This window comes from Malus sylvestris, chromosome 11, assembly GCF_916048215.2.
Source record: "Malus sylvestris chromosome 11, drMalSylv7.2, whole genome shotgun sequence".
Lineage (NCBI taxonomy): Eukaryota > Viridiplantae > Streptophyta > Magnoliopsida > Rosales > Rosaceae > Malus > Malus sylvestris.
In genome coordinates, this window is record NC_062270.1 from 14,880,721 (window position 1) to 14,952,058 (window position 71,338).

General features: G+C 37.8%; 6 protein-coding genes, 1 long non-coding RNA gene and 1 pseudogene across 8 annotated transcripts; 2 read left to right on the plus strand and 6 right to left on the minus strand.

Moving 5' to 3' along the window:
- Positions 1-16,209: 16,209 nt before the first annotated feature.
- Positions 16,210-18,350, minus strand: LOC126591478 (uncharacterized; annotated as a pseudogene).
- A 5,389-nt stretch (positions 18,351-23,739) lies between these two features.
- Positions 23,740-30,040, plus strand: LOC126591019 (histone deacetylase 9). Its single transcript, XM_050256545.1, has 14 exons — positions 23,740-23,907; positions 24,117-24,229; positions 24,335-24,452; positions 25,195-25,269; positions 25,348-25,567; positions 26,303-26,366; positions 26,838-26,930; positions 27,021-27,129; positions 27,311-27,360; positions 27,444-27,534; positions 28,641-28,711; positions 28,931-29,029; positions 29,562-29,628; positions 29,738-30,040. Exons 1-14 carry the CDS (start codon positions 23,871-23,873, stop codon positions 29,821-29,823), a joined length of 1,293 nt encoding a protein of 430 aa, XP_050112502.1. The 5' UTR covers positions 23,740-23,870; the 3' UTR covers positions 29,824-30,040.
- Positions 30,041-30,521: 481 nt separating this feature from the next.
- LOC126591409 (mitogen-activated protein kinase kinase kinase 20-like) lies at positions 30,522-31,787 on the minus strand. Its single transcript, XM_050257085.1, has one exon. It carries the CDS (start codon positions 31,689-31,691, stop codon positions 30,630-30,632), a length of 1,062 nt encoding a protein of 353 aa, XP_050113042.1. The 5' UTR covers positions 31,692-31,787; the 3' UTR covers positions 30,522-30,629.
- A 4,730-nt stretch (positions 31,788-36,517) lies between these two features.
- On the minus strand, positions 36,518-41,339 carry LOC126590257 (uncharacterized). The gene is made up of 6 exons (XM_050255756.1): positions 41,114-41,339; positions 40,959-41,054; positions 38,073-38,272; positions 37,058-37,159; positions 36,905-36,971; positions 36,518-36,749 (listed from the first exon to the last, which is right to left on the minus strand). The coding sequence occupies exons 1-6, from the start codon at positions 41,337-41,339 to the stop codon at positions 36,688-36,690; spliced, it is 753 nt and encodes a 250-aa protein (XP_050111713.1). The 3' UTR covers positions 36,518-36,687.
- Positions 41,340-42,204: 865 nt separating this feature from the next.
- On the plus strand, positions 42,205-46,135 carry LOC126588967 (alkaline/neutral invertase E, chloroplastic-like). The gene is made up of 7 exons (XM_050254136.1): positions 42,205-42,364; positions 42,652-43,490; positions 43,978-44,143; positions 44,302-44,513; positions 44,633-45,126; positions 45,207-45,255; positions 45,577-46,135. Exons 2-7 carry the CDS (start codon positions 42,765-42,767, stop codon positions 45,892-45,894), a joined length of 1,965 nt encoding a protein of 654 aa, XP_050110093.1. The 5' UTR covers positions 42,205-42,364; positions 42,652-42,764; the 3' UTR covers positions 45,895-46,135.
- On the minus strand, positions 45,291-45,577 carry LOC126588969 (uncharacterized). The gene is made up of 2 exons (XR_007611682.1): positions 45,396-45,577; positions 45,291-45,327 (listed from the first exon to the last, which is right to left on the minus strand). It is a non-coding gene; the product is annotated as an uncharacterized LOC126588969 (long non-coding RNA).
- Positions 46,136-46,518: 383 nt separating the features above from the next.
- On the minus strand, positions 46,519-49,844 carry LOC126588968 (uncharacterized). The gene is made up of 6 exons (XM_050254137.1): positions 49,642-49,844; positions 48,460-48,892; positions 48,070-48,205; positions 47,831-47,898; positions 47,640-47,726; positions 46,519-46,708 (listed from the first exon to the last, which is right to left on the minus strand). The coding sequence occupies exons 1-6, from the start codon at positions 49,647-49,649 to the stop codon at positions 46,628-46,630; spliced, it is 813 nt and encodes a 270-aa protein (XP_050110094.1). The 5' UTR covers positions 49,650-49,844; the 3' UTR covers positions 46,519-46,627.
- Positions 49,549-54,301, minus strand: LOC126588966 (serine/threonine-protein kinase D6PK-like). Of its 2 annotated transcripts, XM_050254134.1 has the most exons (4): positions 53,985-54,301; positions 51,274-53,208; positions 49,862-50,739; positions 49,549-49,769 (listed from the first exon to the last, which is right to left on the minus strand). In XM_050254134.1, the coding sequence occupies exons 2-3, from the start codon at positions 52,971-52,973 to the stop codon at positions 49,884-49,886; spliced, it is 2,556 nt and encodes an 851-aa protein (XP_050110091.1). In that variant the 5' UTR covers positions 52,974-53,208; positions 53,985-54,301; the 3' UTR covers positions 49,549-49,769; positions 49,862-49,883. The 2 variants fall into 2 exon arrangements, with proteins under 2 accessions (XP_050110091.1, XP_050110090.1); XM_050254133.1 differs by having other exon boundaries at positions 49,549-50,739; positions 53,985-54,300.
- Between the last annotated feature and the right edge of the window lie 17,037 nt (positions 54,302-71,338).

Below are 71,338 nucleotides of genomic sequence, written 5' to 3' on the forward strand. Positions count from 1 at the left end.
TTACCATAAATTGTGAAATAGAATTAGCAAAAGAATATATGATACAAACAACAGTTATGATAGATACATGGAGTACAAAGAGTGTCATAAGAGAAGAGTTAGTACCAGAAAAATATAGACAAAAATTAGCAAAACCTGTGAGAATAAGACAATTTAATGAGAGACCAGTTTACTTAACACATTGTATAAATAATGAGTTTATTATAGTAGAAAAACAACAATTTAATTTACCATTAACATTTGTTTCACCAGTAGGATCATATTCATTCATTTTAGGTTTAAACTTTTTGAAAAGTTTACAACGTTTTTTATTTATGAACCCTAACATAACATTTTTCAAAAGAGGCATTACAATAACTGACCAAAGTAATGTTGTAGAAGCATACAAAAGCATAAGTATAAAAGAGTCTAGTGGCCAAAATAGTTATCATTTAGAAAACTCAAAAGAAAATGATGAGCATAATAACGTAGAAGAGTTTGATGAAGACATATTTGAACATGAATATCCGATTTTAGAAGAAGGAAACCGTATAAAAATATTACAGTTAAGTAAATCAAAGAGTTTAGAAGAATTATCACAATTAGCAGAACAAACTAGAATTATAAGAGAAGACCCACAGTTACATTGGATTAAAAATAAAATACTAGCAAAATTAGATATAATTAACCCAGATTTAACCATTAAGATAGCTGATATGCCTTGTAGTTTAATAAATAAACAAGAGTTTGAGCAACAAATAAAAGAGTTGTTAAATTTAAAAATAATTAGACCCTCTAAGTCTAGACATCGATCAGCAACATTTATTGTAAGAAAACATTCAGAACTAAAGAAAGGTAAGGCTAGAATAGTTTATAATTACAAGAGATTAAATGATAATACATATGAAGATAGTTATAAGTTACCAAATAAAGATCAGCTTATCAATAAAATTCAAGAGAGTAAATATTTTAGTAAATTTGATTGTAAATCAGGTTTTTGGCAAATACGATTAGCAGAAGAATCAATTGAGTGGACAACTTTTACTTGTCCAAAAGGACATTTTGAGTGGCTTGTTATGCCATTTGGACTTAAAAATGCTGCATCGATCTTTCAAAGAAAGATGGACCAAATTTTCAAGAAATATGATAATTTTTGTAGTGTTTATATAGACGATATCTTAGTACAAATTAAAATAGAAATAAACATAGGAAACACTTAGAGATAGTTGTACAAGAATTTATTAATAATGGAATTGTGATTAGCAAAAATAAAATAGCATTAGAAAAGTAAGATATAGAATTTTTAAGAATATATATCAAGTCAGGTATAATACAATTACAAGATCATATAGCTAAAAAGGTCTTAGAATTTCCAGATAAGTTAGAAGATACAAAAACAGTTACAAGCATTTTTAGGATTGTTAAATTATGCAAGAAATTTTATCCTTGATTTAGGAAGGAAAATAGCAATATTACATAGTAAAACTAGCAAAACATGACAAAAATATTTTAATAGTGAAGATATCAAATTAGTTCAAAATATAAAGGAAGAAATTACTAAACTTAAGCCATTAACCTTACTATTAGATGATAGTTACAAAATAGTTGAAATAGATGCTTCATCATTAGGATGGGCAGGTATACTATACCAAAAAAAAGCATAAGGAGTCACCAAAGTCTAATGAACAAGTTTGTAGATATTCATCAAGAAAATTTAGCGATGTACAAGTTTAGAAATTTTAGGGATAATTAATTCACTTGAAGCATTTTCTTTATTTTTACACAATGAAGTATTTACTATTGGAACAGATTGTCAAAACATAGTTTCTCATTATAATAAGATACATGCTAATAAACAGGCAGCCCGAAAATGGGTTAATCTTGTTGATTCAATTATAGGAAATGGTTTTAAACCAATTTTGAAACATATAAAAGGTAATGACAATACATTAGCTGATATCTTATCAAAATTAATTTGTTGAATAGGTATGGAATATCATGGACCATCATCAGCAAATAGCACAAGGCCACAAGGTAGAAGAACTTCTTTCAATAGCATAATGATGCACCATCAACATCCACCATTCAGTGGATTTCAAAATAGCATAAGCAGACCAACATCACCACCAGTACCCACTGTCAACTTTAATGGCAATATTGTTGAAGGAATCAGAAATCCAACTCTGAGATATAGGCCAAGATTACTAAGGCTTTCTGATAGGCAACAGGTTCTCTTAGATAATTTTTGGAATATCCAAATCAAGTAGCCAAGCATGAGGTTAGGTCATGAAAAATTAATTAGAGCCTTGGAATAAGAGTTTGATAGTTTTAATTTTAATTTCCATCAAAGCCAGCATCATATTCATTCTCTTGAGCACAACTTTCAAGTCATCTCTAGAGAACACGAGTCTTTACTCAGTAACTTTACCAAAATGAACCAAGAACTCCAAGCTCTTAGAATGCAGCAGAAGGCAAGTGACACACTGAAAAGAGAATTAAAGATAGGTTTAGAAATTGATCAGCATAAGAATAAAGGAAAAGAGGTTATTGAACCCATAGAACAAGAGGCTAATGAGCCCATATAAGAGATTAAGATTGAGCTTTTAGAAGAAGACATTGAAATGGAGTAGCATCAAAATAATGAGCAGCATCAACATCTGAGTGACAAAGACAAAAAAGAAAAATATGAAAGTTTTCTTAGGAATATATCTTTAGACTTAATATTAGATGACATTTTATTAGAAGAAATTTCAAAAGAAAACTAAGCATAATGCCAACAGATATGCAAAATGACATCCTGAGCAGAACATCACAGTCCATGAAAGAGTTACAATTACAATTACAATGCGCCTCGTATCAGTCCATCCTTGATCCAAAACCAGGGATTGATATTATTTCAAAGATGTATCCACCATGTCTTTGTGATAGTACAGAAAATTGTCTTTGTAAACCAGAGGTTAGCATAGATATGGCCAAGATTAACATGAGAAATTTTAGACCATAGCATTTTAGTTATGAGCATCAGAAAAAAGCATAATGTGGTAGAAGTTACCCCTACCTTACTATTAGAGTTTTGTTATCTTGATAAAATATTCATTAACCGTATTTCCCAACTAAAATCATTTCCTAATAAACTTATAAAAGTAGCAGAAGATTATCTAGAAATGTGGAAAGAAATTTGCATAAGCTTTATTAGTAGTCCTCCAGATTGGTATGTACATATGCATAGGGAGAAAGCTAGGCATATAGCCATGATTAATGAAGAGTTCTTTAGATTATCCCCTATCTCCTCACATAGGTGGACTCTTTCATACAAAGATATTTTAAAATTTAGAGGGATCCAAACGTTTACCCTAAATGAGTTTGAAGATTTTAGGTATGATATGATATTAGTAGCAGAGGAAGAAGAGATGTATATTTACAGCAAGACAAGGATCAGTCATCAAAGAAGAAACAGCAGAAATGTACTACAAGGTGAAAGAAGATAGAGAAAGAGATGCAAAGCTAGTAGAAAGAGATGAACATTATTGGAATAATTTGACAAAAGAAGAGTTGCATAACATCGACAACATGATGAAAGCATGAAGAGCCGGCTGTAAATTAGCATAAGTTTAATAGCATAATGTAAAATAATGTATTCCCATATAGAAATATCAACATCATTGTGGACCCCGCTGTAATGACATAAGAGTAAATAAATAAAAGAGCCTGATCCATTATGGACTTTTCATACACAAAATGTCCTTTTGATTAAGAATAAATAGTGTCAGGTCCTTTTCATTAAAACTCCCTTGTTTTTAACTAAAAAGTTAAAAAACAATGATAGTCATTCAATATTTTTTTAATGCCACTCCATAGCTTTCGGCATACAAATTAAAATTAACTTGATTTTTTTTTAAAAGCTAGTAATAAAAATTAAAGGTCTTTAATTACTTTTATGCAAGTCAATATTCAGTTATTATGCAAATTTTTTAATTATATGTAGGGAATAGAGTTTACTCTTATATTATTCATTTTATCTGTTCTTTCAACCTCTATTCAGTATTTTCACTCTTTTCTCTTACTATGTTCTGTAATTCTTATGTCAGTTTCTATTTTTTTGTAATCTTATTTTTTATGTCGAAAACAAACCTCATACTGAAAACCGCTACTACAAACAATTAATAGTTTCAAAATAAAACATCAACAACAAAATTCGTCTCTCATTATATCAGCTTACTGGTTTGTAGAAGAAACAAAGTGGAGCATTGTCAAGGTAGGATGAACAGTCCTTATTCACGTTTGAAGGTAATAAAAATTATTAAGAAACAATCATGAACGCACATAATACAAGCATGTCAAACATAATCAAGAGATCACAAACCATAAAGGAAATGTTGCAATTTTACAATTACAAACTCATTAAGAATACAACGTAAGTCCTCGATCACAAATGATCCACATCTAACTAAGAAGAAAGATGACTCATGAGGACTAAACCTAGCAAGTCGTAGAACCACCGTAAATGCATCACGAGAAAAGACGGCACCACCTTTTAGTGATCTTGCAACCTTCAACAAAGAAATATTGTTGTGACTCACCTCTTACAAATGTAGAGTTTTCTTCTTATGATCTTATGATGAACAATCCTTATCTAACTTGTTACAAAATCCTTATCTAACTTGATTTATTTTTTTATTTTTATTTTTTTTGTCAAATGATAGATTTTGTTAGATTAGATGTTACATTAGTCACTGATGGGATTCAAACCCATGCCATTATGTAAGGACTCAACACATTTCCACCATTGTGGTAAATGCCACTTTCACATCAAAGACTTAATTCACTTTGACATTTTGGTTAGTAGAGTCACAGACTCACGGTCATTTAACTACAAACACAAATGCCTTGGCATTCAGTTCATTTGGACAGCCCCCTAATTAAGTACTCAACCCTGCCACCATTGTAGTGCCCACTTGCAGATATATAATCGAGCTTATCCATATATTCGTCATCAAATTATTAAAGATAATACTTGGATTCCCCCATAACTTACTTATCCTTCCACAGACGATTAATACATCTTAATTGTACGAACATCATAATAAGACTCATCTTGAGGATACTACTTGTTAGTCATCATCTAAAGATCATATATACAAAAAATCTTTCAATTTGGAGATCCGTTGGTCATTCATGTGCATCAAACAAATTAACGACTCATCGTGAGGATGCTACTTGTTATCTAAACCTTTGATTGGTTTGACACGTTTATTTTCATTTTTGAAGCAATTGGTCCATGTTTATTTTCATTTCTGTAGCAATTGGCCTTTATTTAATTTAATTTGAACACTGTGAATCAGTGGCGAAGCCACGTGAGGGCGAGGAGTGGCGACAGCCCCTCCCCTTGCCGGAAAAACATACCTGGAGCTCAGTTCAGCCCCTCCCCAAGCCGAAAAACCTGACTGGTTCTGCTACTGCTGTTGTCCGATTCTGATTTTGCTGCTGCACAGTAGAGCTGAGTTATTATTATTTTTTTCAAATGCCAAGCCAAAACGACGTCGTTTTGGTCCTAGTAAAAAAAATTAAAAAAACTAAAACGAAATGGTTGGCCCGTTCCCTTCAGTCTCTCTCTATGACCTTTTGTTTTTCAACTTCCAATCAGAGCAAAGGTGCAACAATGCATCCCTAAGTAAAACAGTAAAAAAAAAAAAAAGCAGCAAAAATAAACAATTTTGTTATGGCCTATACATAATAGAGAGGTGCGGCAAAGGGAAGAGAGAAAGATTGGAGAATAGACTTGAGGAATTGTATGTTAATTCCACAGTCCTTGTGCCTTTATTTATAGTAATAAGGAGGAAAGAAACTTGCTCTCCAAGTAATACAAAGTATATTAGAAAAGATCTTCTAGATCCCAAAGGATTCCTATTCTATCTCTACTTAGGATTTACACAATCACATATTGATAAAAACATATTTCACAACACTCCCCCTTGAGTGTGCAAATACTCAAGTAGATGGCGCATCAGATCTTCAGGCAAATGTAGAAGCAGTTGATGAAGTTGTCTTGTCTAAACGGCACAAGTAGCGAATGAGAGTCTCAAAATGAACGGAAGAATGCATGGGTAGTAAAACTCACAAAACCTCGCTATGGCAAAACCCAAGGTGGGACAAAAGCTCACAGTCAAAGGAGAAAAGTGAGAAGTTGCATTAAGTGGGATTGGACAGCTTGACTTCAATCTTCTGATGCTCATGTTGATGTAGACACAATATACTTGGTGTTGACTTGTTGGATGTATCATGATCTGGTTGATACATACGGTGTTGTCTTCATGGATCGTTGTTGGGACTCAACGATGGATGAAAATCGTAGGGATTTTGACTATGTTCAACAAGAGTTCTCGACCATATCTCTCACGTGATGAGACATAGTGAGTCTTGGAACGATTCAAAGGTTTCGCAACAAAAGGTCTATCTAGTTGACCTCCAAGATATTACGGTGCTCCTTAATGGTAAAGACATAACCATGCGGGAACGTACCTTGTGCGGTCAGATAGATGGTATGATTCAACGAATCCCACAAGATAGGCATCATTCCGAAGATCAAAGGGGTGTGATCTATTCTGAGATGCATAGGGATAGATAAGCCCAAAACCTAGTAACGAAAAAATGTCTTTAACGCCAAATTAGGTGATGGCGTGTTTGGCGCAATGCTGCTTTATGCGAAAAGATTATCAGCACATAAGATGTCTGATCTAGTGCATTTGCACTAAGTACAACAAACGCCAATGGTACTTAGATATGGCTACCTCACGTTCCAATATGGAACTTTATGCTCCATACCCTCCGTAAAGGTCTCATTTGCATCTAGCATACAGACGATCAGGGTATACTCAAACATAACACCTTCTGGGTCTAGTTTGAGTGGTGGACTAGAATACCATTAGAACTAGCTCGAAACTTCAAGTCGAGGTAATGTCGAGTTCTCCTAAGATCATTCATCTTTAAGTCCGACTTTAGGTGCGAGTCAGTTTTCTCAACTCTAGCAATTTCAGATTTTGTACACGCATGGGCATATATCCCTAACTGATCAAATATTCACTTATACAGGTATACCACATCCTTCCGAATAGTTTTGTATCTGCAAAGTGAAGGCCTCTTAAGAACCAAGAGGGTGCTCTTGTGGTCTAGAACTATTTGAATCAGTACATGTAAGTCTTTTGAAAACTCCATGTAGGTTTGTATCATGATCCCAGAGATACTATAACCACGTTTGTAATGCTGCAATCAATCACATGGCGTATGAGAGAAACCTTGAGCCACTAGGCGTCATGTTGCATTATTTCATTTATCTCATTCGTCATCAATTGATTCTTCTGGTTGACCAATCAGTTCTACGTTGACATTAATCAATGGAATGTGGTTCGTTATCGTCGTTTTCATTTATGTCGATAGCTACCATATAAATGAAACATCATCTATGATAATCTCATTCTAATTGCATATCTCATCCAAACTAGTATACTGGACCAAGAACTTCAAGTCTCAGGAGTAATCCATGCCATGTTCCTCCACCTTTGGGGAAGTGAATCCTCGAACTGAGTGATCTATCAAGTTTATGACGTATGACATATTGATTGGCTAGCCGCCAATGTACAAGGGTTGGCCACAGTAGTGGCGTTCTTGCTTTTGGGACAAAGGTCCGTCGTACATTTGGTACATATCTTTGCAGGCACATTTGCAGCTGGTATATGTGATCTCGTCACTTTTACTAGATCAGAGGAAGTGTCTGGTTATATTCTGATGATCTAGATTGGGATCGATATGAGACATAGTGAGGACATCCATGATAATTCGCGTCATTCTTTTAGGAAAGTTGACGTTCTTATCTCCCCCTAACGACGGGAAGACTGTCTCATAAAAGTGACAATCCACAAAATAAGTCGTAAAGAGATCGCCTGGCAAAGGTTCTTAGTAGCAAATATTAAAAGGAGAATCATAACTGACATAGATTTCCATCCTTCCCTGAGGACCCATTTTTTATTTTGTACGTAAGGGCAGCGCAAATGTCATATAGACTGCACAACCAAAGACGCGCATATGCGATATGTCGGGTTTGTATCTGGTAACCAACTAACACACACTTTATAAGGTTAGGTCATGACGGGCCTCAGGCAGACCAACATGATTGCTTGCAATATTGCATGGCCCCAAGCAGAGATCGGGAACTTTGGTACGTATGACCAATTGATTACGCAATCATTTGAAGGCGTTTAATGAATACTTATGCTGGGTCGTTCTGGGTATGAACATGGGACAGGATGTTCAACTTCAAAACCTAACCGACATGCAATATCCATCGAAAGTTTTTCAATGTCAGATAATCAGGGTGGTGAACCCTGAGCTTGCTAATCTGAGCTACCAGTAGGGAGAATGCAGTTTGTGGATAACAGCCACATGTGTGACCAACGTGTAGAAGCATCAACCAATACTATAAAGTATCTAAATGGTCCGTAGGGTGGTTGAATCAGTCCACTAATGTTCTCTTTCTGAATCCTTTGTAGAAAAGATGGAGGGTGCTAAGGTATAATATGTGTCCATGTATGATTTCTTTACTTTTAGTAAAAGGATGCTCAAAATGGCGCATCACGAATCATCCTAGATATCCTAATCATACATCCATAGCAAAAATTCCTTTGGAATCGCGGGCTTTTGGCAGGCTACATAGTGGGCCTGAATGGGTGTAATCCACTCATTAAGCGTTCCATCTTATCTAGAATATGCATTTGGCTATATTCGTAGGAAGTGCAATATGGTAATATGCTAAGGAATTCTACTCCATTTTTCTGCATTGGTTTCAATATGGTAATAATACTCTCGAATATCCTTAAAGCTTAAAATGGGCGTTCTTCTGGAATGAATGAGTATAAGGCTTCCCTTTATGGTAAAATTAGTACCATTTTCACAATATAGGACAGTGCCATGCCCCACAATCAGGTTGGATACGCCTGAAAGGTTGTCAGGGGATGATTAGGTATAAAGTTAACATAGAACCAAACAACTAACTTCCCCACAAAACATACCTAAGCATGAGTTAATTGTAGTCACATGTGGTAATTTCGTTAATTAACTCTTATTCGAGAACAATAATGACATCCAAACACCAATCTTAAATCCAAGAATAAAATAAATTATTCACAAAATAAACCAAAAAGACAAGGGGGTTTGGCCAATAGGCCTTCCATGTCAAATTTTGCTCTTCCAAGTGTGTTAGGTGAAGCAAAATTAGTCTCATAGATTGACTACAGGAATGGCACTCCTCAACAACGTTGGTAGAGGCATATACAAGTGCATAACCAATCATCTATTTCATCAAAACGGAGTTAGATTCTGCAGTGTTGAGGTTCGAGAATACTATCATTTATTCTTGAAGTTTAGGGTTTAGGGATCATGCTTCAGACATGATACCACCTCTTGGTAGGCCGAATTCTACCATATGTGTAAACAAACTCAAAATGAGATTGTGAGAGGGAGAAACAGACTCATACTTAGGTTCGATAGGTTCCAGCCGAAACTGGAGGGGTCTGTTCGGTACTTCCCAGCCGAATTGCTAGGGTATATTTCTCTCACAAGTATGGTAGTAATTAGATCCGAGAATTTGGTAAACTTTCGCTTTCTATACTGCTACTTCAGGAGCAATTTAGATATAAAAAGACGACAAAGAATTTCTTCCAGTCAAAATTCGATCAAATATAAACTTCAGAATTGTACCTATTCATGGACGTAAAGGTTTCAATCATGATTTGCTTCAGGCAATAATTTAGCTTTACATGATTGGAAATGGTCTATAGCGAGTCAAAGAGCCATGGAGTCCTCGACAGTAAGGTACTTCCATTTGATATTCTTTAGGCATAAATCTTCGAATGAAGATTATAGCGGAGGCTTATTCAGCTTTTCCACACTATAACTGGTTACAATGGTTTTGCCACTAGTCGTAGTCAAGCGGGGTGTCACGTCTTGTATCCATAGTAGTTTCTTATTTGAAACTATCAAATCAGTGAAATCGAACTTGTTACAGTTTGACAATACGTTGAATGGCGGAAACAAGAATGTGATTGGTGTTTTAGGAAATAAAATTTCCATAAAAATCAAAGTTAGAACATTCAGGTTCTAAGACATGGTTTGATTTGAACGAATTTAAGCATGGAGAACTTCGGGTCTCAACATGAGTGTTGCGCGTTTAAGAAACTTCAGGCTTCTATGGCACTTTTCCGAAACTTCAGGTTCGGAAGTACGAACTTCAAGTTCATAATACCTGCAAACAAACACAATATATACAAAAATATGCAACAAGAAAATATGCAAATATGTATAGAATTTATAATTTAATTATTTTGACTTCGGGCCAAAATTAAAAGTTGGGCAAAAAAATTTAAAACCCATAAAACCTAAAAAAATAGGCAATATAATTGGTGGCCCAAGGTATTGGACCAAAGCCCTAATGGGCTTTAAAAAAATTGTGAACATGAATGAGATCCAAGCCCAAAAAAAATAGGTTGGAATGGTTATGGGTCGAGATAAGGAAGAAGGCAGCATGCCTTTCTAGCATGGCTGGGCTGTTGATGGTAGGCCGAAAAAACATTGGGGAAACAGAGGGCCCAAAAAGGACAGGAGCAAAAATCCAGTATGGTGCAGCGCAGGATAAATCGTAGGCCCATCAAGGGGCCCAATCCAATGTGCGCGTCACATGGGCACCACTGCCACGCGGGCCGAGCAAAACAATTTCACATGAACCTCTGCCATAATCATGGCCCAGTTAATCATGGCCTAAATAGGAGACTTATTTGAAACTTTTCGAATAAGAAACTATGGACCACCTGCGCCCTATTCGAATAAGAAAACAGTTTCTACAAGCAAGCCTAGGAGAAACTGTTTTTTCGAATAAGAAACCATGGTCCATAGTAGTTTCTTTTTCTCCATAGTTTCTTATAGAAACTGTTTTTTCTCCTAGGCTTGCTTGTATCCATAGTAGTTTCTTATTCAAAACTTTTTTCAATTGCTGCGAGCCGAGTTAATCATGGCCCAAATATGGCGCAGGTGGTTCAAGAAAGCATCCCAACCGCTGCTGGGTGTGCTCGCTGGAGAAGAAAACCGTAGCTATCGATTTAGTCAACGACATCTTGGTCGGTAAAACTCAGGGCGAGTTCGAGGCATAGTGGTTCATCCAAGAACCAATTATAACGACGAAGGAATGTCCTCGACGTCAGGGAAGTGTGGAACCCAAAGGATTCGATTCGGAAATCTTCGATTTTATTAGTGAATTTCAACGGAAATTCAAAGAACATCAATGCAGTCAACAATGAAAACCCAAACTAATGACAACTGCAAGTCGTGATGTCCAGAAGAAAAAAATGGCAATGCCATGGTCTCAGCTTCTGGCGAGGGTATGTTTTCTGGGTTGGGAATGACGCAAACGGTGTCGTTTCTTGGGTTCTCAGCACAGCAAAACTGTGCTCCAATGCATCGCAACCAAGGAAGAAAATATCGGTAATATCGGAAATATCGGTAGTCCGAAAATACGGAAATATCGATGGAAATATCGAGATAATATCGATATCGATAAAACTTACATGGAAACCACGGAAATTGTAAGAAAAACTTGGAAATTTTTATTGAAACTTTGCAGGATGTCTATTTAGTCAATTATCTATTAGTTTATCACAAAAAAATTGGAAGGAAATACATTGCATGATGGATTTAACATTATCAAGTTGATTATATAGCGAGCTGGCAAACATTGTGAGTGTAGAAAATATGTAGTAATTAATGAAAGAAATTTAAACACACCATAATCATTTATATATAATGAATTAGTACAATATTTTACACTTTATACATTGCATTTTTTTTTCTCTCGGATAACACACACGGACTGACACATGGGCTGGATATTTTGAAAGCAGGTTTGGATTTTTTTTTTTCTTCTCTCGGATAACACACACACACACCCCACAATACACACTTCAATAACACACACACACACACATCCCACTTCTACACACACACACACGCACAGACACACACTTCAATAACACACACACGCACAGACACACACTTCAATAACACACACACACACATCCCACTTCTACACACACACGCACAGACACACACTTCAATAACACACACACACACACATCCCACTTCTACACCAGGGACCAAGCCATTTCCTTCTCTCACTCACTTCGACCCTCTCTCTCTCTTCTCTGCACTGTCTCTCTCTCTCTCTCTCTCTCTCTCTCAAAATCCTCTTACCTCTCTCCCTCTCTTGCCGTGACCACACACACACACACAGCAGCAGCACCATCTTGCCGTGACTCGAGCAGCACCATCTTGCCGTGACCTCCACCGTGACTTGAGCAGCACCATCTTGCCGTGACCACACATCATCAGTCTTCTCTCTCCCACCTCTGCGAGAATGGCGGACGACACCGTGACCTCCACCGTGGCGCACACTCCGGCGAGCACCATCACCACCTGTGAGAGGCGCAGATCTTGGCAGAGAGAGGCGCAGATCTTGGCAGCTGCGACGACGGAGCTCGGCTGCCGTTCCGATTCCGACGACGGAGAGAGAAAGAGCGATATTATCGATATTATCACGATAATCAATTGGAATACTCTGAAAATATCGCTGTTGGAAAAAAACGATATTATCGGCGATATTTCGCCGATAATATCGATATTTAATTCCATGATCGCAACTCCATGTCTTGCAAAGCGGCACAGCTCAAAGCTTGCAGTTTGTTGGTTAAGGTCTCGAAACCCTATTTTTTTCAATTCAATTAAATACATATATAGTTTAATTTCATGCGATATCAATTCACATAATTCTATAATTATGAATATAATGCATACACAATTTATGTAGAATCTAAAATTCGAAAAACATAAAGTTGGGTCATGCATTATGGTGAATGTTCATGCTATCAGGGCTGTAAAAATATCGAGATAAAAACCGTTGTTTTGGAAGAACCTGATTGCGTGATGATATTGATGAACTGGTTTGATGCATAAATTATTTCTTCAATTTCAGCTTTCAATCTTCAAAGTTTGTATCACGATCAAACATAAGAAAAGTAAAATTGAATCAATAAAAGTATATGAATTCAATCAAATTAAAATTTAATCAATTAAAAATAATTGAAACGTAATACTCCCCTGAATGAAGACAAATAAATTCTCTTTAGCACAGCGTGAAGAGCGTACTGATAATGTGTTGTGGCCTATATTTAATAGAGAGGTGCAGCAAAGGGAAGAGAGAAAGATTGGAGAATAGACTTGAGGAATTGTATGTTAATTCCCCAATCCTTGTGCCTTTATTTATAATAATAAGGAGGAGAGAAACTTGCTCTCCAAGTAATACAAAGTATATTGGGAAAGATCTTCTAGATCCCAAAGGATTCCTATTCTATCTCTACTTAAGATTTACACAATCACATATTGATAAGAACTTATGTCACAACAAATTTATTATTATTTAGGCATTATTGTGCTAAATTTTTCTTTTCATTCCTCTTTCTTTTTTGTCTCTTTTTATTTGGACTTTTTTTATTAATCAGTTCTTATCATGAAATTCATGAATTTATGATCTTAAGCCATATAAGGTTTAGGAGCACTCTGGTATTTAAAAGAACTATATATAGGACTAATACATATAGAATTTGGTTTGTACAACAAACTATACAAGGAATTCAAATCAGTAAATGACCATGTATAACAAGTGATTCTCCCAGTAAACTGGAACTAAAAAACAATAGGTGTAGCAGCTTTCTCCTGATCATTCTTGAAATGTGCAGTGGAGAGTCAATGGTTATCAAATATGACAACATTTTATCATTTTGCTCTTCCCAAAAATCACTACTCAACCTATATTTATTCAAGACACCATCACCAGGGGCATTTTGGTCATTCGATAGGTACAGAAAATAACAGACATTAATATTGTCCACTTTTTGGTTGTCTAATTTTTTTAGGACCTTTTACCCTTTGAAGTCCCGCCCCTCCCCCGAAAATTCCTTACTTCGTCACTGCTGTGAATGACCCAATTCTCTTTGCTTGATGTTTGAACTCGTATACAACACCCAACGAGCAGCAAGTGAAATTGTTCCTCTTCAATTATACTTATTGTATTTAAATTATTGAATTTTCACATGAACATGCAATAACAATAGCGGTATTTGAAATCATATCATCACTACATGTTTTTATGAAAGTCACTGTCAGATGGTGACCTCGAAAGGACCGGGCTCAACAAATAGGTTGCAAAGTTACTGTTAGACGGTGACCTCGAGAGGACCGGGTTCAACAAATAGGTTGCAAAGTCACTGTTAGACGGTGACATCGAGAGGACCGGGTTCAACAAATAGGTTACAAAGTCACTGTTAGACGGTGACCTCAAGAGGACAGGGTTCAACAAATAGATTGCAGCATTTGGACCGAGTTATCCAATTGTTATAGGTTTGGACATTTTTGTTCATTAGACGTATTATCCTCTATACATAATGCATGGAATTACGACAGAAAATAACTATACGCTAGCCCTCTATTCTCTTGGTTTATTTCAGTTGCTAGGAGGATCGATTTCGTATAGCAACATGTTCATGACGGCCATGCATACAAAAATCAACAAAATCCAGAATTATTTGTAATCGAACAACGATAGAAACACTAAAAGATGTAAAATAAGAAACTAAGAGATGATAATCAAAGAGCTGATACGTAAGAGAGCAAGATATAATCAAACAATTCGCTTCCGTTATTCGAAATCACACAACGCTCTTTGTGCCAATAGTCCCCTGGAGGCTAGAAGTAGAAGCCCTAGTTTCAGTCGCACAAGTGCAACCATCAGCACATTCAACGACAGCCTTTCCAGCATCTGGACCTTCAACCTTGGAGACGACACAACTCCAGCCCTCGCCAAATTTGCGGTATGTTTCGCTTGGATCCATTTTCTCTAGCTCCTTCACCCATCTCGGCCTCTAGAGTCAAAAGAATTCGGCATCAATGTTGGTCTCTTACTCTCTAATCCCGCAGAATATAGGTCATTGGTTGGAGCTCTTCAATGCCTAGTAGAACATGGTCCAGAACCGATCTTTCTTTTGCTGTTAACCAAACGTGCCAGTTTGTGCACTCTTCAAGGCAAAGATCATCTCACTGATGTCTATAGAATTTTACATTTTCTCAAGGGCACCATCAATCATGATTTGTATATGGTTCAGAAAGGGTGACCGGGCAAGTTGTGTGTTTGATAGACGAGCTACTAGTGGATATTGTATCTTTTTGAGGTGAAATTTGATTAGTTGGAGTGCCAAGAAACAGCCTATTGTTGCCCGTACAGGTATCCTGCTCATTCTACTGCAGGTATCACTTGGATTACCTCAGCCATAATCACACGGTTCCACGGTCGTACAAACATGTTGGAATAGATTATCATCTCTTTGAAATAGTTACCATCTCTCTTGCTCATATTCTGAAAGTGCAGTATGTGTTTGTTTAAGTAACGATGCTTCGTGCTTAAGAATTAGGAATTCATGGAGTACAACCACACAAAGGCGCAGTTTTCAGAGTGCAGAGAAGAGTATCGATACATGTGGAGCGACGAGTCTAAACGGCCTAACAATTTGAAGAGTTAGGGACAAGAGATTCTCTCATGTCGCCAGCTCACCGTGTGCCAATCGGATAAATTCTACACCTTTTTTAACACGTAGCAAGATGCTACCGGGACTAAAACTTCATTGGATAAGAAAATCTCTCGCTGGGAGAGGTATCATTGACAAAAAATTTGCTTCTGGTAGTAAAAGGGAAGAATATAATGTCAAAGATGCTGAAGCAGCACTTGGATTCACCAGAAATATTCAAGTACACCTCGGTCAAGCATATTAAAAAGGAGCTGAAAAAATCACAGAACTGCCACCATTAGCTTGATCAAATGGCAGTAATTCTTCTGTATTATTTTCAAGAGCTTGAGCTCTTAATCTCCCTAATCTGAGGGAGCAACGGGTAGGGAGTTCCCGTGGAGAGGTTTTCGTTTTGAATAATAGCTATAACTTACAACAGTTTGGTGACGTGCTAGGAAAAAAAAGACTGCAACTCAATTCAACGAAGCATATGAAGCGAAATCACTGGAGTAGAAAGCAAGTTGATAGTTGATACACATTTGTAAGCATACAACATGCAGACCAAACAATGCAACAGTTGAAAAGACGTCTCAGACAAATGGCTGACGTCTTAAGTATATTAAACGAGTGCAGTATTTATCAAACAGGAAACCCCATTAGCAGAAATTTCAAAAGTAAATACTCCCCCTTTCAATGGTAGTACAGAATCTGCTACTAAGCAATTATTAGAGGACACAAACAGAAAAAAAAATCAACACTACCGGAGACTGGGAGCACATAAATCTTGAGACTTTGTTTGCCAGCCGACTGTCATTTCTATGCTGCGTCATTCCTTCTTTCCAATCCCATGAGACATGTTGTAGATCCCTCGTCCCTGGAGAAAATGCCATCAGATCAGACCTTACAATAATATTGCAACAAAAGCAAGGAAAACTACGTTTTTTTTCACATACAAAAAGGCTTACAAAGTCTTAAAAGAAATTAAGTAATTAGAAACTCACAATAAGGAACAACGAAGTAGCAGCTAAAGCAGCTGGAATGGCAACAGAGGTAATCTTATCAAACGGTCCCTTCAGGTATGTGTGTTTGTGGATGCTTTGGAAAATCTTTTGCTTCTCATAGAGCTGCTCACGTGGTCGGAAGGGTGTTTCTGACATCCTGTATTATAGACATTATTAAAAGGTCATTCTATGAAAGTAACTTCCAAAAGCTACATTTCTCCACAGGCGGAAAAAGCATATTGTTCTATATTGTAGAGGTTCCCACACCAACTCAAAATATCAACACTGTGCATAAGCACCACAAACCCAGATAGGGGAGGCACAGGGCCTTAATTGCCACACACAAGCGCCCACACAAACACACATGCACACACACGCATGCGCACACACACGCATGCGCACACACTGTGCTATAGAGGCTCCAACAAAATCACACCAACTTAAAACATCACCACCGTACAAAATCACACACTATGTTCAGGAAGACCCTTAGCAGTTGGGTATCAATCAATGGTAGTTAAAGCACTTCATCAGAGAACATATATTGTCAATTAAGTTCCGATACAATTCTGGAAAAACATCACGGTGGACTGAATGAATTCTTTTTGAGCCATTAAGAGAATAAAGAGAAACATTTATTCACATTTTCCATATTTTCTAATTTCCATCACAGGCTTGCATTTCCAACTGAATGTTGTGTAATACTCGAAAACAATAACAGAAAATCTCGTTTACATTACCAATGCTATAATCATGACACTAACTGTTAGCCACCCAGTTAATGAAGTACATGATCTGAAAAAGACTGAAACCCAATTTTACGATCTGACAACAACCTTGACGTAAAATACATTAAAAATGTCATAAACCTAATTTGATGAACATTAAAGCTAGAGGCAACCGAAAATTTCAGAATTACAAGAATACCATGCCAAACTCATCATCAGCTACAAGGAAGATAATACAGCCCCCTCCCAATCAGCCCACATACTGGTAAACTAAATGAAACAAATTGGTAATTTACGAAGCTTCAGGTCATATGCCCGACGCATACCATACACAATTGCAATTACACTATCTTATCCGATCTCTTAACCAATGACGCACAGCCAAACCCCAATTGAAACTGAAGACTTTTTCCCCATTTTCTATACATAAAAGCAGCAGCCTTCAGATTGCAATTCTAAAAATTGCGCTTTCCCCTCAATTCCAACCTCAACGTCCAAATCAAGAACCCTAGAGTATCAATCCTTTGCAAATTGAATCGAAAACTGAAAACTCAGAACGCCACATCAAGATCGAATCAATGAAATCATTTCCAAAATTCACCCTCCCCAGAAAAACTTGGAAACCCGTACACAAACATCAAGTCGGTTCAATAAAGATAAACATATCGAACAAATACCAAATATAGTCTATAAATCATAACAAAGTAATTGGAAAAAGAATTCAAAGGCAACAAAACCTAACCCTCGATTTAAGTGTTAACGCAAATCATATTGGTGTGTGTTCGAATATTTGATGCGGAAATTGGAGATTGGGTGGAGGGAATCTTACGTGAAATTGCGAGTGACCGGAGCTGGAGAGCAGTCAGGAAGACGAAGAAGGTGAAAAATGAAATGGAGATTTCCAGTGCAATTGAGGTATACTCTCCGGTTATATTTGTACAGTTTGTTGCGGTCAACAAATGTAATCTTGCCATGTCATCAATGATTTTTTACTTTTTACTTTTCTTTTCTTTCTTTTTTTTTCAAATAAAGGAAGATGGTGAGTGCGTCAGATTGTTGACAGCCGACACTTTATCCTTCACGTTAAACTGCTGTGATATGAATCCTAAACAAAATTGTGCTAAAAGTAGGTTGTCACCCGGAAGTGACGATTGCATGGTCTGGGCACAGTGATAAGTGCATAAGTGTCGTTATATCTCCATAGAAGCTTGAACGCAGTGTTAAATGAGTAAGGACTTTGTAGAAACTTCTTTTTGAAAGATTCCACTCAAAATTGTTTGAAAGCATTTGCTTATATCAACTTTACCCAGGATACCCAAAAGATGTATTTTGATCCTATGGGACGAGTGAGGTCAAATAAGCTAGGACACGAGGGTAGGTTCATAAGAGTATAATGCATTTCAGAACGTGGACTATAGGAGCCTTAATGGGAAATTTTATGGAAGTACTAGAAGTTATGTTGAGAAGAACGATAATTATTATGTGCCTCTAGGAAACTAAGTTGGTCTTAAGGCGAAGGATCTCAAAAAATCAAGCTTTAAGCTTTGGTATTCGAGCACAAACATATCAAGAAATGATGTTGGCATCATCATGGATAAGACTTTGGTAAAAGATATTGTAGATGTTAAGTGGGCTAGGCATAGAATTATAGTAATCAAGATTGTGATAAGACTAGAACTCAACAATGTGATTAGTGTGTATGCACCTTGATAGGATTTTTACCACATACAAAAGTAGGAATAAAAACACTTACAATACTTGCAAGAGTACAAGGTAATTGTATTATAGTTGGCTCTAGCAAGGTCGTTCTCCACAGGGATTGGATGAATAATTTATGTTAAACCAAATCTTACTTAATTATTTAAAACGAAGTTTGAAAAAAATGTTGATTTTGTGATTTAAAATAATAAAAACGAATTTAATAAAAATAATTAAAGAAAACAAAAAAAAATTGAAAATTAAATTGTAAAAGCAATATGGTTCCGCCGTCACCTTAACAATCATACATAGTTTTTCCAATTACTTATAACTTACACATGCATATTTGAAGGTTAGGTTTTCCTAATACATGCTTACTTGGACCCCTAACATAGAGCGTATATCAAACATGCAATCCGTCTGTGGTATTTAGATCAAATCTAAATATGCAAGACTCATTAAGCTTTGTGAAACCTTTTGAAAAATCATACAACCCTTAAGACGTGGTATTCATCCTAAGTGAACTTGCATAAATTAACCACGAGAAACCTTCGTCAATTTCAGGAATCAACCTCTGACCAAAATTGTATCAAATTACTTTTCTAAATATCCTAATGGTGATCAAACATTAAGACAAATAGATAGTTTAAACATGATGATTAATAATTCAAAACCTGCATGCATAAAATTGTAAGCAAATTAAAAAAAACTACATATTCTTGCTAAAGCTTATGAACTTGTCTTAGCAAAAGGAAATTAGTTACAAACAATCATAAAATAAAATATTATTAAAAATAAGGATAGAAAACACCTTGAAATACAAATCGTCAAAGCCTAGCAAAGTTCTCCAAAACTAATGCATTCTTCCCCTCTTCTCTCCAAAAACCCTAATGGCTAAAAAACCTTATTTATACTGCTACAAAATAAAATCCTTACTATAAAAACTAGGAAACATAATAACTTAAGAGAAACTAGGAAACATAATCCTAATCAAATATGGGAAATCTGTCCAGCCACAAATCAGCCACGATTCTGGATCTTCAGGGCTCCAAACAGGCACAAAATGGCTAGAATTAAAGCTTGAGATGTTCTGAATATAATTGCAGAAGGCTTTGAACCCAAAAGACATCATCTTGGACGCCAAAAAGCCCAAATAAGCCTTAAACGTCACTTTGACATACTGCACACTGCTCCTTTATTTTATTGCCATAAATTATCCGCTTTGTAGGAAAATCTGAAACTTTGACACGAACTAGCTGAGAGACTCACGAACATCCTCCAATTAAAATCACTTCAAAATTCATCCGTTTGGCTACTTTTTGCTCACGAGGAAGTCGAATGTCACATTGAAAATATAATTCAAAGTATCAAAATTCTCACAAAATAACCAATAAACTAATACTAAGATTAGGGAAAAATATATAATATAGAATCAACTCATCACACCTTAAGTGTGGTTAGATAGAAGTCTGAAGGACAAATTTTGGGAAGATTTTGGAGAATGATAATACTTGGGTACTGACTAGTCAATACCTATTTTACTCACTAAACAATGTGGCCCAATAAAAACAAGACAAGTGTGTATGATTAATTTTATAATTAAGTAACCAAACACTCCCTTCTCTAATTAATCATGTGGCCAAAAAGACCCATTTGTCTCTCTCCCTATGGTAGCCATGGCTTCCCTTCTTCGGCGATTCCCATGGCACCAATCCTTCTCTTCTCCCGCCACCCACACCTCCATTCCTTCTCTTTTACGCAACTATGAATCGTCATCCTCCGTGGTGGACAACAAAGATTATTGAGGATGACTGAGTAAACCATTACAGACAAAGAAGAAGCTGTATGAGGCCGTGACGTCGTATCGGAATTCGAGATCGTCGTCATCATGGTCATTGATGGTGGACCGAGGCAACAACCTAAGACACCGAGCCTCACAGTACTACGGTAGTGCAAGGCCTGTTTCCTTCTCTTGGTTTAAAGAAAAGCTTTTGGGCAATGTGAGGAGGAAGAAGGGTGTTTGGTTGGTGGAATAGTAGAATTGTTGTGTTTGGTTATAGAGTTATGAGATAGTTTAATAATGATAGATGTCATTATTTTATTTTATTTTTTTAATAAGATGTCATTATTTTATTTGGCCACATAACATGGTGAGTGTATCATTGAGTACTCAAGTATTATCCTTTGGAGAATTAGTTCAAGAAATCTCTCAGATGGATAAACTATTCATATGAGGAGATTTAAATTGGCACGTGGGCAATGACGGGCAACTATAGAGATTTCCATGATGACCATGGTTTTGAGAAGAGAAATGAAGAGGGGGAAGTCATTTTATATTTTTGCCATAGCTATTTGGTCCTTGGATAAGATTACGTTCAAGGGAGGTTCTACTACAAGAAAACCTTGTTGGGGATCTTTTTGATCGAGTTGGATTTGGGTCTCAGTGGAAACTATCAGCTCCCCTGGTTCATTTTCAATACCAAGTCCTAAAATAATTTTAAAAATTAGCGTGTCTTGGGAAGTATTCCAATTGAATTAATGGCTCAAATACTGAATAATTGCGATAAACTATGACTTGATTGAGTGAAGCGTGGCATGGAAGCTAAAAGCTTATTGGTTTAGCATGATAGAAAAATCAGTGCATGCTTGCATGGATACTGTTCTTGGAATATAGTGGCTAAGGAAATCTAAAGAAAGCTTGAAGAAATGCCCTTAAAAGTTTGGAGAATTCCTTCTACAAGAATCAAGGTTTCCTGCACTTAGAGAAAAGCTTGCTCTACTTGGTGCAATCTCACTTTGATTCTTTCTTTATGTTGTCTATGTTGTTTTCCCATGTTATGTCCTCCCTTGTTGTACTAATTATAGAGGCCTTCAGAGGAGTCAACTAATACTTATATTCAAATAAAAAAATAAAAAAATAAAAGAAAGCATAGGGTTCCTTTCCAGCTCCCTAAGGAATCATTTGATTTTCATACTTATTCTTGTTTTTGCTAAATCCCATTTCTCCTTTCCGATGGTGCATCTATTCTTTTTAATGTAACCTTGTAGAACATTGTTAGCCTCGCGAAAACTAGGTTGAACACCTTGCCCAAAGCACCTCTTTCATGGTCAATTGCCACAAATTTCTCTTTTTCCAACGCACACCATGTAAGGAAATGATTGAAGGATATAACAAAGTTGAGTAAGGATAGTTAAATGGTTTAATTGTTTATGGTTAGGATTATACATTTATTTTAGACATTGGGTTAGTTTTGGACCTTAAGGCCCAATGAGCACTGAATAATTAAGCCTATTGACTTAAGTTGTAGGACAACTTAATTGACAAAAGGGCACAAGGGTCTGCTAACTTGGTTAGGCCGGCCATAGGGAGAAAGGCTTGAGCTTTCTCATTTAGTCACTTAAAATGACTATATAAGGAGCTTTATAGCCAAAAGGCTCAGTAAAGTTTCACAAGGCAAAAGAGAGAATACACTTCTCTCTCTTTTCTTCAGAAAGGTCAGTCACCCTAGGAAACTTTTCTAGTATTTGTTCTTCTATAGTCTCTCATCTTCTTCCAAAATTATCCTTGGTGACGGAACTTAGAGGCCCCCTACTTTGTGGGCTTTTGGAGAATTTCAACCATTCAATTTCATGGATCAAAGGAGCCAAGAAGCAAGAGGAGTTCATCCATGTTGATGGATTTAAGAAGCTAAGAGCAAAGGAATGAAAACTCTTTCTCTTGAATGATTAACCTTTACTTATTCAAAGAGGAATCAACAAAGGTATACGAAATCTCAAATCTTTCTCTTTGAATTTGAGTTGAGCTTTGGTTCGCCACAATTACTAGGCATTGAATTTCATTATTTAAGTTTTGTTTTAAAGTGCATACATGCATGCTTCCAGCATTTAATGGTTAAATGCATGTAATATGTTGCTCAATGAACTTAATATAGTTAAAATTTTCCTTCAATAATTTTAGGAGTTAGAAGTTTGGGAGAAAATACATTCTTAGTAGCTAAAGCTCTAGCTTTAAGAAATGCTCTCTGGACTACGAAAGGAAAAGGATAAAAAAAGTGTGCGTTGAAGGAGACTCAAAGTTAGTAATAGACGTAACTACTGGCTCATGCTCAATTTTTTTGGAGGGTGAAGAACATTATTGAAGATATTAAATGGTTTTTAGACTTCTTTGACTCAATTTCTTGGGATTATGTACTAGTTTGGTAATGAAGTGCTTTTATAAAAAATGGGTATAAAAAAAAATGAGTTAAAAAATGTGTTTGGTAAACACTTAAAAACAACTTATTTTCACAGTTTTGGGTTAAAAAAAGCTGAAAACGTGAAGCAACAAAAATGATGTTATTCTCACAGTACAATAGAAACAGTCTTTTTTGTCAAAGCACAGCAATACCAAACTAGCCCTATATCTTTTGAAAAGCCAACTTTGTGGCAGATGTAGTAACTAGCACATGATTTAAGGCCGCTAATTTTTATATTTGGACAAAATCTTGCAACCTAGGGCGAGAAAAACTCTCTTAATTAATTGTATTGGTACTGATTTGACAAAATAAGAATAAAAATTGTATTGGTACTGGTTGTGCTTGGATCCCTCTGCTTAATCTTATTTTCGATATTAATCCAATAAAATTTTACCTAAATCCAAAGTACCAAAAAAAAAAAAAAAAAAAAATCCTGAATCGGGTAGTTATATCAATATACAACTAAAAAAGAGCATATCCACCTTCTCCCCCCTTTCTTCCTTCGAGCTCTGACCATGGCCCAACCTCGCTAGCCACCTCCGCCCGGCGCTTCCTCATCCGATTTCTGCAGAAAAAATGCGTTCAAAGGATAAAATCGCCTACTTTTACGACGGTAAACACTCTCTCCTCCCCCAACCCTAAACCCTTACTCCCACAAATCTCTCTCTCTCTCTCTCTCTCTCTCTCTCTCTCTCTTAATCCCAATGGGGTTTTCTGTAATTGTTGGATTATATATTTTCTTCCAACATTTAGCTATTTTAATCATACGATTGTGGAAAATTTGGGAAATTTTAGTTTGACAAAAACAATGGGTATTTGCAGGGGATGTGGGTAGCGTCTACTTTGGGCCGAACCACCCCATGAAACCGCACCGGCTATGTATGACCCATCATCTCGTCCTCTCATATGATCTCCACAAAAAGATGGAAATTTATGTTAGTATCCAATGCTTGCTTGGTAAATTTTTCAATTTTTTGTCATTGGGTGTGCGTGTTTCGGCGTAAAGTATTGATCTTTTTGTTGATTGTTATGTTCCTCAGCGGCCGCATAAGGCATATCCGGTGGAGCTTGCGCAATTCCATTCAGCTGACTATGTCGAGTTTCTACACCGGATTACGCCCGACACCCAGCACTTATTCTCGAATGAAATGGCAAGATGTATGTCTGTTTGGGGCATTGCTGTGTATATATTGTTAATTTGTGGCTTTATGTGTGCATTGATTGTTCTTCGTTGTGTGCTTGAAAATAGAACAGTAAGTTAAGGAATGCTGCCATAGGTGTAAATTATAATAGAAATTTCGGTAACGAGATAGTGGTGTTCACTGCACTTACAGAATACTAAAAGAAAGAAATCAGGATCAACTATTTTAGCTAAGGTAGGGAATCTCAGAACTTCCTGATAGAAGAAATGGGTGGAGTCAAGATTAATAGGCTGCCCTTTGACCATGGTTCTTTTTTTTTTTTTTTTTCGGGCATGGTCAGTTTTACTTTTTAATAAGTCATTGAACTACAATTTTAATTTCTGCTTTGTTTCTTAGTGGCTACTTTTTTCTGTGATTTAACGTTTGTAACTCATTCCATGGAACCAAAATAAAGAAAAAGGGTTTGATATGGTGTTAATCGATGATCCATGTTAATTAGTTTAATTTCAAGATATTTTTTTCAGAAAGAAAGTGTCATTAACTGCCACAATAAGGTTCTTGGAGTCAGTAACATAAAATGGTTGTCAGAGTTTTCTTAAATTTTTCTATTATTGAGGATGAAAGAAAAACCTATGATAAGTTCTACGATATAAATCTTCACTTATTCTTCTCTTTGAGTACTACTCTTTAGCTTTCTGCATGAGTAGTTCAAACCTCTAACTTGGTTTATTGATTCGTTTTTATTTCCTTTATGCCAGATAATCTTGGAGAAGATTGCCCTGTATTTGATAACTTATTTGAATTTTGTCAAATTTATGCCGGCGGAACAATAGGTAATTCTAGTTATATGATGTTGAAAATGTGGGTTGCAACTATTCTACCATATCCACTGATTGAACTTTTTTGTGCAGATGCTGCACGTAGATTGAACAATAAACTTTGTGACATTGCTATTAATTGGGCTGGTGGACTGCACCATGCCAAAAAGTGTGAGGCATCTGGATTTTGTTACATCAATGACTTGGTCTTGGGCATATTGGAGCTTCTAAAACATCATGCCCGAGTTTTATATATTGACATAGATGTGCATCATGGTGATGGTGTAGAAGAAGCTTTTTATTTTACCGATAGGTATATAGCTGTTTCTTATAAGGAATTTGGTTAAGGAATAGGATTATTGAATTATATGTATTGAAATAAATGAAGCTTACCTTACTGTTAGAAAAGTAGCTTGGTGCAAGGTGTAGATGAAAAATATTTGGTTGTGTTTGATATAAGCAAAATGATAATGCTTTTTGTATATAATTTTTATCTTGCTAAATGTTGCATCTATATGTTGAAACTACAGCAAAATGGGTGTTGATTATGCGAGTTAGAATTGTTGCTTGAGAAGATAACTTTGCATTCATGTATGTAAAAAATAAAAGTTTTAATATACCATTTTATGTAGTTAGAAATTTGGTTAAGTAATGATTTCTTAAATTGTTGTATAGCTTAACACATTCTTTGATCAGAAAATCTGTGATTCTAAAAATTTAGACATGACTGATATTAATTAACTAATGCATATAAGAATCAATATTACTCGCCATGATATACAGTTTCTTCTTCAGTTTCTGATATGCTCCTTTATATAGCAACCTATCTGTCATTTACTCTAGGAATTGTAGTTGATATAGCTATGTGTCTTCTGATTGTTACCATTCCTATGAGTCCAGAAAAATTTAGAAGTTGATTTGACTAGAAATTTCCCTCCACTAGAGAATTTTTTTTTCGAGTGATTGTTCAGCTACCAGAACTTTTTAGGGTTTAGGTTTTGTGGTTTTGTTGAACTCTAATTGAATAAGGTGAAAATTTTATTTACAGGGTGATGACTGTTAGCTTTCACAAGTTTGGGGATCTGTTTTTCCCGGGAACAGGTGATGTTAAGGTAACCTCTAAAACCATTTTGTTTGTTTTTTCTTAGTATTTTTCATGGTGAAATTGTTAATCAATTAGAAAGAATGCATGAGTTAATTTGTCGTGGTATTCCTTTCTTAGACAACTCAGGGAATACTTTCGTGCTCAGCTGCAAGAAATTTAATGTTACACGTACACACACACACAAAGAAATAAACATTTGTGCAAACACACAAGGAAATAAACATTTGTGCGCGCACACACACACACACAACCATGGGCATGTAAATATGCGAGATGCATAATAAGAACTAGCTGATGTGCTTGCTTCTTTGGACAAAGTTTTTGTTTGGTCTTGCCTTCATGTATTTGACAATCTGACATGAATTTTTTATGTTATAAAACCTGACATCGTTATATTGCTGGAAATGTTGTACGTTTGTTTGCTAGTCTTCAATGAGTTGAAATTTGTAATGATGTTTAGTAATCATTCGTTTTGCAGGAAGTAGGAGAAAGAGAAGGCAAGTTTTATGCCATCAATGTCCCACTAAAGGATGGAATAGATGATGCTAGCTTCAATAGACTTTTCAAGACTGTAAGTTCTATTAAAAGCCAGATTCTTGACTTTAGTTTGGGTTTCATGGTGTTAAGTGTAAAACCTTACTTGCAATTTCAAATTTTGTAGATTATTTCCAAGGTTGTTGAGACATATCTACCTGGCGCGATAGTTCTCCAGTGTGGAGCAGATTCTCTTGCTGGAGACCGTTTGGGCTGCTTCAATCTCTCTATTGATGGTGCATTTCTTATTGTAATTAAAGAACTTTTTCCTCCTCTTCTATAGAGTATTGTCTTTAAAGCGTTTCATCCTTATTTTTTCTGATTAATTATTAAATGATCTCAAGCTAGCTGGAACTTTTGGTGGTTACTTATATGTTATGCTAGAGTTTAATCTGTGGTGACATTTGCTTTTTACAGGTCATGCTGAATGTGTTAGGTTTGTGAAGAAATTCAATATACCCTTACTGGTACGATCTTTATCTGATTGAACCTTGGCTGCCTTTCATCAATGTCGTATATCTTGTGTACATATAATGTTTTCTGTCTGTAGGTTACAGGAGGTGGGGGATACACGAAAGAGAATGTTGCTCGGTGTTGGACCGTGGAAACTGGGGTTCTTCTTGATTCAGAACTTCCCAATGGTACTTTTGTTAAATGAACTCTATTGCAAGCAGTTTCATTTTAAACTTTGTGTAGAGGAAACAGGAACATTGTTAAAATGAGGAGTGAGGTGAGAAGGAAAAAAAAAGTCCAGACTAGGTACATTAATCATGCAGATATGATCTTGGTTTGATAAGGGAAATGCTGAAGATCTTATCCCTCATTGTCTTTTGTAAAGACTTTAAAAGATATACTAATCACAACTAGTTTACATTCTTTAAGTTTGTAAAATTTCCAATGTTTCTGTTGATGTATTCATGAGAATTGCTGAGAAGGTTTTATCTAAATTCATTGGCTTCCAAGAAGGTTTTTCAGAATGTGAGACAACAATTTTATGGTGTTTATGTTGATTTTGATAAGGATTTGTGCCAGAATAAATCAATACATTTTATGATTCAGTGATAGTTTTTGTTGTGTCCATGATTTATACTTCAGTTCTCTTATTTAAGATCATGTGTGATAATTTTAGTTGTGTTGGGTTGATATGCAGCTTTATACTTGTCTTTTCTAACTGTCATGGCATTGGAGGGTTGAATGACCTTTGCCCTGCTGATTCCTGTGAGCATATCTTCTCGCTAACCAGCAGTGGCCTGCATGCATGACTGTTGCAAGTAAATTCCTATAATTAATAGTTTTATTTTTGGAGGTGTTTATTAATATGTTGTATTAGTTTGGGTAATTAACATTGGGCATATGGTTGGAAGCTTATGATTTCTGCATGCATTTCTATCTGCTGGCTAGCAATGACCTGCATGCACTTTCCCATCTTTCTCTTCCTTTTTTCTATTGTCTTCTCATGGGCTTCTAATTTTTTTTTCCCGGCTGCTGAATTGGTGTCCCTTGCCATCGTCTGATTTTTAATTGTCGTATGTAGATACTTACATGGGTGTTAATGTTGCTTCTGCAAGCTCACTTGTCAGAACATTTGAGCAATATTAAATCTGCTTAGTTCAGATAAATAGTCATATATCACTCCAGTGATAATTGGAATGGCCCTTTTTCTATGCATGTGGGAGTCCATTTCAGCTTGGTTGTACCTTGAATATGATTATCTTATTTGCCTCTACCTTCTTTTTCTTTCTTGCAGAGATCCCGGATAACGAGTATATCAAGTATTTTTCTCCAGACTGCTCGTTGAGGATTCCGAATGGGCATATAGTATGTCATCAGTGAAAGTTTATGTAATTTTGCCTTGTTCAAAAAGTTGAATTTTTTTTTTTGAACCAATTTGATTGCCACATCTCGTGGTGTTAGTGTGTAAAAAAATGGATTCGTTTAACTGGTGGATATTGAAATACTTCAAATTCGTCATTACTAGTTAATTTTCAGTGATTCTTCTGAAAAGCCTAAATCTTTTTCTTTCCTTTGGATTTGCAGGAGAACCTAAATAGTAAATCATATCTTAGCACGATTAAAATACAAGTCTTGGAAAATCTCCGTTGCATTCAACATGCTCCTAGTGTACAGATGCAAGAGGTAAGTGATCGAGTAGTTAATAAGAATTCACCTATTTACGTCGCATCCATCATTCTCCTACTTTACTGCCTACAAATTATTGAATCATGAAATCCTTGAAAGAATTATGCTCTGATGTAATGTGGTTCACTCGTTTCAAGCACTTTGAAGAACAAATAAATTGAAAATGCTCTGTAAATCATATAGGATTGTCTAGGTTTGCATGAGAGATCCAAGAATTAGGCAGGTCTGTTAGGTTTGTTGATTTAGACATTCCACCAACCTAAGTGATCGTGTTCTATTTGTCATTGTTTTTAGATGGTGTGCAGTGTCTTCGAGTCCTATGATAGTATTAGGTTGCATGTTACCATTTATCGTGACTCATGCGCATTTTCCGTTTCGACAGAATATTTGAAAAGGCTAGTAACTGATAAGACTTTTGGTAATGGTTTTTATATAGTTAGGTCAGTCAATGTAATCATTATAGGACTGACTCAGACACCCATCCAATTGTTGTATATGTTGACATGAAACTATGTGTTGTCTATTGCAGGTTCCACCGGACTTCTATATTCCCGACTTTGATGAAGATGAACAGAACCCTGATGAACGTCTAGATCGTGAGTAAAAATTCCTTGAATCAAAATGCATTATTCTGCTTAGGACTCGAAATATGTTGATTTCCATCTAGCTCATGACACTTCTTAATTTTATGAATTATCCTCCCAGAGAACACCCAAGACAAGCACATTCAGCGTGACGACGAGTATTACGAAGGGGACAACGATAACGATCACAACATGGATGATATGTAAAACTAGGGCGAATACTGTGTAGGTTTTTTGGTATATGGACTTCGTTTTCAGCAAGGGAATGCTTAACTACGGGAAATTACGTTAAATTCATCAAGAACATAAGGAATTTGCAGATGTGCCTGTTCGTATTGGTGTTGGAATCCTTGTTAATGCTGTAAATTGCATATATAGCAAATGATTTAAATCCAATTACAGTTTAGTCCCTGTTTTGTTGTTAGGGTAACTGTTGCTCTATTTTTTATGGGTAGTTTTATCGACACCCTTAGTCGATCTTCTAACTTCACAAACGGAAACTGAACAATTTGAATCCAACGAGGCAAGTTTCATTCATCAAATTTAAATCCAATGAGGTAGAGGGCGGCTGTGATTGAGTTCTCCCTTATGAAACTTTCGTTATTGGGTTAGTTGTACACTTTATATGTTTATAGCGATTCACATAGCATCGTTAAATGATACAAGTCTTGGATAAGACTAAACAACGCATTAGAATGCCCTTGTTGACGATCATATACTCCAACAGCATCTAGGGTTTCATTGAACAACTAGGATCTAAGCAAGGCATCAGATTTAAATCCTGACTAGCTAGGAGCTTTAACTTGCAACTTTTTGTGTATGCAACTAAATAAAATTAAACAAAAATTGGGACACGAATCTGGAGTACTTTGCATACTTCTGTCCTCATGATCTTGAACATTTTGAATCGCTGTGTACAATATCGTGTCGATGAACTGAATTGAATAGTTTAAGTAATGGAATTTACAAATAAAGAACCTAATTTCTACAGAGTTGATCAAATCAAGCAACTTCTATGATCCAGCTGCTGTCTCAAAACCCGGCGGGGGTGGAATTCTGGGAACATCGACAGAGCTTTTGTTATAACCTGCATGGCACAAAGAAGATCTTGCCATCTTCCCCTTCGTGCAACGAGCTGGTTTTGACGGTTGTGGTTGTGCAACAAACGAATGAAATAATAGCTCTTCAGCAGTTAACCTTCTTGAAGGCCGCACGGCAAGGCAACTCTTAAGAAAATCCCTGGCTGTACCTGTGATTTCAGCGGGGATTTTGGGAGTAGATACATGATCAAACCATGTCATCCTATCATCGAAATCGCTGTAATCACAACCAGAGTCCAAATCCGAGAGGGATTTTCCTGTCAGCATCTCAAGCACGATACAACCAAGAGACCAAATATCCGAGGGCTTGTCCTGCTTGTTATCCTCCAATGCTTCTGGCGACTGATACAGACGAGTGCCTCTCCATTCACCGTAGTTGTCCTTGCTCTTCTTAGCAAAACCAAAATCAGCAATCTTGGCCACAAAACTAGTAGGATTACCGCTACTAGTACTAGCACGATTGCGCACGAGCAGAATGTTCTCGGGCTTTAAATTGCAGTGAACATAATCGCACTTATGAATGTGCTTAAGCCCTTCAAGAATGCACCTTGTGTACCTTCTAACTTGGGATTTAGGCAATCCGCGACCGTTGGATTGCTCTATGAGATCGTCAAGGGTTCCTCCCGAGGCATATTCTAACAACAAGTTGTAGACCTCATCACCCTCGTCAGTGCTCGTGGTCTCTTCGCCAAAGCAATCGACAACAAAAGAGCAGCCCTTAATCTCACTGAGAACCTCCGCCTCGTGCTCGATAAACGCAGAATCTGACATCTCTGCCGATTTCACCGCCATTACTGCCGGCAAATTGGTCAGCATACTACTACGCTGACCCCTTGTTTTTTTCTTCCGAGTAGCAAGAAAAACAGAAGCACAGCGTCCTTCTCCGATCAACTCTCCTCTCAACCAGTGCATTCCATGATGCTGATCCCACATACTTTCTCCTTGTAATTCGTCTTCTGCCTTTCGTTTCGTCATTCTTCTTTGCTCGAACGATCTTAGCTGTTTGCTTTCTTGGCAAGAAATTAAACAAGAGCAGCTAGGGTTTTAAGTTAGGAGGGAGCAGAAAGATGAGTACGGAATGAGTAAAGTCGGTCAGGTTTAATCGATGTTTAGCAGGAGTTTAATGAGTAGGGTTTCAAAGTTTGGTGACTTTGATTTATATACAACTAAGGAAGGTGCAAGGACTTTGCCGTTTGAAAAGGAATACGAAGCAGTAAGGACTTCAATTGTCGAACGCCAATTTTGATATGGAGACTTGGATCCCAAGCTACTAACGATTTTTATTGAACCGCTGTGAATTAGTGAAAATTTAGCAGATAAACATTTGTTTCCTAACAAGGAGAGGAGTTAGTGTCCCTTGTTTAACAAGAACAGGAGTTACCCTCACCATAAAATAAAATTAAAATACAAACACTCTTACCATCTCACGCTGCGTCATCACATCGAAGTTTCATAAAATCTAACCACGGCCGAACCATAATGATTTAGAATCTATTAGATTTGATATATCAACTGTTAGGGTTTGGAGGGAAACTACAATATTCATTAGAATTGAGTTGAATATGTATATATGAGGATAGGATGAATATATGAGCCTCGATAAAAATCTTGCCAAGGATTTCAACTCGGTCAAAGAGAAAAAGAGTGTTCCGCACAGTTAACTATCCTCAAATGACAATGAAAAGAAAACATTACAATTGATTGTCTTCTAAAAAACGCATCGCAAATTAAATCAGGTGGGTCTCCATTCCATCTTGTCTCGACCAAGCATCTTAGTCTCACGCGAGCCAAACGAGGGGCAACATTCTAAGAACTATATTAAAGGGGTATTCACTACAAGAAATTGGAGTTTTTATGTATGTGTGTTCATGCATATGTAATTAACATTTTCAGATTTTGATTATGCAAATTATGTTATATTATGATAAAATTGCTGTTGAATTATGTGAGTCAAAGAAAACAAGAAATTAGAAGCACGAACTAGGGTTTTGAAAATACTAAAAACCTAAAAAAATAGAGGAAATTTTAAGGCTGAGCCGCTGCCTAGAGCCGCGCCGCTGTGGTGACCCGTAGCGAGCTGCACCTGGCTTGACCTGAAGCCAAGCCGCGCAGCCTTGAGTCGCACCAAAACGACACCGATTGGTGGCTGGGTTCTGTAGCCCCAATTGGGCTTGTTGCCCGCGAGTCCAAATCTCAATTTGCTGGGCTTCTCTCTGCCAAGCATGAAGCATGCTGCCACTGAGCTTTCTTCCCTCTAGGCCCGCTCCACCCTGATGGGTTTTCTAATGATGCAGCCTCCATCAGTCCGCTTGTTCTTAATTTCTGGGCTCTATTTTCTTAATTTCTGGACCCGTAGGCATCCAAAAACAATATGACCTGAATGTCAATATTTCCTTCTTTCGACGACCGATCCCTGTATGATCCTGTCTATTGAATAATTTAGTGACTATCAATCCATTAGTTTAGTGACCAGCAACCCACTTTTGTAAACTAACGATTCATCTACAATTAAACTTGTAGTTTTGAATTTGGTGTGTTTGAAACTCAAAGTTTTCAAACGAAGCATACACCATGAAACCTAAAGTTTTTCATGTAAAATTAAACCAATACATGTCTATAGAACCAGAGTATTCTACTTTATATATGTGGATCTTTACTTTTCTATAGGACTAACCACGTTCTCGTTTCTTCCATTGTAACATGTTGAACATGAATAAACTCAACTTTACTACTATGGTAGAAACTACCGGAAATAGGTTCCATACGTGAAAACTCCACCTCACCGTCAAAAGTCTCAGAGCCACCATTGAAGAGCTATGGACGAACCGGTTGACCAATCTAACAAAGCAATTGCCATCCAAAGACATATGCATGATGCACTGCAAAACGAATACCTCGCTGAAGAGGATCCACACACTATCTGGCTCGCTTTGGCAGAGCGCTTCGATCACTAAAAGGATATCTTTTTGCCTGAAGAAAGAAACGACATAAGTGTGCTTCGAAGACTTTAAGTCTATAAATGAATACAACTCTAAAGTTTGTAAAATCCGATCACTTTTCAAATTCTGAAATAAGGACTTGACTAGAGAACACCTATTTTCAACTTCTCATGCCACAAATATTGTCGTGCAACAACAATATCAGGCAAAAAAGTTTTTAGAGTTTCGGATTTGATATTTGTTTTACTTCTTGTTGAAAAGCAAAACCAGCTTTTGATAAAGAATCATCAAACTTGACCTACCACTCGAATGCTACACTTGAAGCGCATGCGACCACTTCTCAAGACCATAAGGGACGCAGAAGGTGTCATGGTCGTGGTAAGGGGTCGAAGCCCCAACCATGGGCCCAAGGTTAATAGAGCAGAAGCCCACCCAAGAGAGGAAATTAGGTGAAGCGTGATTCCTTAGCTCTCAATGCTTATAACTTCAAGAATAAGGACAAAGCTTCAACCAATCTAGATTTAACTAAACTGGATATATGCTACTAATGTGCTTCCAAAGAACATAGATCACATGTTTGCCGAACTTCCCCTAATGATATGGCTAAGTATCATTCACATCATCAAAAGGTTGAGACAAACTTTGTAGAAGCGGATAATCTCGAAGATACCACCATGGCGATTTCTAATTTTTAGGAGGCATGCTCTAATGGAAGATTAGGTTTAAATTTTTCTTAAGACATGTTGGCGGATCTAACGTCTCGAAATTTCTAATTCGGAAGCTAATTACTAACATAGGCCCGAATTCCTTTCCTTAGCAAGCTGCATCTAACATTCTCGTTAGACTGCCTATGTACCCTACTAAGGGATCAAGCCATTCGTAGTTCACATTACACTTCTAGAGCAACATACTAAAATTTCATTTCGATCCAACGGTTGGATCTCCGCCAATCACAACATTTGAGCGGCGGTCGACGTTTTAATTTACTAACTAGCAAATCCAATTCGGGAAGATCCATACGTCGGATTCCTGATCCATAAGTTCCTAAGGTCCTCAAATATTATGTACTATAATCTCAAAGTTTGGTGACAATCCAACGGTCGAATGGTCGTCAATTACGAAAAATGGTACGAAGGTACAATTATCCGAAAAAAATTTGAATATTCGAATCATCGTATCAAATTTCAACAAACAAATTTTGGATATGGCCTCAGGACATCAAGGATTTCCTGTTGTCCAAAATCCATGAAAACAGATTGTCCCTCACGAGCCGCCGCGTGTGGTGGTCTCCGACGACAAGAAACCCACTTTTTTGTCTAACTCCAAATTCTGCCAAAATTTACAGAAAGATAGAGATCAACAAGAGGAACAAGTTTTATACTTACCACGAAGTCCAAAAGTGGACAGAAGAGGGTCAATTCCGTTGATAAAATCGGCAGGTGCCTAAAGCTTCCCGGTATCGATTCGTCGCCACAGTGGTCCAACGGGATCAAAGCTGGTCGATATTTACTCCTGGGATGATGGGCTACAAAACCCAAGTGGTGGCATCCGCCATCGCTCTGCCGATTCACTAGAAAAATGAAAAGGGTGGTTGGAGTACCGTTGGTTTTCATCTGTTTTTATGGCCTCACACCGCCACATACGATGGTTAATCAAGGTGTTCTTGGTTTGATTTTGTAGAGGGGAGTGAGAGCTTCAAGATGGTGGTGGTGGTGTCGAAACACTCCACCAAAGTTGGCTGGAATCAGCGTTAGAAAATGGGATGTCGCGAGGGTCGACTGGGTCGCAAACTAGGTTGGAGTTTCTTGACCTTTTTGGGTTAGTTTCCTCCCTTGGAAACTTCCTAATTTTCTGACCAAATTTAGAGACTTACTACTAATAGTAAGTCCACGTGTCTAAAGTTCTCACCACTTCCGAGGCTTGTAACTTTTCTGTTCTAACTCAGAATTAAGATCTGTTTGAACCTACGCGCTCGTAGAGTCATCCTCTATTCAAATATTTCAAGAATTACAATAAAATATATAAGGATAAAATACATCCTCGTATAATTACGCTAACCAAATGGGGCATTTTCGTCATTCCCCACTTACAACATACTTAATTCGTAACCCTGTTGTGTTACAAGTGGGAAAGGAAACGTAATTAGATGAATGAAATAGTGCGATATAATGCATGCGTTACGGCACAAGGTTTCTTTCAAACGCCCTGTGATTGACTGCATCATTATGAAAGTTGTTAGTGTTTCTTTATGGGGATTTACATTTAAGTTCTCAAAGAATTACATGGACTGGTTCAAATAATTCCAAACCATAGAACATTTTCTTAACTTGTTTAAGGCGTTCACTTACGGATTGAAGCAATCCGGCAGATTTGGTGTACCTGTCTAAGTGATTATTTGATCAGTTAGGGATATAATGTATGCCCTTGCGTGTTAAACTATGAAGTCTTATTTTGAATTGCTAAGGTTACAGTTTATATTAATGACATGCATCTCACTAAGACTTTAGAAGGGCCTGAAAAAACTGTCTCGCACCTGAAGGTGGAATTTGAGATAAAGGATCATGGGAAATAGGGCTGGGTTCGGTTCTTATCGGTTCGGTTTTTTGCCAAAACCGAAACCAAACCGAAATTTCGGTTCGGTTCGGTTCGGCCCAAATTTTTTTCGATTTTTTTCGGTTCGGTTTTTTTTTCGGTTCGGTTTTTTCGGTTCGGTTTCGGTTTTTTTTCGGTTTTTTTTTTCCTCCAAAAAATGCAAAACAAGCACAACATAATATAGGAAAAGAAAATATGACATGTTTCCATCTCTACATATAAAGTCTCATAAAACTAAAAGTCTCATAAAACTTAAAGTCCAACTATAAATAGAATCAATCATCAATCAAGTTTAAGTCTTCAAAAAGTCCAAATTAAACATCAAAGTTTAAGTCTTCAAAAAGTCCAAATTTAAACATCACACAAGTCAAATAAACCTTCAAGGTTTCATCACTTCATGTCTTGCACAAATAAAATCTTCCAAGTCTTCAAGCTCAAGCTCAACGCATAGGCGGCCTAGGAGGCAACATAGCACCTTTCTTTGAGCTTCCCCTTGCCATTTCTACATACAAATAAAAATAAAAATAAGAACATGACATAATTGGCACACATACTTGGCATAATTGAAATTTCAGATTATATTTTTGGCACACATACTTGGCATAATTGAAATTTCCAGCCACTATAGTACATAGTTACTAGCGAAGAAAACAATACCGATTGATGAAAATAACATCTTGGAAAATGCCTTCATCTCTCTTAGACCGATTCTCATAATTGCAGCCTGGTCATTCAAAATAAGCAGTCACAATGACATAGAAAAAGCAGATGAGATGTGGGTTCAACTTTTACCAAAATTTTTGAGCTTACCTTTGTGTTATTTCCCATCTCCAACCCATCCACAAAACCTGCTGCTATGGCCACAACATTTTTCAGGGTTCCACATAGTTCTACCCCTTCCACATCTTGGATCTATAAATTTCAAACACGGAAAGGTGTCAATGGAGCATTCCAATATAAATTTGATGTCAATCGCTAAATCAAATTATATGCTGGGATAAGCATTTAGCGTAGCTAACATACTACCAAATTTTTACTAAATGTGTGGGAAACTAAAGTAGTTCCCGTCCGTGCCAAACATTCATGATAGTAAAAGACTAAAAGTACACTATCATGACATTCATTGTAACAATGTATTCGATGTACTCACAGGTGTCATATATCCCATTCAGAGTGCAGTATGATATCCAAATCTAGGGAGACAAATTGGTGATCCATGGTGAAGGAAAAACATAAATGAACGCAAAGATTAACCACGGAAACAAGGGCCTAGCCATCAGTGCGTCTCCTACCGACAACCATATCGAACAATAGGCCCAAAAGTCAAAACCTTTTCGATTTTAAAGTATAATACTGATTCATGAAACTAAAACAGAGAATTGTAGCTAAGTGTGAGATAGGTAAACGCAAGATCTATAAGTTTAATCGACGAAAAACTCATTACAATTTTTGCAGATCCACAGTTTTTAAAGCAAATGAAAGATGATTTCTTCAAAATTCAGCTAAACAATCCCATTTCTACAACCCACAGAATGCAAATCTCAAATCATAAGATCCAAATTCGCAATTAAAAACCGATTCCAATCAGATCTACAGCAAGCAGTGAGAAACAACAAAGATCTACACTTTCCAGCACACCCAAACAGCATCACAAGTAAATGAGCAACCTTTCTGAATCAAACACCGCAACACACAGAACCCAAATCGAATCATGCAAAAACAATATCGAAAAATATCCATAAACAAAAAAAATCGAAAACAACCCAATTGAGCAAAACCACGGAGCTCGACGAAATACCAAATGAGCAGAGCAGATGAATATTACCTCAGTCAATGTGAGGCGGGAGGTCGACGGCGGAGAGAGCGAGAGAGATCTTATGCGGAAGAAGAGCGAGAGAGAGAAGAGAGAGGATAGGGAGATCCTTCTCCTCCAGATCCGCCAATCGGCGGGCCTCGGACTTCCGCGTGGCAGCCTCCGCCAGCTTCTCGGCTTCTTCCTCGCGCTTCTTGGCCGTGGGGGATTTGCTGATGAAGCATTCTCGTTGCAGCCATCCTAGGGAGTCGGTGACCCCCAAATCCTTCCTCGCGCTTCTTGGCCACGGGGGATTTGCTGCCCTTCACCTCGCACCAGTACTACTCGTCCTTCTCGCGAGCCTCGCGTTCCTTGCGCTTGGCTTCGATGAAGCTCTTCACAGAGAGACAGAGAGAGTGAGAGAGATGAGGCTCGGCTGCGCGAGAAGGTTACTGGGCTAGGTTACACTGGACTGGAGGCAGGGAATGAGAGAGAGAAGAGAGGAATGAAAAAAATAAAAGGTGCGGCTAGGGTTAAAACTTAAAAGGTTTGTTGATTGCTCAAAAAAACTAAAAAACTTTTTTGAAACCCTGGAGGCATGAGGATTCGAACCCATGCGCAGGGACTTGAAGAGTTTCAAGCAAACCAACTTGGTACCTGGTTATGTCTTGTTATGATTGTATCACTAAATTATTTATAATATTGAAAAAAAAATTAAATATATATATCTGTTCGGTTCGGTTCGGTTTGGTTCGGTTTCCGAACCTTAAAAACCGAAACCGAACCAGCCAGGTTCGGTTCGGTTCGGTTTGGCAGTTTCGGTTCGGTTTTTTTTCGGTTCGGTTTTTTTCGGCCTCGGTTCGGTTTGGTTTTCGGTTTTTTTCGGTTTTCGGTTATTTGAACCCACCCCTAATGGGAAAACTAGTTTATGCCTTGACTTAAAGTTGAAGCATTGTTCTGACGGTACTTTGGTCTACCAATCGAACTACACCCTGAAGGTGTTACCTTTTGAGTATACCTATGATCTTCCAATGCTATATGCAATTGAGACCCTTGAAAAGGTTATGGAATCTGAAGTTCCATATCTGAGTTCAACTTTATGCTTGTTGTACTTAGCTTATTGCAATTAGAAAGGAAATCACTTTCGCTGTTAATCTATTAGTAAAGATGTAGCACTGCACCTACACGCAACCACTGAATTGGTATTAAAGACGCTTTTTCCGCTACCTTGAAGGTACTGCGGATTTGGGCAAATTCCAACTCATCCCGAGCAGATCCGACCCCCCTGATCCTCAGAATGATGCTTGTCTTGTTTGTTATGCTGACGCTGGTTACTTATCAAACCTGTAAAGGCAAATCCCCAAATGGTTATATCTTTACCGTTAGGGATATTGTAATATCTTGGAGGTCCACGATATGACTTTAGTTGCGAAATCTTCGAATCGTTCCAAGACTTACCTTACTTCACTATGCCACACGTGAGACATGGTTGAGAGCTCTTGTTGAACATATTCAAAGTACTTGTTGTTTTCATCCATCGTTGAGTCCCAATGACGATCCATGAACACTATGTTACATGTATCAACCCGACCAAGATATGATACATCAACGAAGTCAACACCAAGACATATTGCGTCTACATTAGCAAAGCATCAGGAGATTGAAGTCATGCAAGCCGATCCTAGACAACCTTGCCGACCTCTACACGACGTCACTGCCGAAGCCAACCTTCCATAAGCTTGTCTGAGGAATTGGTATGCCTAACTATTCATATGCAATGCTTGTAGTTCTCATTTGGAAGTTCTGTCAAACTTAAGGGGAGTATCCAAAAGTATATTCACTTGATCTTAATGTACTCTTTTACCCTACAATTAGGAGCATTTTTTCCATTGGGTTTTTGCTACCTAACTAGGTTTTGACGAGACACTCATCCTGGCCTAGTCATACATTTGTGAGCTCTTCTACTTGCGTCCAGAAGACGTATAGTTTTGACTTAATGCAACTTCTCACTTTTCTCCTTAGTCTATGGGTTTTTCTCCCACCTTGGGTTTTACCATAACGAAGTTTTGTGAGTTTTACCTTTTATGCATTCTTCCCTAAATTTAAGACTCGCATTCACTCATTGTGCCAACGACTTCATCAACTATACTTGCTTCATCGCTGAAGACCTGATGCGCCATTTGTTTGAGTATTTACACACTCAATGGGGAGTGTTGCAGTGCTATTAGATTAGGAATGTGATTGTGTAAATCATAGTGTATCTAGGAATATCTTTGAATATTCCTTTTAGTAGTTAATATCCTATTATGTTGTAATCCTAAAATGGTAAGGAATTAACCTTCACTACTACTATAAATAAAAGCACAATGGGGTGGAATAGAACACACACCTCACAATTACACATCTTTCTCTTCCCTCTATATGCCGCACCCCCTGTCTTTTATGACTTCCATAATTGTTCAATAAATTATACCTACAACAAAAAAAATATTTATTGAGTATTTCGAATGTGGAACGAATTGGTTGGAGTCAAAATGTACCAACTATTTAGAGACAAAAGTGCATTTGTTGCATATGAATTATTTCGGATTGGACTAACTTTAGAGATTAAGTTGGACTAGTTTGGACTAAACAAAATAAAAATAGTGAAGTATTAGGTGCAGTACCAAACTAAAGTATACACTGTAACATATTAGGAACTCAAAAGTTTTTTTTTTTTTATAAATTTTTTAAATCACTTTTAAAAATAAATATCATAATCATTTTATACCATCACAGATTCTACTTCTCCGTGAACCTCATCCTCTCAAACCTTTGTTGCTTCATCGAATTCCCAGAACCCAAACCTCAAATCGCAAAACCAATCCTTTTTCATGGAATTCCCATGCCTTCCAAAAGAAACCCATTTGCAAAACAAACCTTGTGCGTCCAGATGAAGAAGACCCTTCTTCATCAAACTCTCTCTCTTCCCCTCTTTTTCCCGGAATCCAACCCTTATTTCAAAAATTCCAGAAGCTAATCCAAAAAATACAGGATCCAGTCCAAAAAACCTAGGACGCTTCGTTTTATAAAACCCAGAATCCAATTAAAAAATCTCATAGATAGCGCAGTCGGATCGGAGATGACGAGGAGTCTGAGAGGATCCTTCGTTTTATAAAACCCAAAATCCAATTCAAAAATCTCGGAGACGGCGCAGTCGGATCGGAGATGACAAGGAGTCTGAGATGGAGGACGCCAGAGAGAGGATGCCAGAGAGAGGGGGGTCTTAGCGTCGGAGATGGAGGATGCCAAGTCAGCCATCAAATTTAAATTTGATGTATTGAATTTAGGGGTGTGCTAACCACACACCCCAAATTACTTCTCACACACCCTTATTAATTTCTATTCGTTGATCTTCTTCAATTCATCCGATTCGACGGCCGAAAATTAGAAGGACGTGTGAGAAGTAAAATGGGGTGTGTGGATATCACACTCCTTGAATTTAACGTCTGTTATTCAGTAGGTCTTGCTAAGGCCATTTAGTGAGTCCATTAGTCTAGTCGATTGAAACTTAATCCCACTAAAGCTAGTTCTTGTTAAAAACAAACATTGAACTTCGCTAATCTTGAATCCAATCTAATCCAGTGACAGCCAATCAAGATACAAAGGTGGATTATTCGATGATGTGGTTGATGAATACTTGTTACGTGTATTACTCATTTGTAATAGTCAGGATTCGGCACGTGTAAAAGAATTAGACAAGGAGATACAAACGAGACATTGATTTGTAATAGTTAGGATTGCGGCACGTGTACAAGAATTAGACAAGGAGATACAAACGAGACATGCAATTCGAGGCAATAGATCTGCAACCCTTTTTATCGGTATATTTTTCAGTGTGATCGGAACACGAGATAATGCATCACGTGTCATTATATAAATGATAGGATATATGTGTTAAAAAGTTAATAACTTTAACGAACAAAATTTCTCACCACTTACACTAAAATATATGGTATTTCATCCGTGTTCCGATCAGAATGAAAATTTTCTCCTCTGTATCATGTTTTTTTTTGTTGATTGAGATGACAAATCATATGCCTCCAGCTTGTTGACATTGTGCATGAGCAAGTGCCTATACGAGGATGATTCTCATTTGTTGGACCAAAGACAAATATCGCTTATATTATCTCGACAAAATTCAAACCATAAATATAAAATTCCTCTTTTTCTGGAGTCATCGTTATTACAGAAGCTCAGTCCTGGTTCGTTGCGTGTATGAATACTGTCGTCCCTTTGGTGCCACGCTCGACAAAACTCTCCCCTTTTGGAGTTGGGTTTCTGAGGTAAGATTCGAAAACAGTACAAATTTAGCCAAATTTAATATTCAATATATGAAAATCCAAATTTGTTGTTTTTGGATATTGAAATCCTGCCACTTTGTCTGTGTATGCTTGTTAAATTCATGCTTTTTGAACTTTGTTTATGTGATTGATTGGAGAGTAAATTCTGTTGGATGATAACCATCTCGTTTTCAGTTTTCGGTTCTAGTTTGGTGGAACAGATTGAATTAGCACTGTTGGGCAAGTTTAATTGCAGTAGTTGATGAGTTTAAGCTAATGTGTTGATGTAGGTGCCTTAGTTGAGACAAGGGGTGTTGAATATCGAATGTACTTAGTCGAGGTTTCGTCATCAGAGGGGTTAATTTACGGTTTTCGGAAGAGTTAGTTGTATACGTTGTGCCCAATGGCTACTTCGGAAGCCGTTCGACAAGTTATGTCTGGGGCATTACCTCGATTTGGCTGTTTTAATATATGTTTGAGAAATATAAATGGAGTTGTTTCTGTTAAGTCTGGTGTGAATACTGCGCGGAAAAGAAGTTCGGTGAATGCCCAATTGTGTACAAATGCGAGAGTTTCGTGGGACCGCAGGAGGATATGTGCGTTTCAGGGGAGAAGTGATGTTTTTCATAGAAAGAATCATGTTAGTAGGTTTGATTCAATGAGTTGCAAATGCCAACAGGCAGAGAGTTTTAGAGGGGCAACCGCAGAAGATCAGCACGGGGAAATTTTTGTAGACGAATCAGATAAAGCGATACCATTTCCTCCTAATGGTGTAACTAGTCCTACTCCAGATAATGGTGAATTCAAGGCGGATCAACAACTGAAACATGAAGATGGAGGTTTTGGGTCAAATAGCAAGGCGACTGCAGCTAGAAAAAGTAAAGGTTCTACACAGAAGTCGAAGGCCAATTTGATTGAGGAGGAAGCATGGACCTTAATAAAGAACTCCATGGTCTATTATTGTAACAATCCTATTGGAACCATTGCCTCTAATGATCCAAGCTCTCCTAGTACCCTTAACTACGATCAGGTCTTTATTCGTGACTTCATACCTTCTGGGATAGCTTTCCTTTTAAAAGGGGAGTATGATATTGTGCGGAACTTCATTCTTTATACCCTTCAGTTGCAGGTAAAATACTCTCCTATTCGAGTAATACGCATATACACGGTTGCTTAATTTTGAATTAAATTCATTTGATATTCTGTTGAAATCATTTTGGTTTGGTGCATCCGGTGTTTTGTCCTCTTTTCTCGCCCATGCTTTCTTAGAAATTTGATATAGTTGGACTCCCCGTTCATATAACCAATACAGGTTCTTAACTTCCTATGTTAGTTACCTGTTTATCTTTTTCATAAAAATTGAATTTTTTTAAAGTCTACACCCCAACGTATTGTCTGCATATGAATCCTTTGGCTCGTGACAGATTAGTGATTAAATTATCTGGAATTAGAGAGGGCCAGGTAGCTCTTTGGAAACATGAATTCTGTTCTAAATGGCGACTTTCATTTTACGTAGTTAAATTTGTTTATGCTATTCTATTGAATTTATCTTATCTTTCAATTTCTTCAAGTGAATCATACTCCTTTTTAAGTTTAATCCCTCCCTTTTATTACAGAGCTGGGAGAAAACCATGGATTGCTATAGTCCTGGTCAAGGACTAATGCCTGCTAGTTTTAAGGTTCGCACCGTGCCACTCGAAGGTGATGATTTTGCAACTGAAGATGTGTTGGATCCTGACTTTGGTGACGCTGCTATTGGTCGTGTTGCCCCAGTTGACTCTGGTAGGAAGTGTGTTCCATTTGTATATTATCTTTGAAATTCAATCTATTTTTTCGATGATCCAAACCCGATAGGGAGGCAGTATCATTTTAATTTTTTTCGTAATTCAAGTCCGCCACATCATCAGTTAATAAATCTCTGGCTTTTGATCCTTCTGTAGGGTTATGGTGGATTATATTGTTACGAGCTTATGGAAAATGCTCTGGAGATGTTTCAGTGCAGGAAAGAGTTGATGTGCAAACGGGGATAAAAATGATTTTAAAGCTATGTCTTGCTGATGGTTTTGACATGTTTCCAACATTATTGGTTACAGATGGTTCTTGCATGATAGATCGCCGCATGGGAATTCATGGCCATCCTTTGGAGATTCAGGTACATATATTTTTTGTGGATTGGTGGTCGTAAGTGCATTTCAATTGAATGCTTCTATCTGTTTGTGTGCATGTCATTTCTAGTGAATACTGTTATTGGAGTGTTTTCTGTCCTTGTAGGCACTGTTTTATTCAGCATTACTTGGTGCGCGTGAGATGCTTGCTCCAGAGGAAGCATCAGCAGACCTTGCGCGAGCACTGAACAACCGTCTGGTTGCATTGTCCTTCCATATCAGGGAATATTACTGGATTGATTCGAGAAAACTGAATGAAATTTACCGATACAGGACAGAGGAATACTCGTATGATGCTGTTAATAAGTTCAATATTTACCCAGATCAGATTCCATCCTGGCTGATGGGATTCATGCCCAGTACAGGCGGGTACTTGATCGGAAACCTGCAGCCTGCGCACATGGACTTTCGTTTCTTTTCTCTCGGAAACTTATGGTCCATTGTAAGCAGTCTTGCAACAGACGAGCAGTCGCATGCTATACTGGATCTTATTGAATCAAAATGGGATGACTTAGTAGCAGAGATGCCGTTTAAAATATGTTACCCTGCTCTCGAAGGCCAGGAATGGCAAATCATCGCAGGCAGCGATCCTAAAAACACGTAATGATTCTATCCTCGGACCCTTGAAAATTTCACTCTCCTGTTTCCTAACACCTCCTTTATCTGATTTTATGTTGTAGTCCCTGGTCTTATCACAATGGAGGCTCGTGGCCAACGTTGCTCTGGCAGGTAAATCTTTTATGTTATAGGTTTTGCATCGTTTCAAAATTACATCTTCAAAGTCGTTTCAAATTTTTGAACCTGTTTCTTTCCCCTCGCAAGTCCCACCTCGAATGACTTTGAAGACATAATTTACAAGGAGGTGGGACTTGTGAGGGGAAACAACAGCTTCAAAATTTTGATGTTAAAAAGAGAATGCAATTTGTGCGATTAACTGTACAGAATTCCTGAATGTGTTGAAAAGAAAGCAAAGTTTAGCTGTTATTCCATTAGCATCTAGCAGTGATCTGATTGTTTGTGTGAGTTGACACCGTTGCGGGATTGTTTCAGCTCACCGTGGCATGCATAAAGCTTAATCGACCAGAAATTGCAGCGAAGGCCGTCGAGGTTGCTGAGAAGCGCATATCTATTGACAATTGGCCTGAATATTATGACACCAAGCGAGCGAGGTTTATCGGAAAGAAGGCACAGCTGTATCAGACTTGGTCGGCTGCCGGATATCTTGTAGCGAAGCTCCTCCTTGCCGACCCAAGTGCAGCAAAGAACCTTGTGAATGAAGAGGATTCGGAGCTTGTAAATGCACTTTCGTGCATGATAAGCGCCAGTCCGAGAAGGAAACGTGGTTGGAAAAATCAGATTTTAGTATGAAGAAACGAAGATCTGGCGGAGCATTCAAGTCCCGAATGTTTCCGAAGTAGTTCATTTGCAGCGGACGAAGCCATGTCGGTGTCATTGTACATTTGCGTCAACATACGGCTAATGTATTTAACATAGCTAGTTTTGATACTGTAAACAGTTGTAGACATCAAGATATTGTCTCCGAGTAATACTCGATATACGCTTTTGTTTTAGAAGTTTTTAGATAAAGAATTTCCACAAGTATAAAGAAGTATAACTACCACGAGTTGAAGGATCTTTGGCATCTTACACGAGTTGAAGGGCTTGTAACTCAGGTAGTTACCAGAGTTGTGGCATCTTCACCAAGGTGCACTTGATTTCCTCCCTTCTGAACATTGTTTTCACCTACAAAACAAGAGCAGACACACAACGGACAAACAAACCGATATACTAGTAATCAAATAACTTTTCATTTCTATTTTCTGTCGGGGTAAACTATGACTCAAAATTTGACAAGCTTCCAGTGCCGTAATTAAATCAAGTAATGCACCAATAGTTTATAGAGTGATTAAGTGAAGTTAGCGATAAATTCTCTGTTGAAGCTACCGTTCACTTACAAATGACAATGCGGATCTTATGTAATGGCATCGGATCTTGAGCAAAAAGCTGCTTTACATAACAAACAAGAAGCATTATGCAAAATGGACAGTTTGCTGATCAACCGAAATCCCTAAAATCAACCCAACTGGATTTCACAGTAAGTTTAAGAATCGAAGATGCGTTTGTTCTCAGCCAAGATGCTGTCCAACAATGATTCACACGCATCTTCAAGTAAATCTAAAACCTGCAAGATAATGATGTTTCATAATTAGCATCAATCTACCAAAGTATAAGAACTCAATGCCAGTTGTGAGCCGGATTATCTTTCTTTTACAGTTTCTCCTCATTTTCTCTCATTTTCTATATATATATATATCATCCTTTCAAAGTTATATAAGCAGAATCCAATGGTTGAATTCCTTTATTGAGTTCTTGACTGTGAGGTAGTGAATTGAGTTTTTTATCTCTCCCTACGGTTTTCTGGGACTTCTCTCTTTTAATAGAAAAATGAGTCATTGTATTCTGGTTAAATAGTTAAACAACCAAGAAAAAAACAGGATCATCTTCCTACTGTTTAACAGATTTAAATCCTAAAATTTCGGTTCGGGATAGCTTTGTTGAATAACACAACAAGCATTGTATTTATAGTGTCATCAAACTTCATTTACATTGATTAAAGAATTCAAAGATTAAACACTGATTCAAAACCCTGCATGCTCTAAGGAAACATCGTATAGAGTAAATAGAAACTGAAAAGGTAGAATATGGAAATGATCTTCAGATGTCATCACATAAAAAAATATAAACAAAAAATGAACATGAAAAGGTTTTTTGACTGTGCAGATATGTTTGAACAAAAACTTTATCAGCTGCAAGGAGAACATTTTACGAACACTAAAACAAAAAATTAGTTTGAATTATATTCTAGTAATTGTTATTTGTACGGCACGGTTAACAAGGTTTGAGATATATATTGAAACCATGAGCATGTTATCAATATTGTATACAGCCCTTGTCACTGTAATGCGTCAATCATTGATAAGTTCACTAAATTCCTCACAAGCATAGCATAACAGATAAAACCATCATGTTATATGCTGACACTTTAGATGCAGGCATTTGGCATATTAATGATAAGCTGAAGAACGATGATTAACGGGAATTTACAGTATCACCTTCTCAAAACCTTGTGGTCCACCATAATAAGGGTCCGGCACTTCAGTTTCATCATGTTTCTTACAGTAAGAGCACATTAACTTAACCTGCATTACGAATAACCACATATGAAAATCAAGGAATAAAGCCCATACCACTCCATGGAAGCATCCTTTAACCGAGCACTAAGTACAAATTACAAATTACAAACCTTTTTGTGAGCGTCCTCAGGTAAAGGTTCTCTAAATTTCCACCGATTAAACGCCTCTATTATATCAGCTGTAGCCAACATCCACAGCACAGGTTAATCCAGTATAACACATACATATAAAGTTATAAACATGTACGAATATTCGAGTACGAAAACATACAAAGGGACGATCATAAACTTTCAAGAATGCCAAGTAAAATGCATGTGATGATTCTTGGATTCAGCATTAATAATCCCACCTCGGTTTTGATTGTCCATTGCAAGAATAAGATCAAAATCGCGAAAATCAGGCAGCCGGATTGGCCTCGATAATGAAGTTATCTCAATGCCACGCCTTTTCGAGGCTGCCCTCATCCTCGGGTCTGCTAGATTCCCCTTTTAACACCAAAAAGACAATTAAAATTCAGAAATTATACTTATTAACACCACCAAAATCAAATGAAACAATTCATATACTTTCTACGTTTTCTCAGAAACTAAGCGGTGGTGATAGCGTAGACGTGGGTTAGACCAGTTAGCCATGGAAGCGTGCCCGCCCGGCTTTCACCCAAGTTAGAATCCATTTTCGTAAATTAGAGCAGTTTAGAATATCGTCTTGTCAAAATATATGATTGAACATTAGGTCCTACCTCATGGTAATCAATGGTTCCAGCTGAATCAATCTTAAACTTGGAATCCAAACCCCTTTTGTTGACCAAGTCTCGAAACACCCCTTCGGCAGCCGGGCTTCTGCAGATGTTGCCGAGGCACACAAAGAGGACGGCGAAGGGCTTGGTTTCTGCCGCCGTGGACGGAGTAGGAGCCGCCATTGATGCTTTGATTGCGGACCCAGATGAGAAACGGGTGCCGGGTTTGAGAGAAATTGAAGGAGAGGTTGGAGTTTGGAGGGGTGGGAATTGGGGAGGAAGAAGAAGAAATGGGGGTTTTAGGGAGTGGTGGTTGGTGGAGTGGCAAAATTGTAAATTTATAGGGGTCGCTGCTGCAGCGTGCAATGCCTTCATTTTAGATTTGGTTATGGAAAAGTGCTTCTGGCTATGGAGTTGACTGGCAGTGCTTTTATTCCTACAAGGATAAATACTTGGCATGTAAGGAGCTATTCATCTTACAATAATAATCATAGTATAAACGTCATTATCGAAATTTTTTATTATTTTTGTGGAGGACTAAAGATCATCTCTAGAAATATATTCATTCAGTTCAGAGACATATAATAGTCGATATGAATCAAACAAATTAATGATTCATTGTGGGAATGCTATTAAGAGGAGAGGAATGTTCCACCAAGAGCAATTTCAAATGTTGTTCCATGACAAGCTTGTAGTTTTACCAAAAACAAATAAACAATTATAATAAGCTTACGAGTAGCGCTGCTTCTTACATGAGAACTCTTTGAAGGACAGTCTTCGATAAAAAAATAATCTATGGTGATGTATGGCTTTTAACCGTTGGATCATACTCTGTTTAGTTACAAAAACTTTATAAAGTGCGAAAGTGCTTCACCAAGTGCTTTCAAGAGAATACATAATAAGCACTTGTGCTTTTAATGAAATGTTTTGCTTCCAACATAAGCACAAGCGATTAAAAGCGCTTCATACAGAACCACACTCTCAACTAAGCTACCATCCTTCCCGGCCAGGGCAAGAAAACGGAAACAAACAACGAAAAGAACTAGAAGGAAGACTGTCCACGAGAACGTTAAACAACAATTCACAACCCAGTAGAGAAGGTAAATTGGATATTTTAAACTTGGAAAAGAACAAAAGTAATTACATGACCTTCACGTGATGAGGGTAAAAACTTGCATCTCTTACCGGATCATATTGTGGGAAGAGAAGTTCTGGCAACATGAATACACCCGAGTTATAAGACAAAAAGAACACGAAAAATGCTAATCCGATTTCCATCTCTCAGCTACTGTATCAGTATCCATGCTCTACAACTATCCACCAGTATTTCGAGTTACATTTAATTTACACTATAAGCTATATCATCAGTTGAAACCGAAAAGACATTTCGGAAAAAGAACATCACCTTTCTTCCCAATGTAAAAGATTTAAAACAGCTCAAAGTCTATATGCTCTCCTATACCCTCCAGCTCCTTGCAACCTGAGCTCTCCTGTTTCTGTGAAGCAGATGGTGTACAAATTCCAACATCACCCCACTTGGGAAGCTCTGGCGGTACTGCACACCGAATCAATGCCCAATTGAGGCCTTCAAAGAAAGGATGCTGCTTAATCTCTGCAGCCCCTTTCACTGATCCTAGACGATTTTCGGGGTCCTTTATTAAGAGGCCTCTGATCAGATCTCTTGCATAAAAACTCACTATAGGGGTACTTGGGAACTTGAGACTTTTCGACACAACATTGGATAATGTATCCTCATTTCCTGACCCCTTGAAGGGTGTCTTACCATATAACAGCTCGAACAAAAAGATTCCGTATGTCCACCAATCAACAGCACTCCCATGGCCTTCTCCTTTAATGATCTCTGGGGCAAGGTATTCATGGGTTCCAACAAATGAGTTGGACCGGGCACTAGTTGGCTCCACTACAAGCTGTGGCAGTGGGGTGACCTGGGCGGCAAGCTCAGATTTCATTTTTCGAGATTTTGCAGTGGCGGATAAAAGTCTGGGAGTGAAGCATGGAACTTGCCAGGATGGTTGAAGGCAAAATGGATCAATGCAGCTAGATTCTATGCATGGGCTTGACATTTTTCTTGTGCTCTCCAAAACAGGAGAGGATGATTTTAGCAGCGTTGGATTGACAGCACATCTAAGTGACAAATCAAAATCTGTGAGCATGATGTGGCCATCTTCTCGGACCAAAATATTTTCTGGTTTCAAGTCTCGATACACAACTCCTAGCATGTGTAAATACTCCAAGGCAAGGAGGACTTCAGCAACATAAAATCTGAAGAAACAGTATAAAATTGCTTGAAATTAGTCTATTGAACATTTAAAATACTGTAGTACAATTGCGCTGATGTAAATCAATCATGTAGTTCTCTAAAGGCACCAGGGCAGCCCTTAGTGGCCAATGCTTTCTACATTCCAATTGGCAAAATGAGATTGTTTCGATGTTATTAGATCACGAGTTTAAATCCCACAGAATAAAATCATCTAATTTAACAAACCAAACATGTATACACATGGCCAGAGCATGTTATCTAGTGTAAATACCATCTTCACCAACAGTTGACTGCTAGGTCTTATATACTTGACAAGTCAATTTCGGAAACTCAAGGAGAAAAAAGAAAGATGTAACATAAAGTAAGCACTAGAATCAAACAACTATCAAAGGAATTTTTTCAGAAATGGAAAATCAGGGGAAGACAAACATGTAACCTACAAATAATAATGTCAAATGTATGCATTTGATCGTCATCCACAGCTAAAAAAGCGCAGGCACAGCTAACTACAAGTGGACCTTAAAAAGAAAAGGTACCTGGCAGCTTGTTCACAGAAACTCCTGCCAGGTTGCTTTTGCCGCAGCACATGCAGATCCCCACCCGGACAGTACTCCATAACCAAACATGAGAGCTTATCTGACACACAATGGGAATATAGTGTAGGAAGAAACGGATGATCCAGTATTTCCAGTATCTCTCTTTCTGTTTGGGCCCTGATCATTTTCTTCCTGGTAGCCAAAAACTCGTTGTCCATCACTTTCAAAGCAAATATGCAATTTGTTCCAGTTAGCTCAGCAAGATAAACAGTCCCAATATCCCCAGAACCAATCCTTCTAAGCAACTTAAAGTGCTTCAAACCTAAGCTTCCATGCTGCTTCTGTACATGATGGATGGCTTCCCATCTCAAGTCTCTTGACATGTGAGGTCTCTTGCCGCTACGACCAGAACCACTTAGACTGCTTTCCTCACTAGTGCATGTAGTGCTGCTATAGTCACCAATGCTACTTTTTGAGCTTTGTGAAAAATCCCCGTTTTCCCTCGATCTTGACCTCTCATCAACTTTTGTCACTACAGAGTTAATCCTACTACTGCTATTTGAGGAGAAATCTGGTTTGCTTGTACCTGAATTCATTTCTTTGCTAAGACTCGTAGTGCTTGATGCCAGAGATTCTTTCTCATTTCCTTTCCCTTCATACTTTGGAATACAGTTGTGTGTCTGGTCCCTTAACTTACTAGTACTAGAGCATGAATCATTATCAACCTGTCGGTTATCTGATTTCGAACTACTAGAGCCAGAACTTGAATCGTGCACTTTTTTCTTAACAATATTTTTGCTCCTTGGTACCGGCTTGATTAAATGTGAACTACAGCCAGAGGATTTGCTTACCTTACTACCAGTGCTAGAGCCAGATGGAGAAGCAGCAGAGTGCAGCCCCTTGTTTGAATTTGAAGTATTAATTAGAACTTCGGTTGAGATAGAAGCAACTGCACCTCTCTGCATGATTTTCTTGCTATCATGAAAGCAAGATGAAGATTCCGCTGATTCCGGTTCTCTATCTTCTCCCTTTGATATCTCACTTTTCACTGCTGTTGAAGAAGGAGCAATTTGATCATGCGGTGCTAATCTGGTCTTACTAGCATCTGGCATCAGTGCAGCGCCCAAAGTTGTGGCCGTATCAACCTGTATCTCTGATTGCATGGACCCAGGATTGTTTTCAGAATTTTTGGATGCTTCAGGCACAAGGGACACCTCTACATAATTCCCTTTACCTTCAGTCATAGGCAGGCCAGTCCCATTGGGCTCGGCTACCACTGTGCCGTACAACCTTTTGATAGTTCCTGCTTCTGAGACCCCTGACGAACGACCTGGCCTCGAAAACCGCTTCATGGCAGCCAACTCTGATGCCTGAGTGATGCACAATCCTCTTAGTGCTTGTTTCAAACTTACAGGCTCTGAAATTCCGATACCTGATGCATTTGATGAACTAACTCTCATTGGCCTTTTCATAGCACTCTTCCTCAAAGCTTCTTTACTAGCCTCATGCGACATACCTGATATCCTAGCTGACTTTCTACCACCAATTGCCTGAAAAAGCTGATTGATATCATCCTCTATGGAATATTTGTTTTCTGATTTCAGCATACAGTGTTTTCCACCTTCCTCGTCCATTTTGGACTCTGAATGGACCTCTTCTCTTGATTCAACAATTTCACACGTTGAGCGCAATGTACTCATTTTTCATGAACCAAATGAAATACAGCAGATGATGTAATATCCTTGCGAATTCATACTAAGTTACTAACCCACTTCTGACGAAGCATTGTGAAGATACCGAGCCACAGAAAAAGGAAATAGAGCTACATATCCTCTGAAGTTTGCTAGAGCCATACTGATTTTTTGCAGACTGAAATGCCCCAACACTATCCCTTTACTCGGTCCAGAATGTAGCATCCAAAGCCGGCCATGATTGCTACATTTCAGTTAATATCAAAAGTCATCAAATTTCTATTTCCTAAAAGTATCAGCCATGTCTATGCTTTATCCACGGAATACTACAATTAGCATAAATATTACCTAAAACCAATACCAATTTATATAGAACTAAATGTAAATTGAAAGGTAAAGGGAAACGTCAACTGACATTACTTCAACCTCAATTAATAAAGATGTCAACAATCTAATTCATTATTTCTTCAATTTCAAGGTAAGATCCAAAAGAATAAAACAAAAGGACATCCAATTCGATCTTTATTAACAAGAAGTACAACATTTAACACAATCAACGATTGCAATGCCCGAAAGTTTTGACAATAACAACACCAATCGTCACCTGCACACAACGGTTAACTGGCCAATTACGGCTTAACGGAAAGAAACAAAAGTAAGAAGTGCCACTCCCACCACTTTGGAGACTACGAAGAATGACAAAGTCACGTATCGATAATACCTCCAGAACATAAGGCAAACAACAAATCTTGTTCACAAATCCAACACAATCATCCCCACACAGAAAACCCAAATCTTACTATCAACAAACAGACACATTCAGCCATTTCAAATCAATTTTTTTAACACAGATCTTTCAAAACAAACAAAAACAAAAAACCCATCATTCCAAATCACCAACAAAAACAATTCAATTAACAAAATTAATGTACATCACAATTCACACCAAGTAAAATCAGACTCATACAAAAAAATAGGATTAAAAATATAAACAAATAATAAAAAATCATTAACCTTTACCTTGAACATGAACTCCAAAGAAGAAGCTGAAAGGAGGAGACAATTGGGGTTGATGGAAGTTAGGGTTTGAAGATTGTATATCGTTAATTTTAATTATTTAATTTTTGTAGGGGTGGATTCAATAGAAAGGGAATGAAATTCACGAGAAATGCGGGTGAGGGAGTGAGAGACAGCAGAAAAGTCTTGGATGCTCTGTCTGAATATCTTCTTTCTTTCTTTTAAACTCATTTTTCAAATGGGCGGAAAAACACTGTTTATAAATTATATCACGCACCGTACACAGGAATCCAGAGGGAAACAGAGTAAATTGGGGGTGGGTTATCATGTGGGAATCCCATTGGGGTTTTCTTACGCTTGTGCTACCACCCACTACTTTTTTTTCAGTTTAATTTCAGTTTTACTACTCTCTCGATCATAGTTCTTTTTTTTTTCACTTTCATATCCAAATATTAATTTTTTTACCATTTGAATACGAAAGCGAGACGACAAAAATCGTGGCTCAAAATTTGCCAAATGCCTCTACTGAGCTAGCGACAATCATATTATCACACATTCCTGTTACAAATGACCTTGCAAGGATTGATGTTCCTAAAGTCGCCCAAATCAGATCTTGTGTTCTGAAAGAGTATGTCGCTCATGATAGATGAAGAACAATATTGGCGACTAAACAGTCTGTGTCCCTTCCCTAAACCGAGGCAGACATGTTGGTAAGAAGAACAAGCTTCCCTAGAAGAGGATAGCAACGACACATGAAGGGACATCGTAAGTCATCCTAAGCTTGGTCATTCTCTCTACCTTGTTCATCCACAACTTGACATTCTTCTAGATCATGGGATGTGAGTCCCTATCCTATGAACTTTGAGATCGCTGGCAACTATACTTGTTTGGAAGACATGTGGAAACTGAACGAGATCATTATCAATAATGTGTTTGCTTATGCAGTCATTAGAATAGTACAACGCGACGACATTGAACCATGATCCATTGATGAAGCTGAATGTTGATCTAACTGGCTAAAATAGGGTGAGGCAATCCAAGTTGAACTTGATTCCTTAGTGAAACGTCGCATGTTCAGACTGGTCGTTCAAACACCCTCGGACGAGAAACTGGTGGGCTTCAAATGGGTAATCGTAAGGAAACATAATAAGAATAATGAGGTCATACAATATAAGGTCCACCTTGTGGCGCAAGGTTTCTCACAACGCCCTCACAACGCCCTAGGATTGATAATAAGGAAACGTATTCTCCTGTAATGGACATTATTATGTTTCACTACTTAATCAATTTACTATTTTTCAAAAAACTGAGTATGCAGCTTATGGATGTGGTCACTACGTATCATTGTAGGGATCTAGATAAGTAGATTTATATGAAAGTCCCAATAGGATTGGGTATACCTGAATCAATACATTCTCAATGACAGAACACGCTTTCAATTAGATTGAAGAGTTCGCTCTATGGTTTGTGTTAGAACCAAATTCTCGCACCATCGTGTGTGGAAAAGATGCACAAACTCGACTACATGTAAAAGAACAAACAATCATAAGTAAACAAATTATGAGACTCAAGCAATAGTCAAGAGAATCGAGTGTGCGATAATTGCTTTACCAGAGATGGACCCTAGAAGTGTTTATTTATGCTAGTCGAGAGAGTACTTTTAGGATATAGAATCTGTACTAAACTAGGAGAGTCCTATAGGATATATAAGAGTAAATATTGCATCTTCTTAAGAATATGAATATTTACGACGCACACCAATTTCTGATTGTAGGAATCTCCAAGAATATAGGAAACTTATATGATCCCAATCAGATTTAGGTTTCCATATCTTGCGAAATAAAAATGTTCAACCTCAGCAAAGTCGGCAGACTTCGCCTACTTTTTTGGAACATAGGATGTGGTGGCATCATTAGTCCGTCTGTGCAGCTCAATTTGATGGAAATTGTTGAGTCCATGACCAGACTTCTAAGGTATGCATATTCCCATTCGCACTTCGACCTTGGAAATATCATGGTCTCATAATTGCCCCTAACTACGTATCTAAAATGGATCTTTTGCTTGAGGATGGATAGTTATCAAAAGACCATATCTTTCAGAGTAAATTAGAATATATACCATTTAAAGTTCTTGTGCACATGGCAATCCAACCTCGTTTCTGTTGCAAAGTAATTAAGATTTTCCAGATTCAAACGTGCGGCCTTGAAACTTGTGACATTCCTTGAAGAGGTTGGACATAATTTCACGATCTTTCTCAGCCCTAATTTCTTCTTTAAGTATCTCTCTTTCTTGCCTAAGTAACTATCTTTATCTCTCATTAGCCACAACTCTAGCGCCATTTCTAGCATTGTCTGCCTCAAATCTAGCCAAGTCCCATGACAAACTCAATTCATCTTGGCGAGTAAGTTCTTCCATATATTTTATAATCACTCTTGGAAGAACTCCCTTTTTTTCTTCATAGCCTTCCTACCTTAAGGCAATGAATGAAGGGTCGGTTCCAAACACTTCAAATGTGTTGCCTCCCTGAACAGGGAAAACTTCTTATGATGTTGAGTGTAGAAGGGTATCATTCATGACAACTTCTGGACCATTTGCCACAATTTTGTGTCTAGACCAATCTTTGACAACACTCCAACATTGAAAGCGGTTGAATGATTTGTTCTTGTTGGTTGCATAGTATCAAGCTTGTGCTTGAAGTGCCTATAAAAAATGGGAGAAAAAAATTATATTTAAACTAATTAATGTCAATTTGGGTGTAATACAAATAAATAAATAAATGTTGTCACCTCATCCGATAAATTTGTGTCACTTCGAAGGTTAGCATGAGCTTGAGAGATGGCGTTTCTCCAACTAGTAAACGATTGGTTGAGTATTTTTCACCAACTTGCTAGAGCTTGCTCCATCTATTGCCAAGCTTCTCACAAAACAAGGTACAAACTTTCTTCCAAAGTTGTTGAGTCTTCTACTCATTACCTGTAATCGGGTCATGAGAAACTCAAACCTAGCATTCATACAACGTAACATCTTTGATGATCGACCAATCCGAGCCTACATCATAAACTTTTTGCAAACAAAAGTATATGAAAAACTTGGTTGAAAGTATATGAAATTATTGAAATGTGGTGTATAATGGAAGATGATGTTTGGGTATTTATAAGAAAATTACATATATTTTTTATATTTTTCTGAATTGTTTTATAATCTTATAATGATTTTATCTAACCTAATTAATATGGACCGTTGGATTCCATTTTTTTTTTAAATCCAACAACCCAAATTTTGACATGTAGTCCCAATGGTAATAATAGAATTTTTGCTGATTTTGTTTTAATTTTTTAAGGCTAAAAAATCTAGACCGTTGATTGGAAAATTTAACGGACCAGAACTCACCACGTGTACTAGTCGTTACATTCAAATTCAAACAAAATTTAACCGTTGGAAATCTAACGGCCTAGAAATCTAGGTGTTGGAAATCCAATGGTGCAAAGTGAGCCACATCGCTTGACGTCAGATCCACTTAGTCACAATGTTGGCTATTCTAGCCCGTGTGGTTAGTCCGCCCCTAGAACCCAACTGATTCGGTAGGGTGGAGAGGTTTTGGGATTTTGGGGGATTGGATTGCCTAATAGCCCAAGCAATTTGCTTGAGGTGGAGTTGTTTTAATAACTAAGAACATTTTCACCCATTTTTGTGGATTTGGCTTCTATAAGGTTGGGGAGTTGTTTTTTTTTTTTCGTTTTTTGTTTTTTGTTTTTTTTTTATTTTTAGAGAAAATGTATGATATTCATTAATGATATAAATACGTACAATCAATGAGGATAAGGTGCATACAATGGGCCTCGATAAAAACCTTGGCGGGGATTTCAACCTGGTCGAAAGGAAAAAGAGTGTCCTGCACCAAACAAATTAGGAATTACTATTCTCAAAGAGAAGTACTACAATTACATCAGGAGGTTCTTCAAACCAAAGAATAGGATTATCACAACTCAGACTCGCGTGCTAATCTGTGCGCCACTTTATTCGTCTCCCTACCATTATGAATGGTAACAGATGTGATAGTTACTATTCACAATGACTATTTTATTGTTTCATGTATGATTCAATTATTTAATAATTATTCAATGGATGAGGGTTTATAACAGGTTACTATAGTTGCACCATGTGTCCACATTTTATTTTTGGGGAAATAAATGGGAATTTTTTTAATTTAAAATATATTGATCAACTTTTAATGGATTTTGTATTTCAAATTTTTTTTGTTCTTTGAAAAAAAAATTGATTTAGAAAAAAATCGAGATTGTTAGATTGAAGTTACCATTCAAATCGAAAGACCTAAAAAGTGCTATGTGACAATGACGGTTGCATTTCAGGTTTTGACCAGACCCCACGCCCATGTTCACATGACTGATGTCATCCTATCATCGCTGGGCTTGGGGCTAGAATTGTAATGGCTCCGGCCATGACTGCCAATTGCCAAGAATCACAATAATGGGTAGAGGGTGTTTAAAATCACTTTGCCATGTCTAAAAACAATGGGTAGAAGTGCTCTAAGGCTTTAGTTAAAACCAAATTATTAACTTTTCAAATATATATGGGTGGAAGTGTTTGAATTTGGTTCTTAACCATTTTTAAATCAAATTGTTTGAAAGTTACGCATGACTACGATGCAATGAGCTTGACCGTTGCTTTGTTTCAGGTGATAGCAATAGTTTAAAGATTTAAGCCTCGTTTAGTATTGCACTGATGTGCGTTGTTTGTTGTGTTTGTTCATAGTTCATATAAATCTTGATATCCTGTGACAGTTTTCATATAACTATGGAATTTTGCTTAATGATATTTTTGTATTTTGTATATAAAAAAAATATTATTTCTTTCGATAAAAAAATTTATGTGGACTTCGAATAGCAACAGCTTTGTCATCGATAAAACAGAGTGTGACAATTAGGAAACTACTCTTAAACAATTAAATCAGAAAAAAAATGCCAAAACTTAATAAGTTTTTTTTTTTTTTTTAAGGTCATTTTAAGGTTTTATTTTTTTTTTTAAAAGAAGAGGTCGCACTTGGTGCGATGGCAAGTGCCTTCGCCCATGAGCGGTAGGTCTCGGGTTCGAGACTTGAGAGCAGCCTCTCCATAAAATGGGGGTAAGGCTAGCCGACATTCACCTCTCCCAGACCCTGCGTAAAGCGGGAGCCTTGTGCACTGGATACGATTGGCTTCGCGGGAGCCTTGTGCACTGGATACGACTGGCTTCGTTTTTTGAAGGCTGGGAAGACTCACAAAGCCATTTTAGGTTTGACTGGATTGAGTTTTATTAATAGCATAAACTGTTATACATTTTCAAAAGAAAAAAACACAACATGTGAACCAAAACGGCAAAAGCATGAGAGACAGAAGCCTCTGTTGTCCAATCCAAATGCATCCAACTTGATGTTGTAAATACTAAAAAGAGAGACTTGGGGAGATTATCTTAATCATGATGCCAACATTGTAACAAGAACAATCAAGACCTAAACTAACTTTACACTTTATAGGCTATAAAGAACAAGGTGAGTTAAAACTTTGCCTTCTTTTTCTCGGTTAGTGGAAGCTTTTGCTGTCTTAAACCATCATTCTGCATGGTTTTACCCTCCTCTTTGACGGGAGATCACTTATGGGGTTTGAAATTTTGAATGCTCTACTACTTCTATCAAGATTACTGATATTGTCTGCCTTGGTATGATTATGAGAATAGGGGAAAAGATCCATGCGTAACAAAGTTAAGATCCACGAGGCGATCCTATATACAGTGAAAAATTCTCTACAAAGGACGATAATAATATTGATAGGTTTTTATTGTAAAAACTTTTATAGTTCTATGCTAATCAAAAGACAAAACCTTACTAACATCGATATGATGAATTGATGGATGAACAAACTTGAGGACGTGATAGCTTGAAGCTCTTCTATGCATCATTGATTCTTGACTCACAAACTAATGCAGAGTTCTAGGGTTTGAGAGGTATAGCAGCGTGCGTAGGGACCTTAAACTTATAACTAGAATACTAAAGCCCACATAATTATATTCAATGGAAGAACCCCTTCAGCCTATATAGGAATATAATCGGATTTCACTCTTTCTTGAATAGCTCACTAATAAAACTCTTATGGATGTGTTTGTTTGGTCTCACTAGCAATCACTGAATTGGACTGAATTACTTATTGGGGTGTGATATCCACACATTTTTTTTACTTTTCACATATTTTTTTAATTTTCAGTTATTGGATCAGATGAATTGAAGAAGATCAAATAACAGAAATTAACAAGAGTTGTGTGGATAGCATAGCCCTACTTATTAGTCTAGGCTCGTGTTAGTTACGTGTGAGATTAAGATAATGAGACTAAAAATGGACTCGCAACGACAAACTCCTTCTGTAGGAGGTCTTAGCGAGACCTACCAATATTCATGCGACTGCTAAGACCTTCATTCGCTTGGTTTGCTCTTTGCTCTCCTGCCCGCGTCCTCTATCTTGCTTTTTGTTTTCTATCCAGTGAAACCCAGATCATGCACAGCAGTCCTTCCAGATCAAGAAAAGCAAAAACGCACCCTTGCAAAATTCGAAACAAAAAAGCAAAAGGGCACACTAGTCGTTCCAGATCCAACCCCCAAAATTCGAAACAAAATCGTTGTGCCTCTGAAACCAAAACGCACACAATCGTTCCAGATTCGAGGATCTTGAAGCTACACGAAGCTCATCGACTGGTTGTTGGGCCAATCCAAATGACACCTGCAAATTTCAGTGAACAAGTTTACTCGAATGGCACCTGCAAATTTCAGCGAACAAGTATACTAATTTTTCTTTGGAATGAGGCTGTGAAGTGAATTCTAGAGAGAGAGGGGAAAGATGCAGGGTTCGATGAAAACGAGGGTGACAGGAAAGGAAAGGAAGAGAGGGGAGAGAGTGTCACACAAAAAGTTGTGGATTTAATAATAATAAAAATATTAATAACATGAATTAAAAAAATATTCGAATCCCAAAAATAACTTAATCCGTGACTTAATCCGACATTGCATTAAACACCCCTAAAGCTAGTCTAGACAAAGAAGATGTGAAGCAATGCTTTGCAAGAATGATCTTGTTCTCTCACTACCTTCTGACTAGCCAAGAACGACAACTTCGGCCCAAGTCCAGGCCTTTGCCGACTCCTCTTTTGCCGCCATCTGTTGAGCTCAACAAAGTGTTCAGCAATTCGACCCGACGCAAGTCCAAGCCCTCGCCAACTCCCTTTGACCCCAACCCTAATTTTTTGTTAACCCCAAACCCAAAGTGCTTTTTGCACTCCGAAATCTCCTTCGCTGAGGCTCGATTTGACCCGTAACGGAACCATGAGAACGGAAGCTGTTTTGCTCTTGAGCTTCTTTGAGCTTCAAATCCTAACTTTATATATTTTGTACTCTTTAAACACGACTCGAAATTGACCAACAAAGGAAGAACATAGAGTACAGGGTAATGGAGAATTCGAATATGAAGCTTGAAGAAGCTCGGGAGCATGAAGGCCTAAGAAGATAGATAAAGTTTATTTTTATTGTTTCCTACTTCTTAAAGTATAAAACTTGATCAACTTAACGATAACGTTAAAAGTAACCACATCAATGGAAAAATTGTGAGGGTGACTTATCTATCTTTTGATAAATGAGTTTTAATTCAGAAGAATGGAAAAGTAATTGTTAATTGAATGAGATAATCAAGATGTCATCTCTTGTAATGAGTAATTGTTTTAGGCATGACAAGGTTAGAGACCTTCTTACAAATACCTTAAATGTGGGGGAAGTCTACTTCCTAGTGTTAGCAAATTATTTTGTAAGTCCTAACATATGTTTTGAGGACTTAACATTGGACAACAACTACTCTCATATGAACTTAATTTCATAAAATGGATTGTGCACACCATTAAAGATAGTCAATCTAGTAGTGAATCCAATTATTAAAGGATTAACTAGAGAGTAAGTTGATCATCAAGGGGAATGAGGCTAAAGCCGACATAACCAATGAATCAGCTGGGCGGAAACCTAACTTAGTTTATTGAAGATCTCATAGTCTTAAGTTTAATAGGCAAACTGGTTGGCATGATTCAAAGAAGTTAACACACTATATACATCATTCCTATGGTGGAAGAAGTGTGTTGCTTGCAGAAGTTTTAAAGTGTATATTTATATTTAATGACACCCACATCTTACAAAATAAGAGGAATATTGCAGAGTATTCTTAACACACAATATACCTCATTCCTTTGGTGGAAGAAGTGTGTTGCCTACAGGAGTTTTAAGGTGTATATTTATATTTAATGACAATGATATCTTACAAAATAAGAGGAATATTGCAGAATATTCTTAATCAGTGGTCACCTATGTGAGAGTAGAAGTGGGTCACTTCTATGAGTAGAGATGGCTAAATTCTCTAAGGCTCTCATGGATCCGGGATTTGTTCAAGACCAAAATAACACACAATCATATGAACCGTAATATATTAAGATAAGTGATGTGTGTTGCTTATTTTCCCAATTTACTTTTGCAGTGAACAGTTCAAGATCTTTCATATCCACTGCGTCACCAAGTAAATTCGATAAGTACTCACTAGGGTAGGTTTAAGTCCAAAAGACACATCTCCCTATGCATCTCTTGTCCGCCTGTATTCTCAATTTCTTCCTAATTTTTTGTTCATGTGGAGGATTGTTGAAAGGGGTGTGCTATTCACACACCCCATTTTACTTCTCACACATCCCTTGATAATTTATGTCCGTTGATCTTCTTCAATTCATCTCATCCGACGGCCGAAAATTAAAAAGGTGTGTGAGAAGTAAAATGGGGTGTGTGGATGTCACACCCCTTGTTGAAAATTATATGAAATTATAATTTCTAATTGAAGGAAAAATTGCTAGTTGTTATTTGTTACCGTCAATTAGTGAAAACGGTTTTAGTGTTTCAGATAGGTGCCATCTTTTGATAAACGATGGCATTATTCTTCACAAAGGTTGCAACTTAAGTGTACTTTCTCTTGAAAACTTGTACTTGTATAAAGAGGTGTTATATGGTTAAAGCCAAAAGACACGTAACTTATCAAAAGGTGTATTGAGTTTCATATAAACTCAAGCACTCCATTCGTAGAATTGGAATGGTATAGAGTTAATTAGAACGTATTGGACATAGAGTATTACCCTATACTCTATGTTCTTCTTTTGTTGGTTAATCCCGAGTCGTGTCTTGAGAGTATAAAATTTATAAAGTTCATCGGAGTCCGAAGATTGCGGTGCTTCAACTTTGAATTATAGATTGTTGAATCCTGGAAGATGGACGTCTACCGAACTACAAGAACAAAAGTAGGAGCGAAATTCGGTCATTAGGACATTGCATTTATACAAATCTCAATCTCCAAGTTTGTCAGTTTTTCTTACTTTCTCTCTAGTTGTTTATATTAATCTTATATGCAATTGATATTGTGATTTTCTTTATAATTATAATAATTAAAATTCTTGTATTATTTTTATATTTTCTAATATTGCTCCAACGGGTTTGTGGCTAACAAGTGGCCTGGGTTGAGTGGGGAATTTGGGAGGATGCTGCTCTTCTTTTTATTTGTTTTCTATTTTGTTTTTAGTTTTAGATATTTAGATTTTTATAGGGTTTTTTTTTTTAATTTATTGGTGTCCATTTATCATCTACGTATGCGTCACGTCATGTTTTAACAGAGTTACATTAACGGTCAACCTAAAAGAAAGAATCTCAAAGAAAAATGTAACTTTAGGTACCAGACTGTAATGAAAAAAACTTAAAATATGAAATGTTAAAAATCAAGAAATTTCAGAGTAAACTGTCGTAATAAAATTACCAACTGATCCTCTCGTAAAAAGAAAGAAAAAAGTTGTGCCTCCTTCCTAAAGACTTCCAATGACTTTAAAAAAAAAATAAAAAATCAAATTCCCACGCCAACATATTTTTGTATAACCCCGGCCGCCAAGATTTTTTTTTTGGTCAACCCGACCGCCACGTTTTCAATACAAAGGTAGCAGTCAACAAGGGGAGCAAAGGGATTCGACAAGATTGGGCTTTTTTTTCTTTCTCTTGTGCTGGTGTGGGCTTTATTTCTTAATGCAGATTAAGGGAAAAAAAAAATCTTCTTCTCAATCCCAAGAGTTTTCTTCGGATTCATTTCGTGAGGATTTCGGAAATCAAATTATTTTATTTGTTCATGGTAAATTATGCAGTTAATTTTCGTTACGTATTGTTTGTACTCAAATAAAAAAATTCAAAATAATTTTTAGTAGCGCGATGATTGATGAATGAATTAGATAAACTGATCCCTAAGATCTTCACAAAGAGGATCCGGATAGAATCATATTCCTTTCTCTTGGGAATCTTAATATCGAAAGCAAGCTTTAATTTATTTTAAGCAATGAGAAAACGAAAGGAGCTTTCAATGGCAGTAGTAAAGCTTCATCATCCGAGATAAAGCTCCAACAACTGCAACCCTTTACATAACTTTATTCCATTAAACAAAGAGGAAGTCATTATCAAAGATGAAGCTTAATTTCTATGGAGGTGTGTGTGGAGCCAAAAATAATCAAGAAAATTATGGAGGCGACACGTGTACTTTTGGGTGAAAGTGACAAAATTACCCTTAAAGCACACCGGGAGTCCCATGCGTATACAACGGATAATAACGACTCAATCAAGGAAGAGTCAAAGGTGGTCAAAATGATATTTATTCAAAACCCTCTCATCACTCCTCATCAAATCCTCACTCAAAAGGTAACTCCCAATTTTCCTATTCAATTTGGGATTAATTGCCAAGTTAATTGCAAAATATTATTTCACATTATATCTTGCAATTACACTCACAATTTGACCATATGTGGCCGGCCCCTATTCTCCAAATAGGGCCAGTCACTCCCCTATAAATAGCCATGTTTTCCCACTAAAATGTTAATTGATTCTCTCCCTTAAAAATCCCTAAACACTTTCTCTCTCAAATTCTAACTTTGGCATCGGAGATTCTTCGACCAAAGCCCTCCCATTCATTGTGGGCGTATGAGGCTCTTGGCCTTGATCTTAGGTGTTATTATTTTGTAGGTGCATTTTCGTCAAATGAGAAGACTGCAGAAAATTGCATCCATAAATTGGTGCTTTCATTGAGAGTTTGATTCACACGCTCGAATAATACTCTCGCATTCAAAGTTTCTCATTTCTTGTTCGTTCGTAAGTTTTTCATACTTTCTTATTCCTAGAATTTTTTAATTCTTTGAATAGAGGTAAGGGAAAAATGCAATGACGGGAAATTCAGAAACCACGACAAACAGAACTTCCTATGTTCAAAGATCCTTATCAAATGATGAAGGATGAGACGTAACCCTACCATGACGATCCACGAGGCTTAACGCGATGGCAAGAGGAGCAACTTTGCCACCATGGAGCACCACTACCATGGCAGCCATGGGGACCACCATGGCAGTAGAGAGTGGGCCAGCTCTATGGCAACGGGACTATTAGACTACAGCTCAAGAGGCGTAAGCCCTGGAGGCAGCCCATCTTGCTGCCACTTCAGCAGCCCAAAGCTAGACGCCAGCAGCAGCAACCTGGCACACCCAAGCCTATGCCACAAAGCAGCGCCAAGCCCAGGCCCGCGCTGCGCCAATGAGAGAAGATGCCCAACGCACGCGCGCTTCCACAGCCCAGCCCACGTCAGCCGTCCGGCCCACTCCTGCGACCCAACCCATTTTCGTGATCCAGCCCACTCCCGTGGCCCAATCTACTCTCGTGGCCCATCAAGCAATCCTAACCGGTCTAAGATCGGTTCAAACGTCTCGGCTTCATATTTATGGTTCGACGATTAAACTGGAGGTATTTTCACCCTATTTCTTGATAAATTTAACATATCCCAACTTAAATCTCGAGCCCGTAATTTCTACAAAGGAGACGTATACCGTCCAAGCTCTTTCACCCAAAATGGCGAACAACACTTGTCTCGACAAGTCATAGAGTTGAGAAGTGCCCTCGCGTAGCAGACTACTTTGGTGAATTAACTTTTGTAGCATGTCGAGATGCAACGTGCCCAGACGAGGTGTCTCGAAGTAAGACAATGGCAGATGATTAACCTCTCCAGCAACGTCCTGGCAAACAGCCACTCAACCAGTCACGAACCAAGCATTCTGGCAGTGTACACTCCCGATTGGGCCCCTGAGATAGTGTATACTCTCGTCTTAGAGCATGGATGAACGTACACTATAGGTTAGGCCCACAGATAAGCATATATTCACAGTTGGGGCCAGACTCTGATAATCAACATGAGCAACCTTCCAGGCAAAGTGTTAATTCGCGGCTAGACCCGCAAGGAGTATCCTCCAACTCACATCAGAGTAGGCAATATAACGGACGGAGAGAAACAGTCACTAAATTTGGCTCAAGTTCAATCGGTAGCCTGAAAGTAATTCGCTCGCCTTCTAGGAACATATCATATGCACCACAGTCACAACATAGACGACTCGAGCATATGGAAGAGAAGCCTAGACCAACAGGTCACGACCAGGGGTAGTGAAGCTTAAAGGAAAATTCAGGAAGAAGTTGATAGGCTCTTGACATAACGATTACGCAATTTCTAGCGCAATGAAGCTATTGACGAGACGTTCCAACATGACCAACATAAGCAGCTCACATTTCATTGACAAGATCAAGCAAACAAGACTATCCTACATAGATTGTTAAATATAAAGATTACTTCTATTCCGACAAACATAGCAGTTCAGCCTAATGGCCCGTCATGGGCAGACGAGTACCAGAATGACACACCAGCCTAACTACCAAGAACCAAGGGTATGTCTTGTTTTCAACACTCCAGACGATTCAATACTGAAGCTGCACATCACCAGTAGCCGAGCATCATAGACCTATTGGTCCAATTCCTTATGTTGTGCATAACCTAGCCCAAGCCAGCCCCAGCTCTGCGCCCACAGCCATGCCTACCTGTTCCATGACTCCGAGCAGCCTTTGATCTATCACTATGGCTCATAACTGTGCCGATTTTGTACCACAACACATAGCCGTGCAGATCTTACCATGTGACTCGCATCGACCAAGCCCATGACACTTCAAACTTCAAACTTCAAAGCATCCAACGATGGAGCAAAATACAAGGCTTTATTAGCAGCCTCTGCTAGCAAAATATTTAACTGTGAAGAAGCTTGCAATCTATTTAGATTCTCAGCCAATCACCAATCAAGCCTCAAAAGGGCACACGACGAAACATCTAACGATGGCGCAATACTTGAAGAAAGTCTGGGAGCAGCTCATCGCGCTTCCCACATGCATATTTACGTGGGTTCCACAAGTAGTTCGAAGTCTCAAGCATATCGCCAAACAAGACCTCACATGCTGAGGATTATTGCAGTTGTTTAGTAGTCCAGTTTTCCATGTTCTCCAGTGCGAGAGGGTAAACCAATTCCCTGACAACCATATAGGTCTGCTTTCTAGTGTTAGAGGATAAACTAATTGCTCTCTAGTGCAAGAAGGTAAACCAATTCCCTAACACCCATATGGGTTTGCTCTCTAGTGCGAAAGGATAAACTAATTGCTCTTTAATGCAAGAGGGTAAACTAATTCCCCAACGCTCATTAAGGTCTGCTCTCCAGTGTGAGAGGATAAACTAATTGCTCTTCGGTGCGATATGGAAACTAATTCCCCCACACCCATCTAGGTCTGCTCTCTAGTGCGAAGGATAAACTAATTGCTCTCCAGTGCGAGAGGGTAAACTAATTCCCTGATAACCATCTAGGTCTGCCCTCTAGTGTAAGAGGGTAAACTAATTGCTCTTCAGTATGAGAGGGTAAACTAATTCCCCAACACCCATCTAGGTTTGCTTTCCAGTGCTAGAAGGTAAACTAATTCTATGATACCCATCTGGGCTGCTGTCTAGTGCAAGAAGATAAACTAATTGCTTTCTAGTGCGGGAGGGTAAACCAATTCCCTGACACCCATATGGGTCTGCTTTCCTGTGACAACCCGTCCCTAATTTTACGTTTTTATTAATTTTAAAAGCGTGAATTTATGAAAATGCCCCTAGAGGCGAGAATTTTGACTTTCGTTTACCATCGGTTTGAGAGATGTAAGATCGATTCTTTTAGCGTATCCTCGTAGTACTCGTTGGTACAAACGCATAGGCGAAAGCCGTTTGCCAGTCCGGATTATAACGGTATAGTTATTGACGTTTGAATTTGGGTATTTATATTTTAGTTTGTAAATTAATTTAACTCTTTCAAGGAAGAAGCCCAATCGGATTTTAGGCACAAATAAGAGGGACCAATCAGCTACAAGGACAAGGGACCAATCAATTAAAAGAAAGGAGAGCCAATCAGAAATCAGAAGAAAAAAAATAAAAAATAAAAAAGGGAAGCTCTCAGCCTTCCTATTGACCTACACCTCCGCGACCTCCCATTTTCCAAGGCCGATTCTGGCCAACTCCGATGGAGATTTTCGACGCCACCACCACCATCTTGAAGCTGTCATTTCCCTCCAGCCACCATGAGCGGCGGCGCGTGTGGCAGTGTGTGGGCCGAGACCCCACCTGACCATCTTAGGCTAATTTTGAAGCCCCGATTCCATATTTGACATCCGTTTAATGAAATTACGATGTCTTAATGTAGTTTTGTAGTTGACCACCTAGTTGGCCGCTATAGGGTCCTTGCATGAATTGATGATCTGACTGTTGGATCGTCACTAAACTTTAATACTTTGTAGTATGTAATATTTGAGGACCATAGGAAGTTACGGATCAGGAATCTGGCGTACAAATTTGCCCGAATTGAATTTGTTAGTTCATAAAATAGAGCGTCCACTGCCACTTAATTTTAGCAATTAGAGGAGATCTGACCGTTAGATCGTTCCGAAACCTTAGGATGTTGTTCTAGAAGCTTAATGTGGATCTTTGAAAGTTACAGATTAGAAATCCGAGGTATAGATCTTCCGGATCGAATTACGTAGGGTTATGGACCATACCGCCGACCTTTGACCGACGGTTGACTTTTGGTTAATGGGTTTCAAATCATTCTAGAACGTCCTTAGGGATGTATTTTATGTAAGTTACATGTTCTATCGATAGAAATTCTGAGATGTTATTTGATAATTGTTCCAGGCCACGATGGTTCATGACGCTTTGATATTCTTGCTTGAGAATTGTAGCGCACACTTCAGGTGAGTGAGTCTTTTTCTTTTTATCGTATATATATAATTGATAGTTCCACAAATGTTTTAAATTGATTTATGCATTTTATGCCATGTCATATATATATATATTTATATATTCTAAAATATTATGAAATGGTTGAGTTTTAGATTGCATCATGGCATAACCATATACATATTACCTACATATAATTGTTGTGGATGCCTTGAAGTGCTAAGGTGAACGCATGACGTACAGGTAAGTTCAAGTGAGTTTATGGTGTTATTTGAAGTGATTGAGTTATGGCATGACTATATTAGTGTTTTATGCAACTCCGACGCTGTTGTACAGGTTGCAATAATAGGTAACTCCGACATTGTCGTACAAGTTGCATTAGGCAACGCCGACTTATGTGTTATCATAGATTGATTTATGATTCGTACAGGTTGCCTATGAGTCATATAGGTTGCATTAGGCAACTCCGAATCATGTGTTATCATAGATTGATCTATGAGTCGTACATGTTGCATTAGGCAACTTCAACTCATATGTTGTCATAGATTGATTTATGAGTCGTATAGGTTGCCTATGAGTCGAACAGGTTGCATTAGGCAACTCCGACTCATGTGTTATCATAGATTGATCTATGAGTCGTACAGGTTGCATTAGGCAACTCCGACTCATGTATTATCATAGATTGATTTATGAGTCGTACAGGTTGCCTATGAGTCGTACAGGTTGCATTAGGCAACTCCGACTCATGTGTTATCATAGATTGATTTATGAGTCGTACAGGTTGCGTTAGGCAACTCCGACTCGTGGGTTATCATAGATTGATGAGCACTTGATTTTATTATGTTCTTGCCAATATGTAGTGATTTAGAATATTTTTGGATTTATTGTTGATTTATATTTGATTTCATACTTACATGTAATATGATTTCCTGGAAACTATACAGGTATTACAGCGAGGGGTTATATCGTTGAGAAGGTCTTTATTAAAGCTTTATTGTCAGGCCCACTCACTCTTGTTTTTTATCCCTCCAGGTTCTAGTTGCAGAGTTTTCGTATCGACGAGGATTCATGGCAAGTTTTGGTATTGGAGATTACCTTCGATAGTATGATTTTCAATCCACTCTACTGTACTTTACTTATGCCTTGACATCACGTGTGAAATGGGTTCATTCCTGCTCATAGCGCACTCTCGTATTTAGGCACTTTTAGGTTTAATTTATTCACATATTCCACATCACTACACTTTATGGCTTCGTCACCTTTCAGGTGTAAGCCAGAATAACCCGATTCGGAGTCCTAGTGGACAATCCGGGTCGGGATGTGTCATCTCCAGTACTAGAGGATAAACTAATTACTCTTCAGTGTAAGAGGGTAAACTAATTCCCCGACACCCATTTGGGTTTGCTCTTCAGTGCAAGAGGATAAACTAATTGTTCTTCAATGCGAGATGGTAAACTAATTCCTTGACACCCATCTGGGTTTGCTCTCCAGTGCGAAAGGATAAACTAATTGCTTTCTAGTGCGAGAGGGTAAACTAATTCCCCAACACCCATCTAGATCTGCTCTCCAATGTAAGATGATAAACTATTTGCTCTCCAGTGTGAGAAGGCTAAACAACTTAAAATATCGAATACTCGAAGACCAGCTAAGCAGTAAATGGTCAGGGGGCAGTAGCCATTTTGCACTCAACAATGCGCTCATCTAACACTTCATCTTTAGCAGCTCTGATCTTGGCAATTCCGTCCTTGGTTGCACTATCTACGGCAGTTGAGAAATCAAACTCAAGTAGTTTCCTCATTCTTGGCAAGCAGCCTAGATGTGGTAGCCCCAACCATGGCCCATGCCACACCACTTCTTCGGCCCATGCCGAGCCAACCTTTTGCTTCAGTCAAGTCAAGCAGTACAAGTTGGGGCCCCTACCACACCTCCTTCTCGACCCATACCAAGCTGACTCCTGGCCTCTGCCAGCCGACGTGCCGTACCACCTCGACAACTACCCCGTGACAGCACCACCTAAGAAGAAGACAATGAAAATTAAGTTTTTCTTACATTGGTGCGGTAAGGAAAAGACAAAGAAATCAACGAAAAACGACTCTTTTCATGGGCAAGCAAAGAAGAGTGCTATGGGAGGGGAACAAATATCCTATAGCTTTC

Excerpts from the sequence above, each read along its gene's own strand:
- LOC126591019 (XM_050256545.1), top strand. The coding sequence starts at position 23,871 with ATGCGTTCAAAGGATAAAATCGCCTACTTTTACGACG. Across the intron at positions 24,230-24,334 it reads ACAAAAAGATGGAAATTTAT|CGGCCGCATAAGGCATATCC; the intron begins GTTAGTATCCAA and ends TATGTTCCTCAG. Across the intron at positions 24,453-25,194 it reads CTCGAATGAAATGGCAAGAT|ATAATCTTGGAGAAGATTGC; the intron begins GTATGTCTGTTT and ends CCTTTATGCCAG.
- LOC126588966 (XM_050254134.1), bottom strand. The coding sequence starts at position 52,973 with ATGAGTACATTGCGCTCAACGTGTGAAATTGTTGAATCAAGAGAAGAG. Across the intron at positions 50,740-51,273 it reads TTCTGTGAACAAGCTGCCAG|ATTTTATGTTGCTGAAGTCC; the intron begins GTACCTTTTCTT and ends CTGTTTCTTCAG.
- LOC126588967 (XM_050254136.1), top strand. The coding sequence starts at position 42,765 with ATGGCTACTTCGGAAGCCGTTCGACAAGTTATGTCTGGGGCATTACCT. Across the intron at positions 44,144-44,301 it reads TGTTGCCCCAGTTGACTCTG|GGTTATGGTGGATTATATTG; the intron begins GTAGGAAGTGTG and ends ATCCTTCTGTAG. Across the intron at positions 45,256-45,576 it reads GGCCAACGTTGCTCTGGCAG|CTCACCGTGGCATGCATAAA; the intron begins GTAAATCTTTTA and ends GGATTGTTTCAG.
- LOC126588968 (XM_050254137.1), bottom strand. Across the intron at positions 47,899-48,069 it reads AATGGACAATCAAAACCGAG|CTGATATAATAGAGGCGTTT; the intron begins GTGGGATTATTA and ends TGTTGGCTACAG. Across the intron at positions 47,727-47,830 it reads CTGAGGACGCTCACAAAAAG|GTTAAGTTAATGTGCTCTTA; the intron begins GTTTGTAATTTG and ends TTCGTAATGCAG.
- LOC126591409 (XM_050257085.1), bottom strand. The coding sequence starts at position 31,691 with ATGACGAAACGAAAGGCAGAAGACGAATTACAAGGAGAAAGTATGTGG.
- LOC126590257 (XM_050255756.1), bottom strand. The coding sequence starts at position 41,339 with ATGGCTGACTTGGCATCCTCCATCTCCGACGCTAAGACCCCCCTCTCT. Across the intron at positions 41,055-41,113 it reads ATTTTTTAATTGGATTCTGG|CTTCTGGAATTTTTGAAATA; the intron begins GTTTTATAAAAC and ends TTTTTGGATTAG. Across the intron at positions 36,972-37,057 it reads AGATGGGAAATAACACAAAG|GCTGCAATTATGAGAATCGG; the intron begins GTAAGCTCAAAA and ends TTGAATGACCAG.